This window comes from Sylvia atricapilla, chromosome 2 (genome assembly GCF_009819655.1).
Source record: "Sylvia atricapilla isolate bSylAtr1 chromosome 2, bSylAtr1.pri, whole genome shotgun sequence".
Lineage (NCBI taxonomy): Eukaryota > Metazoa > Chordata > Aves > Passeriformes > Sylviidae > Sylvia > Sylvia atricapilla.
This window is the reverse complement of record NC_089141.1, coordinates 98,642,554-98,714,642: the sequence shown is the minus strand read 5'-3', so window position 1 is coordinate 98,714,642 and position 72,089 is coordinate 98,642,554. Positions and strand designations below refer to the sequence as shown.

At 42.4% G+C, this 72,089-nt stretch overlaps 1 protein-coding gene across 1 annotated transcript; it reads right to left on the bottom strand.

Moving 5' to 3' along the window:
* Positions 1–35,752: 35,752 nt before the first annotated feature.
* GRPR (gastrin releasing peptide receptor) lies at positions 35,753–57,350 on the bottom strand. Its single transcript, XM_066313917.1, has 3 exons — positions 56,475–57,350; positions 38,726–39,077; positions 35,753–36,226 (listed from the first exon to the last, which is right to left on the bottom strand). The coding sequence occupies exons 1-3, from the start codon at positions 56,891–56,893 to the stop codon at positions 35,834–35,836; spliced, it is 1,164 nt and encodes a 387-aa protein (XP_066170014.1). The 5' UTR covers positions 56,894–57,350; the 3' UTR covers positions 35,753–35,833.
* Positions 57,351–72,089: the final 14,739 nt, after the last annotated feature.

The window sequence follows — 72,089 nt, the reverse complement described above, 5'->3', positions numbered from 1 at the left end:
CCTTGAAGTCAATATTCCTCCCAAAAGTAATTTGTTCTACTGCAAATTTACAGTGTGCTCAATAATTATTGAAGTAGCGGCTAAATGGATCTGTTTGGGGGCAAATAATCAGCAAATCTCACAGCCCAGCTCTTCTAATACATTGCAACCTTGGAAATATTATTTAATATTTCAGTCTCTCCTTCTAGGAGCATTTAGCAGTTCTCATGGTCATTTTGTCCATTATATGACTATGAAGCCCATACTTAAGCAGAGGAACCAGTTGTACTCAGGAGGAATTCTCCGAACTGACTTACTGAGGAATCTTTGGCCCTTGTGCAAAATTACTTTGATAGAAAAGTACACATTATCAATTATGACTGTTTTTTTTACCATCTACATAGAATATGTACAGATGCAAAGAGCCCCTCCTGTGTTTGCTAAGTTCATGCCTGACATCAGAACTGATCTCTCAGTTCTGCACTTAGATGATAAAAACATAACTGCAGCAGGGTTCCCTGTTTAAAAAATATTATTATTTTCTGGCACTCCTTCAATCAAAAAATGAGTGTCCTTTTTTACATTCCATCCTGCTGATAAACAGTCCCTCCTTATGTATAAGATGGTGGGATGGATGAGTGCCAGCTGCCATAACTTCCTATCATAACCATGGGCACCTTCTCTCCCACTCAACACCAGCTGAGTGTGTTGATCTACATGCCCTTTGCACTGCAGATGAAACTGCCTGACAGATTTTTATAGGGGAAGGAAAAGAAAATGACAGATGCTCCAAGCCACACCCTTCGATGTCACATAGAGTGAGTTTTCACATGTGTGCACCACTTACAATCTGTCAGGGCTTCCTGAAGTAATTCAGCTGCTATTCAGGCTGTTGTTTAGAAGAGCTCTCAGCTAATCAGGCATCAAGTACTTCAAAAGACAACATTACACGTGTAACAATCCTTCCTTTTTTTGTCTCAATTCACCTATGTATTGTTCCAATTTAATTTAATCTATCTATTGAGGAATTAAAGCAGCATGAGGGCAAAAATTAATAAATACTCTCTCTTTTGGTTGGAGAAACAGGAGTTGGTTTCAAGTGCTGTTCTCCAGAGGTTAATATGGTGCATACTGAATAATAGAGCTGTTTCAATGGACACAGCTTGGTAAAAGTGCTGTGGGCAATGTAATTGCACAAGCTTATTAATGACACACTATAGAGGGGGCTCAGGAAATTATTTCTGTTTATATTCTGTGGGAGGATGCTGTGGCATGCTCAGTCCTGCCAATACTGGCCCACATGGTCGGCAAAGGTGAGAGTATGGACCCAGCTAATATCACTGGATGGGTCCAGGCCCTTCCACCCCTTGCCTTGGAAAAAGGCCAGGGTCCAGAGCACATCTTGTGCATGGTGCAGATAGTAGGCAAGACTGGTGCAGAGAAAGGAGTGGTTTGTCCATGTGTCTGGACTATTCTGTCTATCTGAACAATCTGAGTGAATATTTGGGCTTAGAGTCGTCTTGCTGCTGGAGACAGACAAAACCAGAATGATGTAGGAGTGACTAATCCCAGGGTCCCTTACTGGTTAGTGGGAAGGAACAGGCACTTACAGACTGGATTAATTCTTCTTTGGACAGAGATGAATCATGCTACAGAGACACCTCTTTCTCCTCATTGACCATAGAGGGAGGCCAGGGTGACAATTCAACGTGCATATCTATGATGTAAAAGCCTTCCTCCTGTAAGATGAGACCCTCAATTAGTGTCAGTTCCCAGTACTTTAAAAAGAGAAACTAACTTAAAAGGGAAATGTACCCTGTGATTTCGGAGATGTGCCCTGTGATTTCTCTTTGCATATTCATGCTAATCTTGCTAAGTTACATTTGGTGAGATGAAGAGGCAAATGCGACCAAAGAGATAACCTGGGATCATATTGGATGAGGACAGAGTAGGGAAAGACAAGAAACAGAAATCTACTGACCTTTTCATCATTTAAAACCAAACCACAAACCAAACCAAACCAAGGAGTGGGAAATGAGAAATAAAAGACTTGTGATTAATCATGAATTGGGTAGCTTTGATTTCTGCAGAGACCCATCAGGGTCTGCCATTTGGGGCTGAATCATTCTCTAAAGTCAGGCAATCACTGAGTTGATATTGAGCACAAGTGATTGTCTAAACATGCACAGTAAAAAAAAATCCTTCAGCACTGTTACTGTTCAGTCAGCTGAGAGGTATCTTTTCAAAGATTATTGGGCAGCTGGTGCTTAACTGTGCTTACTCTCCACTTCAGCAAGGATTAGACTGCACCTGGATCACAATTTGTGCTGCTTTAACTACAACAGAAAAGTGTTACCACTCTAAGTCACACTCCTGAAGGAAGCCTTTAGCAGCTCTGCTTTTTTCTTCTTGTTGGAGCTTTGTTTTGTGCAATCTAAGTATATTAATCACCTGATGGAATTTTTAATAAAATATCCCCATATCCTTTGCTGTTCATCAAGCATGCAACACATTGCAAAAAAGCTGTATTGTGCCCCATATAAACCTACTTCAATGGCTGTCTAAAAGGTTTTCACAAGACATTCAGCATTAGGAGAAGATGCAGTGATCTCCTGTTGTCTGGGTTCCAGTGCTATTTCTGTAGTATTACCTGAGTGAGTGAAAAACCTGGGAATAAAGTGGCATGCACCCCTGCACATCATCTGCGATCAGAAGAATCCAAACGACAATTACAGTTTCCTTTTCTGTGGAAAGACTCATGCTGATGGGTCTTAGCTACCCAGGGAAGGCTTTCAGGAGAGAAATGTCACAGCTCTGTGCTCTGGCCAGGCACCTGGGTGAGACACTCCTAAGTGCTTACTCCAGGATACTGGGACGAGCATTGTCAGAGACAAACACAAAGACTATGGTCAAGTGGTGTCATGTAATAAGAGCCTAAAGTTCATTAAGATCATATTTTTGGCCTTCGGTAGTTTTCAGAAGAGGGCATATGGACTTTTTGAAGACAAATCCTCACTGTGCCATGATGTGGCAGACTTGTCTTCTGCTAAGAAAAAGCAGAATTGTCATCACGGCCTTCACAGGCATGACAGAAGATTGGAGAAAGGAGAAATTACTGGAAACAATCAAAGGAAAAATCTCAGTTCATGACAAAATCCAAACCCAGATAGTTTTATCAAACAACCCTAAAAGAAAATGAAGGAAGGATACTGGCCAATATCCTTGGAAATTATTACTCCAATATTTGGCAGAAATGATTCTGAGCTTGTGTAGGTTCTTGGAAAGTTTATACATGTTTCAGTCTGCATCTGCACAATCTCTCCTTTGTGAATATTTCTTTGCCTAGAGATTTTAACATGGCTATTTAGTACAGTGTTTGGCATTTACAAAGTATTATTTGCCTCTGTGGAGAAGTAGTCATTAATACTAATAGACTTTTTCTTGTTACAAGAAGTCCATAGCCTTTAATCAGAGCAGGTGCTGGAAGGCCTTTCCTTAAGAAACAAGCAATGTCTGAAGAAACCAGACAGAAAAAGCAATATATTTAAGGATTTGCCTCCCCTTTCCTAGTGTAATTAACTACTTGTTTGTTCCAGCCCATATGCCTGCTCTTCTTGGTACTGCTTTTCCCTAACAGCCCAATTCTTTCAATCTTGCCTTTTAGTGGGTTTTCTCGTCTCTGTTTCCTCCATTAACCATCTCAGCTTTGGGAATTTCAATTTGTTTACCAAGTCTGAGTGGCTCCTTGGCATCAGTCAAAGAGTCCCACTCCCACCCCCACTTCCCCGGGATCCTATGCCCCATGGTTTTGGGAACTCCTTCTCACTTCCTGGCAACTGCATCTTTGAAATCTGTTATGGCAGCATGTATTATATGATACATCATGTATCATGATGATATACACATATATCATCAATTCCACTTTAGACATTTTATATTTTCGAGGTTGACTCTAATCCATTACCTGGCACAAGTATCTTTTCCTTTGGCTGATTCCACTTAATAAATACCCTTCACCGTCACCTGTTTGTCTTCATGACCCATATTTTCAATTATCTCTTTTCACAGTCTTTGATACATATTTCAGTTGCAATAAACTTTGTATTCTTGAACTGCAGCTTCTTTATTCCAAGCTCTGTGGCTTATTTTTCTGCAGTTTGGAAAACAGCAATGCTTTTATCTGGAGATTTACTACAAGAACACTATAAAAGAAAATACTTCGATGAAAAATATGGAGCATTAGAGACAATTAAACTACTTATTGTAAATTGTTACAACTTATGCCTTGTTTGGAAGGTGGGTCTTCCTTTCAAGTTACGTTAACTTAGCATTCTATCTATCTATCTATCTATCTATCTATCTATCTATCTATCTCTTAATTTATGGATCCAACTGCTCACTGCAGAGAAATCTGATATATCTGCTGTTTCCTCCCCCAAGAAATTATTATATTATATTATTATAATCTTTTCTTTTCCTTATTCGCTCTGCTTAGTATCTGGTTGACCACAAAACACATATGTGAGATCTATTTCTTTGAGGAAATTGTAGTTCCTTGAAGCTCCCTGCTTCCTTCCAGATTTGAACCAGATAAATCTCTGGAAGGCTGACTTTCTGAAGCCAGATGATTTTGTTTTCTATCTTAAGGAACATGTTCACCCTTCGTTCTGATTCCAATTGCTTTCTAATGCTCATGGTTCTTGCAGTGTCTTCTTTTCAGTTGTTTTCTTGGCTCTTTGTACACAAAACCTGTATAAAGCTGTTGCAAACTTTGAGAAATCCGCCTGCTTATATTCCTGTCCTGGATATTGGGTTCATCAAGGCTATCTATTCTGTAGTTATCGTTCCTTCCTGGAAGACAGATCTGAAGATCTCATGTTGTGTTGGCATTGGTGGTGTAGTAAAATGCAGGTTTCGCTCAACCCTGTATTATTGCTTCCTTCTTTATTCCAGCCCCCTGTATATTCAGTCCTCTAGGTACTTCCAGCATGAGTAAGCTCACTAACAGGTTTTAAGGAGCGCATATTTTTCCCAACAATTTATTTAACTTGTTTAACGGGTTAATGTTGCCATTCAGTGGGTATAGCCTTGGTAAAAGAACTGGTTGGCATTTCTGGTAGATCTTAAGTGCAGAAAAGCAGTAGCCATTCTCTGGAAATCTGTAGAGTTTATTCAAAGCATTATTTATATTTATTCAAAACAGCACAAGGCCAACACACATGAGTGAATTCACATAAGGTTCAAGACTTTGGAAGACTTGATACTTTCCAGGTCCAGGTACAGTGCAGCTTAGAGAGTGCATAAGCACTGGGAATAGATGAACACACAGCGTCCTGCAGGTTTTCAGAAGAGAGGTGTAATTTTGACAGTCCTATGGCATGTCAGCCTTGTTTTCCATGCATCTTCTTGGAAAGATTGACATTTAGAAACTCATTTAGCCTGTTAATCCATGCTTTCAAAAGGGAGGACAGAGACATGTACAGAAATTTATTAAATCTTGCCAGTGTATGTTATTTACCAGAGCATTTTGTTAGATCAGGATTTATTGTGGAGAAGAGGAACTCTGTTTCTACAGTTCTTTGATCAGAGCTGTGTTCTTTAAAGACTACAATCTTGGGCTGAAGACTGCAAAATATTTATTGAGCATCTGTGACCCAGGGACACTAATGGCAATATGTTATATACCATAATAGCAGGCAGAAAGATTTGGAGTAACTCAGTGGAGAACAAATACAAAAGTTACTTCCTATTTGATCCATCTAGTTGCCCCTAGAGGAAGTTTGAACTGTTGTAGTGAATTCAGCTGAGCACAAGTTTCTTTAGGACTCTAACCCACTCATCTGCTTTTATTGTCCTTGGAAAGGAAGGGAAAGGTAATAATTTTCAATTAAAAGTCCAACAAGTTGCTGTGAAATTTTATGCTTCATACTCGAGCCACTTCCAAGCTCTTACTAATATTTTCAATCTCCTTTTTCCTCCCAAAGAAGTTAAATGACTGCATGAGGATGACATCGGGGGAAGAAGAATGGATTATGGTTATTATGTTATGAGGGCTCCACTGGGACTTTGAGGGAACCAATTCAAAGAAAAAAAACCCACAGAACAAATCTGCAGGGCCAGTGGAGAGGAATAATATTCTCATACTCTGTCCATCTGTATCATCATTATTCTTAATGGTCTGTTCCTGCATTTTTAGAATACAGTGTACCTAGAGCTGGATGACTAGCTGCTCTTTGGGACTCAGTGCATTTGGATTCAAAGCTGCATTTTTGCTGGATACAGGATGCAAACCTGAGGGAAGCTCATATCATGAATACATTCTCTCTGTCAATCTTTCTGAACCAATCTTGTGTTGTACATATGCTTTTTTGTGCTCTTTTTCTTTCTTTTTCTTTCTTTCTGTTGTGGCTTGACACCAGCCAAACACCAAGCGCCCACGAAAGTCACTTACTTCCTCCTGCCCCAGCTGGGCAGAGGAGAGGGAAGAAAAAAAAATAATGAAGGGTTCATGAATGAGATAAGGACTGGAAGAAAACACTCCAAGAGCAAAACTGGCTCAACTTAGAAGTACAAAGTGAATATATTACTAACAAAGTCAGAGGAGGATAATGAGAAATAAAGTAAGCCCTTAAAAACCTTCTCTCCCCCATTCCCTCCCTCCTTCCAACCGACAGCACATGGAGACAGGGCATGGGGGTTTTGGTCAGTTTGTCACTCAAGGTTTTATTCCCCTGCTCCGGGAGAGGAATCCTTCCCCTGTGAGGCCGGGGGTCCCGCCAGGGGACACAGCTCTCCGTGATGTGCCCTGCCGTGGGGAACAGCAGCCAAACCCCGTCTGCTGCAGGGTGAGTCCTTCCCACGGGCACACAGCCCTCCCAATCTGCTGTGGCCTGGGTCTGTCCTCCCACGGGGTGCAGTGCCCCAAGGACAGGCTGCTCCAGCCTGGCAGCATGGCCCCTCTCTCCTCCGGGCCTCCCACAGGATCACAGCCTCCTCTGGCATCCACCTGCTCTGGCATGGCACCTTCTCATGGGCTGTGGGTGGATCTCTGCATCCCCTGTGCATCCCCATGGGCTGTGGGTGGATCTCTGCATCCCCCGTGGATCCCCATGGGCTATGAGTGGATCTCTGCTTCCCCCGTGGATCCCCAGAGGCTGTGGGTTGATCTCTGCATTCCTTTTGGATCCCCATGGGCTGTGGGTGGATCTCTGCATCCCCTGTGGATCCCCAGGCACTGTGGGTGGATCTCTGCATCCCCTGTGCATCCCCATGGGCTGTGAGTGGATCTCTGATTCCCCCATGGATCCTCATGGGCTGTGGGTGGATCTCTGCATTCCCTGTGGATCCCCACAGGCTGTCAGTGGATCTCTGCATCCCCCGTGGATCCCCACGGGCTGTGGGTGGATCTCTGCATTCCCTGTGGATCCCCATGGACTGTGGGTGGATCTCTGTATTCCCCGTGGATCCCCATGGGCTGCAGGGGCTCAGCTCCTCACCATGGTCTCACCATGGCCTGCAGAGGAATCTCAGCTCTGGCACCTGGAGCAGCTCCTGCCCCTCCTTCTCCACTGACCCTGGTGTCTCCATGTTGTTTCCCTCACATGTTCTCACCTCCTCGTCCTCCTCTTCTCTGACTAGAAGAAAAAAACTGTGTCCCCTTTGTTTTCTAAACTTCTAATCTTCTTAAATATGATCACAGAGCTGTTACCATCATCTCTAATTGGCCCGGCCTTGGCCAGTGGCATGTCCCTCTTCAGAGCCATGAGACTGGATCTGCCGGACATGGTGGAAGCTTCCAGCAGTTTCTCACAGAAGCCACCTCAGTGGCCCCCCTGCTACCAAAAACCAGGCTGTGCAAAACCAACACATTTTCCCAGTTTGTTAAGGACTGCTGGGCTAACACTGAAACACAGTCTGGCTTGTAATGCACCTGGATGAATTGCTTTTCCTGCGCATCATTTATGGCACCTGTCTCCCATTGTCACTGTAACTTTGGAATGGGTTCTGCCATACCCCATAGTTGTTATCACTTCCTTCAAATTAATTTGTGCAGGAAATTCAGACATGCATGTTGTTTACATTGAAATATAGTTATACAGGTAAGACTTCCCTCACAGATCAGATTTGCATGTGTATTCATGTGATTAGAAATTTTTTGCTATCCAAATACCATTAACAATACACTCAATTTTTCAGAAATTACTGTTTTAAAAAGTTCATTTTTTGATGTTCTTTGGAAACTCAATGGACACACTAGAGTCTCAGAATTTTGTCTGTTAGATATGCTAAAGAAGAAGCTTTTTACCATCCACCTCTCCTCCCAAACTTTGTATTTACATGCAAAGAGACTTCCCCTTTCTGAAAATATCTTACAGACAAGACTAAGTAAAGAAATTTTAGAAATGGAAGGTATAATTCCATGGGGAATGCCTAAAGGAGCTTGGGTTTTTTATTCTGGAGGAAAGGAGGCTCAGGGGAGACCTTATCACTTCTTGAAACTTCCTGAATGGAGGCTGTAGCCAAGTGGCAGTCCATCAATTCTCCCAGGTAACAAGTGGCAGGACAAGAGAAAACATCTTCAAGTCACACCAGAAAAGGTTCAGGTTGGATATTAGGAAAAAGCTCTTGACTGGAAGGGTGATCAGACATTGGAACAATTCCTAGACGCCCAGGAAAATGGTGGAATCACCATCTCTGAAAATATTAAAAAACGTATGGATGTGGCTCTTGGGTACATGGCTTAGTGGTAGACTCGGCAGTGCTGGGTTAACAGTTGGAATTGATCTTTCCAGTCTTTTGCAACCTAAAGCATTTTATAATTCTATGAAAAATTACTCAATTTGGACTGAATTAAAGGCAGCATAAATGATGGTATTACTCAAAGTAATATTTAAAAAAAAACATGGATCGTTAAAATGAAGTTCCTAGAAACACTAAGACTGAACACTGATTTTTCAGATCTCCTCCAAAGCAATTTCCTGGTTTTGTAATATCTGAGCTGAAATTCCCATATGCAATAAAACTCCTTTTCTCTGTATTTTACTGCAGGATCATCAGAAGTAAAATCAACAAACAAAAGCATCTCTATTTCCACATTTTTGTCAGGGCTCAAAACTAGTAGAACACAAGATGCCTCTTTCAGGTTCTGTTCAGAACTTTTTGCACAAAGAAAGAAAGCTCTGCCAAACTGAAAGCAATTGCTGATTTCTAATGCAATCAGCAAATAAGAACTGGACATCTGATACCAACCAAAAAGCCAGCCCACATCTTGATTTTTCTGGGCCAGTTAACTCAAATGTATTAACTCATTCAAATCCTTTCTTCCCACTCCAAGGAAATAATGCATGAGATTGCATTGTGGAGTTTAGTACCTGCAACTTTAGAATGTTGCCTGATACAGAATTTAAACAAGAAAGAGGAATTTACACCAAGGCAAGGCATGATAAAAAAAAAAAATCCCAGAATTCAAAAGATGAAGTGAAAAAAAAACTTTGTCTAGGCCATTTGTTACGTACCAAAAAGAGAAGACTGGTGAAATGAAAAGTACCCCTTTAGAACAGAATCAGAAAATCAAATCCATGGTAAGTGTTACTTGTAACATGGAATAGTTGTGATTTGCAGATAAGAGTGTCAGAAGAAAAAGGAATCAAAGCAAACAGCGGATCTTTTAATATGAAACACAACTTCCTATATTCTCCAGTGAATTCTTGCACTCACCTGCTGTCTCCTATCCAACCTGGCTATCACATCCCTATGTGGGCTTCTGCATGTCCCTATAAACAGACATTTTGGACATGCTGACACTTGTCAATGTGGCCATTCTGCGTTTGGCTCTCTTGTGAGAGATGTTGTTCAGAATGAGGTTGTGGGAACAGCCTTGGGGGAAGGTATTCATGCCTGGGAGCTGGAGGATGACAGCTCTGTGGGGGCGCAGCTCAGAGACACATCCCACCCTCATGAGACTTCACAGTTGTATGGGGTGGGGATCAGGACAACAGCAGCCACATCTTCAGAAGATGTCTCTGTAATGGCACATCTGCAGTCAGCATAATTAATTCCATTAACTTAAAAAAACCCAGGCACACTGCTTTACTTGGTAGTCTGGCTGCTTAGATGAAAGGGAGAATGCTGTGTCTGTCTCTTTCTGTACTCCATGTCCACATTTCTCACTAGCACAAAAAATTAAAGCTGTATTTCCAATAAATGTCACCTCATATCAATCACAGCTAACATTACCCTGTATCCCTGTGATTAATTCAGACACACGCACACAATTGTTTGTCTTGGAAGGTTCAGTTCATTGCACAGTAACTTACAACCTGAATTTTGGGAAGCCCAAACCATATGTGGAAGTCAGCAAACACTGCAGTTGCTTCATTACTTGCAGAGTTCAACAGTTAATTCTGCCTGGATTCCAAACACCTTTGTCATTCCCTAAAGCACTTCCTCTGCCATCCACCTTCACAAATTGTTTGTAATGACTGTTAGGAAGATGAGCATATTGAGTTAATTAAGAGTCAGACACATATTTTAGAAGCCCAGTATAACTTTCAATGATAAAATAATAAATTTGTATTACACTTGAACCACAAGCAATTGCAAAAATTGTTATTGCTCCTATTTAGAGCCTTGCATTCCTTCCATACAGGAGGAACCTATTACCTCTGCAGAACCAACAGATAATATAAATTCCCAGTGTAAGAGAAGATCTTAGCCTGAGTACTCTTTGACTGGTTTACAGGCTGTACAGGCAGTTTGGTACTCATATACCTGCACACCTGTTTCTCAGCCTCAGAAATAGCTCAAGTGCACTGTTCTCATGTCAGTGTCACCCTGATGCCAAGACAAGCTCTTCCAGGTACTTCAGCGGTCATTTTCCAATGGTGTCCTTCTTTGATTTCTCAGCTGAAAAGTCTGGGTCCAGCTCTTTTTTCTCCAGCTGTTTGCTCTTGCTGAACTTTGGTCTCTAGAGCTGTGGTACTAAGAAACAACTGAATATTGATCTCTTTCAGTTAATTTTCCAGAATAATCTTTTTGTTTACCCTTTTTGCCAAAGCATTTTCCACAGAGATTGCTTCTCCTCTGAAAGACCAACAAACCTTTCAGACACCCTGGTTTTCTAGGCTGGAATGCTTCTCCTCCCTCGTGCCATGATGTATAGCTGGCATTTAGCTAGACTCATGCACTTCCCTCAAAGTGCTCTCTTGCCCCAATCCCTAGTGTTTGTTGACCTCCCTGCTAACCTCTGTCATGCCTGTGGTTAACCAGAAGTGACTGTGTATCTGCTTGCAGGTACTGATGAGGATGCTGAGTACCTGGGCCTGTCCATGAGAAAGATATATGTCCCCATTCAGTGACCTCCCTGCTGATGGAGACTTGAAGTCTGTCAATGAGCCAGTTATTTTTCTTTCCAGCCTGTGTTTTTTTTTTTTTTTTCTATAATTTTACATTTTTAAGCAGAGTATTGTCATCTCACAGTGTATGATTATTATATCAGAGAAGTTATCTTTAATCATGAAATATGTCATCTTATTGAAGAATGAAATTATTACTTATTTGATGACATGTTTGTTATCTGGGACATTGTGCTAAGCAATATTATCTAAAGTCCTATAACTTAAGGTTTTATAAATCAAACCCTTACATCAGCTTTTCTGGTATTTTAACTACAATTTATGTCACGCTCGACCATAGAAAAGTGCTCCATGGATGGAGAAAACAGGAGGTTGTCCTCTCCCATCTGCTATTAGGAACTTCATTCTGTACGGTGTTGCCCAGGGTGATCCCAATCCATTTATAAAAACTGAGGAACTTTTGAAAATTAACCCATTAATAATACAGAAAATTATTTCCCCCAAAGTGGACAAAGACAGATGAAAGAATAATTTTTTCTCCTTTCTTAAGATGAAATCCAGAGCACTGAACTGATAAAATACATTCTATTTGAAAGTTGCCAAGAAAATCTCCAAATTGAATTATTAATTAATAATATTGATTTCTATTTGTTTATTTATATGTATTAGTGTAGAACAGTAATGCATTGCTGTAGAACAGGAAGGAACCCTGCTTTCACTCAAGTATTTATTTCTTGGAGCTCAAACACTTTCAATAACTCTGCTTATCTGCTTTTTTTCAAAGCAAGAATTCTGCACATTTCTGGATCTCTTGGCTGTTCTCAATTTTAAGTAACGTGTGTCTTTGATAGGCCAAGAATTAAAGCATTCAGTTGAATTTTTTCAAATTCAAATTCAATTGAATTTTTTCGGATGTCCTGTTGGGAAATGTGACTTTCCCCCCCACCAAATTTACCAGGAGGTCCCTGGTCAGTAATGGTGCATGTTGCAGTAGAGCCTCCCCTTTGAGGCTCATTTCCCTGAGGGTCTGGAATGACTGGGTCCCAGACATCTTGCAGACCCCAGCTGACTGACCCACAGGAATATCAGCTACTGTGGTAGAGTTCTGGGGATCAGGGCCTCTGGGCCAGCCTTGGAACGCTGTTTGAGCTCCTGAGGTGGACTGATGTCACCAGCTGGGGGAAGCCCTCAATGCATTCTCCTGTTTGACAGCTGTGACCATGGTTACAAAGCCATGCCTCGGGGGGTGAAGGCTGAAGGACATTTTACCCTTCCACCCCTGGCTGCCAGGGTGCGCGCCTCTTGCAGCTGCTCTGTAAAACCCAGGGTCAGACGGAGAGAGGGAGGGAAGGATCCCACTCTCCCGGCCACCCTGGGGGCAGGTAGGGCATAAGCCGGGCCTCTCTTCAGCCAGCCACGATGTTACCTGCTTGCCAGACAGGAGGGAAAGAGGGCATCTCCAACCCAGCTTCAGCTTTAGCTTTTTATATGAGTATTTACCAAAAGTCGCATCCTGTTCTCTGAGTGGTCAGAACTGCATGTCAATTCAAAACCTGCCCCCAACCCCCATAGGTCCTCGTCCTTTCTATAGAATGTAAGGTCCTAGCAGGGAGATACTGTTTCAACTCATGACATAAGTCCACTTCCCACAACGGATCAGACTTGGTAGGAGTTTGCCTAAAATACAGACTGTAAAAAGATATTGTTACTCTGTGCCTTTTCTGAGGATGTGTTTCAGACTTGTCAGGCCACATTATGGAAGCCACTATGAATGGTGAGCATTCTCATTATTACACTAGACATGATCAGCTGGTCTATGATATGAATTCAATAGCAATCATTTTGCTTCCCTCCTCTTCCGAAGGACCCATATCACATCAATGATAACGGCTATCCCAATAATCATGAAAAAAGAGGATTTGGAGAATTACATGTCAGGGAGTCTGAAAATTATTTTAATCAAATGATGAACTATTTAGAAAATACCTGAAAGATAAAGAAAGTTAAGGAGGCAGTGGGGATTTGTAAGGAGCAAATTGTATTATGAAAATCTAATTTTCCTCTGCAGCAGAAAAGCAGATCTAGAACTAATCCATAAAACTTCACTTTGGGAACTCTTTTGATTTGATCTCACATGACATTCTTATAAGCCACCAAAAGAAATACAGTATGGATTAAATCACTAGATGGCGAATCCAAAACATATTCTCTATCTACACTGAGAATTACTTCAATGGCAAAATGTAAAGTGCCAGCAAGGGCTCTTCCATAGGTGTTTCTGTGTCAGTTCTGCCCAGCGATTGCACTGGTGATCCCCATCACACACTTACAGGTGTCATGAAGTTAGGTTGGAACACAAGTTCGAGGTTCAAAATTATTTTGGTAAAATAGAGAAAGGGCATGGAAACCAAGGACAACTGCAAGGGAATGCGCCAGAGATGAGCATCCAGCTGCTTGGGCACAGTACATTTAACAAGTAGCTAGGTTGCTGTTTTGGAGAAGGATCATGAGCAGAGCACAACAACCCTGTACTGTTATGAAAAAGGCAAACAATATACCATGATCTATAAACACACGTGGAGTTGGCAAAACACCCAATGTATCAGTAAGAACTGAGCAGGAATATCTTGTCCAGTTTTGGGCACTGGGGTTTAATGAAGATACAGGCCAATTGGGGAATGTCAGAAGAGCAATGTGAGCACATTTGTACTGTGGAACTGTTTTACTCTCTAAAATTGGCTGTAGGCAGGCAGTTCCCTGGCCTGTGCTAACTCATCAGGTATGTCCTGCAGATCTCCAGGAGAGTGCAAACTCTCCTAGGTCCAACGGGATCAGTGACAGATTGTTATGGCCTAAAGGGTTATCCAGCCCATGGGCATATAGAGATCATGACGTGGGTTTGCAGGAGGTTTTAATACACAAGGACACAAGAGGCTTTATTTTCTAAATGTCTCTATTTTTATTACAGATCACCACAAATACTATGCAAGGATATATGTTATCAATAAAGCTTACATATCCATCTCTCAAGCCATTACAAATTACTATCAGCAGTCAATACAGCACCAAGCAGTGGTATAGCAACAATCAACTGTATAGCAGCAATCGATATTGTAGCAACCAATAGCCAACCATCACTGACAGGTGCAGGGACTATTGCAGGTACTACAATCCCATCACTACTGAAACAAGTTTATCAACAATTAGCAGCACATATGCTTATGCCAGATTACTTATATAGATGTATAATACCCATGAAAAATAAGGTAGACAGACTGCAGAAGGGGCCAAACCATCCCACAGGTGGGAGAACAAACCAAACTGACTCCAAAAGTGAACCCAAAGGGTGTCTAGTAAGATAACAGAGAGACTTTCACTTCAGAGATTATCTCACATCACAGAGCTTTCAGTCTGTCAGCTGGATCCCCAGTGAGAGTCCAAGATCTTGTAAACAGTTCATGTGGAGAATTTAGCCTTTTTAAGGAAGAAAAAATGCATGCATTGTTCTCAGTTGTTTTACTCATTTTGCATAAAAATTAAGTCGTTTTCATATCACAGAGGCATAAGAGGATGTAGAAATCATCCCTTCAAGCAGCCAATAGATGTTGCAAAACTTATTTTTTCACATATAACAAATGATAGCTGATATTTCCTGACTTTTTATGATAATTTTTTATTTTTCTAGAATATTTTTCACTTTTTCAGATGATAAATGGTCATTACAATTCCTTGTTTTTGCACTTTTTGGTGGCATCTTAGGATGTCTCTAGTTTCTAGGTACCCTGTGTGTATTTCAAGGAGACCAGCTGCTGCATTTTTCAAGTATTTTTTCTGGTTCTCAGGCCTGGTTCCCAGGCTCATAGTTCCCAGGCTGGCAGGAATTTTCTCTGTCAATATATTTCAGCAGACATTTTGTTCTGTTCAGTAATTTTCCCCTTCTAGCCAGGTTGCATTTGAGGCTGCTCACATTGCTTGTGTCCAGAAATAATCTCTGATGTTGTTTGAATTATAGAAAAAATGCATGATTTTATGGCCTTTATCCTGGTCTGAAATGACTGGCACCACCACATGAAATACAATGACTTTCATTTCTTTTAAAGTTTTAAAACATGCTGCCTGAGAATGTAATCAGTTGACCTTTACTTATTTTGTTGTGAAAAATAGTGAATATGAGTTCCTATTCACTGCTACATGCCATTCATGGCTGTATACACATGAGGATACACAGGCTCCTTTCTGAGCCTTTTCTTTCAAAGATGGAAACATTTTGAACTCCTTAACCTTCATACAAAAGCTATTTCAAGGCTTTGACTGCTCTTGCCTTCATATATATATATATATATATATATATATATATATATATATATATATATATTGTACTTCTGTTTTCCTGGAGGAGGAAAGAATCTGAACAGCACATAACATTCACAATATGATCATGAAGTGACAAAGGATTATTATTCTGTTTGTTCTCTGTTCCTTTCTCAAGAATTCTTAATGTTCTATTTACTTTTTTTCATGGCTCCTGAGCATGGCATTGAGATTTTATTGGAATTGTCAATGGCAACTCAAAAATCTTTTTTTCCTGCTTGCTGATAGCTAATTTAGAGCTCATCACTGTTATGCATGGTTAAGAATGTTTATTTCCATGTGCAATACTTCATATTTATCAGCATCTCATCTGCCATTTTTCTCACAATCACCCAGTATTGTGAGCCATCTGCAACTCTTCACAGTTGAATTCCATTTTATTGCCTTAAATAATAGAGTATCATCAGAAAATTTCATTACTTCATTTTTCCAGATGACATATGAACATGTGGGATAACATGAGTTCCAGCACACATCCTTTGAAAGAGCTATGAAGGGAGAAGTCTTTCAGTTAACTTAATGATTTAAAGACATACAATGACCAAAAAAAAAAAAAAAAAAAAAAAAAGAAAGATTTCTTAATAGGTGAGCAGTAGATGTGGCTCTGTCTTTCTCTGTGGTATTTTTTTGCCTTTAGTAGTGCTATGGGGACTCAGATGGAAGAATACCTACAGAGGGCATCACAGAATATTTCTAAAGATTCTGCCTTTTACTCTTCTGAATATTGTATTGGTTCTGCTTTTGCATTATAGTCTGCTGTGCTCTGTGCCCTCTGAGAGGGGAATATCTCAGCACCCAATGGGTGCTGCTGGTCTTTCATGCCATATTGTACTTAGGCTTTCATCATCTGATACAGAGAGATGTTTTTCATTTTCGTCCTATACTCTACATCAGTAACACCACAGCATGAGAAGCCTTTAAGTCATTGTTGTGGAAGCTTCAGAAAAAGGATATTAGAGAAGCCCTGCCACTGAGCTGTGAGGTGCAGAAAGGACCCCCTTTTGTACTCAGCTCTTTCTGAGAGGAGCTTGGGGGCAGATGGATTTGATCTTAGCCACAGACTGTCAATGGCTTAAGTAACTTTGTCCTGCAGGTTTTAATGATGGTAAATCAGATATATTCATATAAAATGAATTATTTATTATGACAAATAATTAGACAAAAGATCTTAATCAGTTACTTATTACACGGTATAAAAAGTTAAACTACTAGCAGTGTGTACTATAGTTAGTGTGCTATATCAATGCAATTATATTAAAGCTAGCAAAAATAAATAATTATTAAGCAGAGGTTGATGTAACTCACCATACCTGTGCTCATGGGCAGATACCTTTCTCTTTAACCTCAAGGAGTATCTGTGAGGGGCCTCTAACCTACCCAAGGGAATAAACTTCACACACTCCAAGCAGGGATATGTTGGAAAAACCTAACCCTATGCAAGTGGACTGGTCTTTTATACTATAAAGTGATTGACTGACCATTATGTGTCTCCACGTGAGTTTAGCAGTTTATCTGCCAAATCTTTGCCTCACTATCAGGATGATAATTTGGGGTTAGTTAGCCAGGCTGCTTTTAGCATCATTCAAAACAGCAAAACGAGCACATGGCAGCCCCTGTCAATCCACTACTGATAGCTTTGCAAACAGGACGTTGTCCAAACTGCTTGATCACATTCCAGGGCAGAGCATCTTGCTACAGTATGGCAAGACTGTATTTTCAAACAAATATTGCAAAATCAATTGTGCTTTCACATCATGCCTTTAGTTTGCTCCACTGCTCCATAGCACAGATGAGAATGTCTCCATTCCCACCACTATCCTTTTTCCCGAAAAAAAGTAAAAGAGTGTATAATAAAGAACTTTCCAGAGGCCACATGTTATTGGCTTCCTAAACAGCTAATTTGTAGTCATCAGTTTTTCCCCTTTCCCAAGCCTTTTGCATTGGATACAATGGGTTGGTATTTAACCCAGGGGCCTGGTGTACTGCTGACCATATCCCAGGTTCAATATCTATTCTAAGATATACACACTTGCAATTCCTTTCTTTCCTTCAGCATCTGAGGCCAGGCGTCAACAATTTCACTTTTTCCCAGGCATGGTGCCACGGCAGGACACAGTCTCAGTTGCAGCATCAAGAAGTGATATGCATCATTAGGCCTCTGAAATCCTCCCTGAGAGAAGAGGTTGCTCTCAGTGGGAGTACCCAGCCACAGGAGCATTAACTTCTCAATTTCCTTGGGGCAACTGAGGGAGGATGATATCCATGGTTTTGTTATTTCTCTCTCTCCTTGGTTTGTGGTATTTACAGATCAGGATGTCGTACATTTATAAAGATACTTGCCTGCATGACTTCCTCCAGTCCATTAGATGGTGCAGGAATAAAGGTCACATTGAAGCCAGGAATCAGGGCACAAGAAGCAGCACAATTCTGCACCTTTTCCCCACCATGGCTTTCCACCTCCTACTGGTGCTGAACATACAGGGGGGCAACCAGGATGCCACAGAGGGCTGCTCCTGCCTCCCTACAAAGGGAATGGAGACCACTGGGGCCAGTGAGGATCACTGCATAGTTTCCAGGGCCCACTTGCAACTGATGAAGCTCTGCCATGAACACTGCAGTATATCAAGCCTATGCTTTGCCTAAATCCCTCTAGGAAACTTTGGGAATTCGCTTTATCTATTTGCCGACCAATATCTTCATATTCTGCACTTGCAACACTCAGGGAAGATGGAGTATGCATCCCTTTCCACAGAGCAGATATACTTGGGCTAACGTCCTGAAGGGACATTAGGTTGAGTGATGGCTTGAGTGGAAAAGACAGAGGAACACAGCTAAGTTAATTGTGGTGTTTGTTTGGGATATCTATTGAAGGCATTTGTAGTGGACTAATTCCTCTTCCCTGACAAACCAGAGTGAGAATGCAGCTCCCACAGGGATTTGGTGTGGGGACTGATGTTACTCACGTCTGGTGTGGTGAGAAAAGTCCTCAGCACAGAGACATTTCCCTCTTCTCCAGAAGATGCCTGAGACGCTATTGCAAAGTGAAGTGTGGGTCAAACAGAAATCTTTCACTGAGTAAAGCTATGCAAGGACTAAATCACAAGGAGAGGCTTATGGCTGGATATAGGAAAGAGCAATTCATAAAGGGGTCTGGTAAAATCTCTGTAATTAGCCACCTGAGACAGCACTTGCTCATGCCTGTGACAGAGAAACTACTCAGACCCCTTCATGCATCTTTCTGAAGTTTGTCCTGTTTCCTAAACTTCTTAGTTGACCAAGTCACCGCAACAGAGAATCAGTGCAGCTAAAAATCCTTGATCATGATAATTAATGTGTCCTGTAACATGATTATTCTTGCCCCATTGCCCCAGCAACACTGTGTTAATTGAAGCTTGTGGGTCCTATCTTGTAGCAGCAAAATGCACAAGCAGCTAAAATAGTATATTTGTTGGTTTTGCCTATTTAGAGAGAATAGAGTAGGTGCTACATAGTCAAAACATAAGTGAGGAAGGTTCAACTACCAGTCTCAAACCCACTAAGCCAAACTATTATTTGCAGCAGCAAACTGCTTTAGAAGGACTTCACCCCTTGACACTTCCAACTCCAGTCTCCTGAGTACTCAGCATTGTTCATCTCAAGCTCTCCATGGTTTACAGCTCTTTACATGTATACTATACTACATGGTCCTGTGTTGTCAGATTTGCTCTCTTACCTTCTTAACCCTGCAGTAAACAATAAACACTGTCTCCATTCTGTAATATATTACCCTTACATCTGCCATAATTTAATTAGCTCAAAGATAATATATAAACAGCTGGAATAATCAGACAAAATGTTACATAGAGGAATTATATATTTTTTAAAAGTACACAAGGGAATAGAGTATAATTTGCATTTCCAGTAAAGTATGCGTGATGGTCATACAACTTGCTTATGGATTATCAAATACTTAATGCATACAGATCACAGTATTTTCTTGTAAGTAAAAATGCAGAGGAGAGAAGGAATGGGTTATCAGGACAGCAAGGAGGAGGAGCAGTGGGTACATACTGAAATGGCAGTGTGACATACTCTGCTCCCACTGACAACCCAACCCATGGGCTCTGGCTGTGTTTCCTGGGTGAGGTGCTGCAGCGAAGAATTCATTCCTCTCCCCGGTAATGGAGACGCCAGAACAATGAGGGTCCCTTCTCAGACAGCTCCTCCTGAGTCAGTGCTGCTGCAGGCAACAAGCCCTTTTCATTTCCTGCTCATTCACTGCTCCCTTGGTCACAGCTCTTTAAGTGTCTTGTTTCCTAAGCCTTTTGACCTGGTGAAACAGAGTAATGAAATTTTTGTGAAAGGCTGACTTAGCTCTCAAATATCAGTCACTGTTCATCACTGTGTGAGGTAGAATAACTTATTACTAGAGCTTTCATGGAATCAGGGCATGAACTACAGGTCTCCAAAAGCCACGGTTGTATTTTTACTAGCTGCAAAAGCCTTCAGATACAACTGTCACAACCAATTCTCTTTGAAGGGGACCATGAAGGCAACGGACCTCAGAGAGAGCAGGAGCAGAGCATGAAGGGGGTGTGCAAACTCCAAAAGTTGGTGTCATACTTTGCAAAGTGGATAGCTTTTAGCTGGGAAACTTTTCCTAGAGAGAGACAGGGGTAAAGTTGGATGCTTAATGGGCTGTCCAAAGTGATTTTGTCCAAAATATGAAAAGCAAAGAATAATTTTTATTCCTTCTTCTAGCCTTTGGAAGAGGGTTATGGGGGAGTCAGGGTGGGAATTACATCCCTGAACTAAAGTGAACACTGGAGGGTCTTTTAAGTCATCTGTTCTACTTCAGCTGGCACAGCCAGAAGAAATGAATCTCTGCTTCATCTCCTTTAATTTCACAAAGAGAAACATCCACTAGGGGGGAAAAAGATGTATATATTTGTGTCTTGACAGCATATCATGAGAGTGGGAAGTTGGGTCTACCCTTCCATCTGTTGCAGGTCACTCTGAATGACAGCAAGATTTATGCCCTGGTTTACCCCCAGCTGGCAGCTCAGCCCCATGCAGCCAATTCCCATGGGCAGGTGTTCTACCATTTCCAAGAAAGAGATTCCTGAAGCCCTCTGACCCATTTCCAGCAAGATCTAGAAAAACAAACTGTGTGATAACTAATTAGCATAGAAAGCAAGAAACTTAGCTCTAGCGTGTTTCTTACACTTACCTATAAATAGGTAACCCTGTTAAGCCAGGGTGCACACATCCCAGGACACTACACGCCCCTTTAGCGGGATCAAAGCTGGAGCTGTGACTGGTGATCCTTCTTTCCTTCCTTCCTGCCTTCCTGCCTGCCTTCCTTCCTTTCTGCTTTCCTTCCCTATGATTCTAAACTTCTGTGCCTTATCACCACTATTTTCAGTGCAAATCCAAAACATAGCCCCATGCCAGCGACTGTGAAGTAAATTAACTCTATCCTAGCCAAACTCAGCATATTCCGGCAGAAAAATAAAAGGCAAACCAGATTTTTTTTCTCACTTCTTTCCAACAGCTCCAGAGATAACAATATGGCAAATAATCAAGATAAGCAATAAATTCCCAAAATATTTATCTTGCTGTTATACACTTATCGAAGGCTTCTCACTCACTGCTGTTTCTCATGTCCTAGTTTTCTGCAAATTGCCTGGATGCTATCCTAATTTCCTGCTGATAATAAGAACTATATTAAAGTACAGATTAAACTTTCTATTTAAAAAGAAATTCTGATATCTATGATACTAAAATAAACTTTCAGGAATGCAGAGAGACTTGCAGAACTACTGAAGAATAGAGAAGATGAACAAGTTCTGAAAGACAATTTAAAAATGGTAATAGAATTTGTGTCTAGCGAGATTCAAGAAAACATTTTGCAAAGAGAGGGAGGACAGATGCAGAGCATCTAATAAACATTTCACTCACGGCACATGAGTGATGAGCTACCCTGAAAGGTTTGGGCATTTTGGAAGGTGGTACCAGAGTGGGTGTCATGATGAAATTTATTTCTCATCCTGGGCTCTCACAAAGTGTCTTAGGAGTGTGCCTTCAAAATGTTAATTAATCTAATGGGAATTTCAGCTTTGTGATCTCCTTCAAGAGCTATAATAAGGCGTCTCTTAAATAGGTTTGAAGAAGATTGGATTATCATGGGAATTGAAATTTCCATGGCATAAGCAGCAAGTCATGATTTTATGCAGGGCGTGATAAATCTCAAATATGAGCATGTCTCCACTGAAAGATGCCCTTGAATCTCTCAGCTCAACTAGTGTTTCCTGTTTGGCTTATGAAAACTGCTCTGCAAGCAAGACACTGGAAGGCAACCTGGAGTGTAAGTTTGCAGTGCTCTGATGCTGCAGAGCCAGGTCACTTGGGCTAAGAGCCTGTACCAGGGCTGGTGTCATGATGTCCATACCTGACTGCTTCTGCATTTGCAGCTTCCCATAGAAAGGCATTCCCCTAGGTACTGACAGAATCAAACCTTGGAGCTTCCTGAGGAAAATTCTGGAATGTGTTGGTACCAGCTAGGCTCTGCACTTACCTCAGGCTGCCTAAAGACAGGTATCCTCCATCAGCTGTACGCAGACTGGATGCACAGTGATACAAAAAAAAAAAAGCTGTAGTTACATGGAAGCGTTCCAGCAATCCCAACTGTGTGCAGATAGGTAGACAGATTGCAGAAGGGGCCAAACCTTCTGGTGCTGAAATTAGACACTGGAAAAGAATAGAGATTCAGAGTTCCAACAAACCTGTGCAGCTGACAGACTCCTGCCCCATCAAGCCTGAATGCTGCTCCCCTGCCGTTCAATGCTATCAGGGACCTGTGTTCACCGAAGCAATGTTGAAAAGAAGTGTGGGCCTGTGATTTCACTCTTCAGCCTTGGTGTCATCTTTTCCAAAAATTAGAAAGGACTTCAGTGGGAATCTGCCATTTCAAATGGGAGTTGCCTCAGGATGACTAAGGATGGTTTGAAACAAATATCTGTGGCTAAGAATATTCCATTTAAGGGGAGAATTTACCATCAACAACACTCATCACAGGAATGACTCATCCCATACATAGCTAAAATGACAATTAAAATTGCATTTTGAGAACTTTTTTTTTTTTAAAAAGCATCTCTAAACCCACAGATCCATGCCAGAAAAACACAAGAACAACCATCAGTAGGCAAGGACCATTCATATACAGCCAGGAGAAGGCACACACTCACATGCCTCTCTAGTGTTCAAGGCAGGCCCACTTTGGAAGGTGCAGAAGGTTATAGTTCACCCTAACCAACACCTCACTCCCTGTATCTTTCTGTAAGAGGAGTCTAACAGATTCTCACAGCCTCTTTGAAGCCAATGGACCATCCAGCCTCAACTCAAGGCAGGAGTGTTCCATGTTCTGTTGTGTGTCCAGCTCATAATCATTGCAGCACACAGGGAGAAGATGAACTTGTCACTGGGATTATAGTTTAAACTAACTGACAACACTGATAAATGTTTAATCAAAAAGACTATAAAGAACCTGTCAAGATTTCCTACAACTCATCATTTAGAAGCATGAAAATTAACATTATCTTTTTGTTTGCCTGATACCTGTGTAGCTGTTATGGCAATGCTGCCTATGAAAGCACAGATCAGTCTTTTTCCTGGTGTCTGCACTTTGTCTATACTGCATTTAGTTCAATTATAAAATTCACTGCAGTGAGAAGCAAAATCTAAAACCAAAGAGTCATTATTTTGTCTGTACCCACGTGGCTTTGCCTTTTTTGGAAATTATGATTACAGCCACTTTGACATCTTCCATATGCTGCCAACACCATTTTCAGATTGAAAAGTGATTCTGTGCTCTTTGAAAAAGTCAGCATATCAATTATACTCTTTAAAATAATGTAATAAAAAGGGTTTAAATGTTTAGCAGAGGTGAAATCAGTGTGATTGCCTCTTTTCAATGAACAGGGTTCAGCCTAATCTAGGTAAGACTAGCTCTCTGCAGTGCCCATGCCAGAGGTAATAGCAGAGTCTGTAATGTTTGGAGAAGTGTCTTGATGTTTTGATCATTAAATAGAGTAGGATAACCCTGTTTTCTTCACTGAAAGTAGTGCTAGCCTGTATGTCTTTTTTTTTTTTTTTTTTTTTTTTCCCAATCTTCAGTCTTTCTCTTAGATAACTCCATCACTTTTCTTTTTTTTTTTTTTTTTTTTTTTTTTTTTTTTTTTTTTTTAGTTGTCTCTCCACTCTTTTCATCAGGCACAGTAACTTGGCTCATTTTATCAAAAAACATCTTGCACTGCTTGAGAAGACTTACCCCAGCCATCTTTGCTGTTTTCTTTGAAGCTTTATTTTCACATGGCATCTAATAAAAGTCTGTGAAGAAGCCAGTGCTGCAGGTAACACTTTCTCTAACATCTCCAACATTGGAAATGATTCAGTTCAAGTTTCTCAACAGACTAAACACCACAAGTCAGCTGTAGTGTGGTTTCATTTGGTCCTCCCTGCACCTCTTGTTCCTGGAAAAGATCTACTGGGCAGACTTTGAAGAGTGTCATTGCAGAAAATTATCCTGGGCTGGTGAGGCAGCAGGGAGAGCACGTTTTTGTCTCAGCAAACATTTATTTGTTTCCCCAATATCATATGCTTTATTTAATTTTTTTAGCACAAGAGAATGTGTTTGTAGATCCTCTGCCTTAATTTGAATTTTAGAGCATGTTCTAAGATCTGTTGTGTTTGTGTGAATATATAGGGATTTACTAGATCTGTTGCCTTCTTACATGGAAACTGGACTCACAAGTTTGCTGCACTGTCTCCTGAAGCTTAACAAACTCAAGTATGGCTACTACAAATAAATTAAAAAATTCTAATAAAGAAAATAATAATCTACCTTAATCAAAGGCAAATAATCTCTATTCCAGGAGAACTAGCAAGAAGTTGAGGTTCTTACACACAAGAAAGCTTAAGAATCAGTTCTTAATCATATTGATTAAACTGAATTAAGTGGCCTGAAGGACCCTAGAGTAACTCCCAGTCAAGATATCCTTATTTACATTTGACCAGCTCTGAATGAGGGTGCAGATAATATTCCTAATAGAAGTATAACATGGAAAAAGAAGCTTCATTAACTTCATTTTCTGCTAGGGGTGTCCTTTAGGCCAGTGGCAGAAAACTTAATAAAACCCAATAAAGTTAATAAACTCAAAATACTTAATAAAACCTACTAGGTAAGAGACTTGACATATTTTCTAAATGAGTATCTTAATAAATCCCTAAGTCTGATGGTATGAAACAGCAAAGAAATGCATTTTTCCAGTAGAGAGTTCTGAAGATCTCCTGTGCAAATGGAAATACAATGAAAAGTGGTAATTGATGTCAACATTAGACAAGATGCAGCAGAAACAAAGAGAAGCACGGTTCTGCTCCAGAACATTTCTACTATCTAAAAGTAATGTCAGGCAGCATAAGGTGATTGTTTCTACTATGCTTTGTATTAGATGACAAAGCTGTTTTAAGAATTGTGGGTGTTGATAGACAAGGAGCTAGAGGCGACCCAGCAATGTGTGCTTGCAGCCTGGAAAGCCAACTGTGTCCTCAGCTGCATCAGAAGTGGTGTTGAGGGAAGGGATTAATTCCCTGTACTCTGCTCTCATGAGACGTCGCCTGGAGTTCCGCATCCAGCTCTGGGGACCCAGCATGAGAAGGACAAAGGGCTGGAACACCTCTCCTATGAGGACAGCCTGAGAGTTGGGGCTGTTTATCCTGGAGAGGAGAAGGCTCTGGAGTGACCTGCTATCAGCCTCCCAGCACCTAAAGCAGCTGAAAAGAGAGCTGGAGCAGGACTTTTTACAATGGCCTGTAGTTCTAGGAGGAGGGGAAATGGCTCCACACTGAAGGAGCACAGGTTTAAATTAGGTGCCAGGAAGAAATTCTTCTTTACTGTGAGACTCTAGAAAGGTTGCCCAGAGAATCTCTTTACTCCTTCATGTGTTCAAGTCATGAGATTGCTGATGTGCCAGCACAACTCGTACTAGCCTTGTCTGCCTGAGCAGAAAGAAACCAGACTGCAGACTTGTAGAATTAGACTTCATTGCGTGCAGTGCTATGAGATGCCTTACAACACTTCTCTCTATAGATTTTCCAGTGAGTATCAGGGACCTTCCAATTTGAGCAAAGTGCTACATTAAAAAAAAATTAAACCAGTGGCATATAACTGTACTCCACACCTTTTCATGCTAAACGCACAGTGAAAGGTTTGCTTTGATACATGTAATCTGTGAAAAATATCTACTTAAATGCAGTATTCAGATTATTTCATAGTGTTTAATATTATAATACACAGATCACTTGCTAGGTAATGCAATATAAGAAGCAGTTTTGTATGACATATAACAGAACACTAGCCAACAGGATAGAAAAAGAAATTGAAGTTTTAAATGAGGGATGGCATAAACATGTAAAGAGAATCTTTCCAATAAACAGACTTTTGTCAGTTGTCTATACTGTTTAAGTTTTAAATAATACTATTTATTAACAGTAAGTGAAACGTGGAACAAAGTGTGAGCTACATTGCGAATCCGAATCAAACAATGCCAAGCAGAAGAAATTGAAGTTAGTGTGACATTCTGCCTCCTGCAGCACTTCTACATTCTTGAGATCTGCATCCAGCTCACAATGTTTGCAATGAGGACAGAAAAGATCCACAGACTTGGTGGATTGAATTGATGACCTCAAGTGCAATAACTCTCCACAAAAGCAACATCTCCTTCAAGCTGTGAGTTGCAATTGATTCTTAGAGGGCCAAAACTGTTGTGTAACAGATGCTCAAAGTAGTATGGATGTTGCAGCAAAGGTTACTCACAGTTTCTTTCCAGTGAGCCAGACACAAAGCCCACTGATGCCAACATATCACAGGAGAGCTTTCACAACATGCCTCTGTATTTTTCCATTAATTAATCAACCTTATGCAGCTGAGTTTCACAGCCAATAACTGTTATATGTATCCAATTATTCTAACACAATTGCTCTGAGCCCTCTGTTTTTACAGGCAATGCTGACTGCAGCTTTTCATTGCTCTGGCTATGGCCTCCTCTGTCCTCTGCTCCCTTCACAGCCTCCTGGTACTGCATCCACATTTATGCTGCTGCTGCAGCAAAAATGGGAGTACTACACATCACAAAAACTTCTGCCAAGCCCTTTGGGTTTGCACACCTGTTGCCACTCCAGTGTTGCCCATGAGAGCAAACTGGGATTCTCAGTGGGATTTTTGGTGGCACAGCCTCTGGTGCTGTCTATTTGGTCACCGGAAGATAACCCTTTCTAATGCTTGAAAACTGACACAAAAGCAAGTGGATAAAGATGCCTATGAAACTTGTGGGGTTTCTTCTAACTAAAAAGCAACAGATGCCATCTATTTTGTCTGTCATGCTTTATTAGCTGTAAGTTTTGTGCAATTCAATATTCACATTTGACAGTCTTCAGCTGAGTCCATATTTATGTAGAGGCCATTAATACACAAATTTAAAAGCATAGTGTATAAAAATAGAAAATACAAAGTCACATAAAAAATCCAAATTACAACACATTTTCACTTTCTGACTTTTTTCCTCTAAATTTCCTTCTAAATATGATTTCAAGAGAGCTGAGACATTGACATTAATGCAAATTTTCTTTTAATAGGGAAATTACTTTTCACTGTTTTTCATAGCAGATTATACTGCCTCTGGAAAAGAAAAGCAAAGCATGTTTCAGATAAAATAAACTGCATTGCCTCTGTGCACAACAATTCAATATATTTACATTCTGTACAGATGGCTGAATGCATACATACATTACTTTACAAAGCAATAAATAATATTCATAGGAGATATCAAATTTACACACATTTTATGAAATACGTGCTATCTTGTAGTTTGTAACTAAGGTTTTGCACACACGCACTTGGAAAGTGGAATGAAGTGGGCTGTGTCTTTAGCTGTCCTCAGAGTGCACTGCTAATAAAGCTGGTCTGTGGCTTCTCATCTTGCTGTTACAATTTTTATAAAAAGCAAATACTATGTGGTCTCTTTAAGATATTTTTAAGTGCATGTCACGGTAATGGATTGCCACCCTTCCTCAATCGATTCTTGGCTTATTCTAGATTGCCAGCAACTGGTCCTGAATGCATATTCAGAACGATTAGAAGTGCTCAACGATTTTTCCTCCATGAACAAACAACGGAACTTGAAATGCCTTCCTGAGTTCAGCTCTCACCACTCCCTCAAAGGGCTCCACTTCTTGGAAAGAGGTGAGTGCTGCCTGGAGACTGCTACCTGCTGAGTGAGGACATAAAATTTGAGTGTTTTTCAACCTAGACTCTGTCCCTCAGATGGTACTACGCAGCTTGCCTCCTTCCTGAAATGTAACACTACATTTACAGGGAGGAACACACCCGATTTTCCCAAGTTTCCTTTTGGTCATCAATAAATTATGTTGTTCCTACAGATTGTCCCTTTCATGGCACATATGAGTGTGTATCAGACCAAGGACATTGCTCTTGCTCTTAACCTTCATTGCTCTTTACCTACCTCTGATAGCAACAGTGTAAGTATTGTAGGCATGAGATTGGCTTGAGAACTTTCTGGATTTGCTATTACCTTCTTCTGAATGAATCTGTGGCAATAAGATGTTTTTATTCTGACTTTTCCTCCCTATTCAGTCTGCTGACTGTTTACATGAGTAAACACATGGCACAGGGGAGACAGGCCATAACTTAGACTTCTGGTCTAACAGAGCTTGAGCAGGTTGTCCCACAGTGTCCCTGTGGCCATTGGGAGTGTTTTCACAGTCAGTTCCCCTTATCATGCCAGTGGGGAATTTGACAACCCCAGAGGGACAAATTAGCAAAGACCTGAACCACCATCATAAGAGGTCTCCTATGTGCCTCATTAAGGTGAATTATGGGGAGTAAAAAACCCCTTCTCCTTCTTAAACCCTCTGAAGAGCCTGCCTAAGGTGACATGAGATGGTGGTGACAGGTGGTGAGAACAGAATAATGGGGCATCAGGTGCAACCTTCTGCTGGCCAGCAGGGAGACAAGGCTGGACAGAGAGGGGGCCTGGGCAGAGACACTCGTATAAGTGTGGTGGGACTTAGCTGCACAGACACCAGCCATTTAAAAGTTGGGCCTTCAGCCCATGTGGTCAGCTAGAGCTGGTCTGAGAGATCAAAAATGGGGCACTGCCTCTCATGCAAAGTGAGGTGTCCAAAACAGGGGTATGATGTGCACTGGATGTGCCTGTCTGTGTCTGTGGGTTGGTGAGGACAAGGTGGGTGTTCAGCAAGGCTGGGTGCCTGCTTTTATCAGTGCTACAGGTAGGAGAGTGGCACCTCACACCTTTGGAGCTATGCTCAACTTTGTTGCTGACCTCCAGGACCAGTGGGCCACCCATTTCTACCTGCTTAGACTTGGGTTTACACCAATCATAAAACACAGATAGAAACATCACTTTATTATTATTATAATTATCATTATTATTATTATTATCATCATCATCATCATCATTATTATATTATTTTCATTCCTTTAAGCCTTGGAAATGCTTTGGACAAGAAGACTTGCTCAATGGACAGCTGTTATAGTCTTCCTTCTCTGTCTCAGTGTGGAGCCTGGTCTTGAATCCACCTCCACTAAAACCCAGCTGCAGAGGGATGTTGGTGTGGGTAATACACTGTCTGACTCTGCAGCTGGAAGTGCTGACACAAAGCCCAGATCCATTCACTTCAAAGCAACATACTGGGTGGACCTGACTTGCCTTGAAAACACAGAGCAGCACTTACAAAGAGATGTTCAGCATAAGGCAGGCATTTTGCCATTATGTGTAATTAATTTACATTAAGATAGATTCAATCTTCTATTTCAAAAGAATTCTAGGGCTGATTCTCTTTAATTCATATCCACTTACAGTAAAACAGTCAAGCTAATCACAGAAATCATTTGAAGTAGCTATTTCCATAAACAAGCAATTAGGCACTTATAAAATGAGTTTTAGATGTGATTTTAATATAAAATGAGACATAGTCTTCATGGATAATCTCAGCATTAAGCAGCATGTTATGAAGTCTCTGTTCTTTCAAGGTTTTACAATTGCTGTGCTCAATTATTATGAAGTGCATGGTAGACACATGATACTAATCCAGCTGGCCAGCAGTGAGGGACTTTCCAAGGGAGGACTCTTTCCAAAGGGAACACTTTCATCCCTTTTGTGGCATGCCCTGCACAGCTGCCCCATTTGTGTGAGGACTCATGGCTTAAGGGTGAATCCTCATGAACGTCTAAGAAATTTCAAGGTGCTGAGCCTTTCAAGGTGGCCTGTACAATTAAACTTCAGGCTTCCTAGGGATAGTTACAGGAGATCTGTAGCCTGGGCTCAAGCAAAAAGCACCTGAGGTGACTGAAGCACAACTTGGAGATGTGTACAGCCTCTTCTTCAAGGGTGCAGCAGGAGGCTGTCTAGCTGCTTACAGCCCAGTTGCAGGCAGGATGGCAGGGGCAGAACCCTGCCAGCCCTTCTGAGAGGAGAGAGGGCTCAGGGGCAAGGTGGTCTGACCAGGAGTGTGTGAGCACCAGGCTGGCCCAGGGCTGCTGGCTCTGGGGAGGGTCTGGCTGCAGAGCACATGTGAGATGATCTTGCTCCTGCAAGAAACACCCTGTGCCAGGGAGGGCTGCAGGAACAGCTGCTTGTCCAGCTCATCTGCTGAGCCCCCCTCAGGCAGGCTGAACTCACCTGGGAGGGGTGTCTGTAGCTAAAATACATGTTACAGCCTAACAACAATTTTTCTATTCCTAAATATCAATTTACAGAAGACCCAAATCAGCTAGAATCAGCTATCTTCCATCCATGGGTTTCAGGGTTAAAATACAGTATCACATATAAAGGTTGTGTCATATGTATGAAAAAAACCACAAAAAAACAACCCTAAAAAGAAGTGAGGCTAGCACAAATATTTCAGTAAGGTGCAGAAAGCTCTTAGGTTTGAAAAATGCCATCAAAATATTTCCTTGCATCCCTGAACTGCCATTTTCTTCTTGGAGGGGGAAATATTGGTAATTTCTTATGATTTAAGGTGAATGATAGAGGCCCTGCTGTGGTTTCCTAGGATGGAGAGGATAAGCTACCCTGTTATCATGGCCCAGCACTAACAATGAGCAGTTAACATTCAGAGGATTGCTCACTGCTCAGATAAGCAGCACTGAGCTTCTTGCCTTTATAGAAGGTTGAAAGAGTTTTTTTTCCCTACTGAATACACACAGATGGTTTTCTGCTGTAAAAAATTGTATTTTGTCAGAAAAATGGAGAAGAAGGTATATTATTTCTGCCAAACCATGCATAAAAGTATAATCTTCCTGGGTTTTAACTATAGCATTCATTCCACATAAATCAAGGTAACTGGGAGAATCAGGATTACACATATCAGTAACAGGTTTCCTGTTTTCTTGTTAGGTGGATAGATATGCTTTAAAATTTTGTTTGTTATTTAAACCAAAGCAAAACTCATTACCTTATATAATATTTGGTGGATTTTAAAAAATAACTATTTGAGTTCAACAAGTGTTTTCATAAATAAATATTTGTTTTTAAAAGTAAAACTCTTCCTTTCCTCCATCTGGTATTTTTTCTTGCTTGCACCTATTGTTGCCATGCAGCAGAATCAACACCTTTGATTTGACATATTTAAACATTTTCTCAAAGGCAATATTTAGAAGTACTGCAAGGAAAATGCCTCTTGTAGACAGACATGAGGAATCTGAATTGTTTACCTGGTGTCAGTATTAGCAAGTTTCTGTACTTTTTGATCCTTTGTGATGATTTTTCAAACCTAGAATAAATAGTTTTAGAGCCAAATTGCAAGGATTAATCCTAAACTAAAGCAAGAACAGCTGAAAGCTGTGATTTACTTGGCATCTTCATCTCCCACCAGATTCAGGAAGGGAATTTGGGAATCTCAGAGAAATTTAAATTCCTAATGAAGAACAATGTTTCATTCTATTTAATTTCTCCTGAGAAAGCCTGGACATAACTCAATATAACAATGAACATAACTCAATATAGAATCAAAAAATGGTTTGGTTTGGCAGGAACCATAAAAACCATCTAGTTCCAACCCTCCTCTCATGGGCCTGGACACCTTCCACTAGACAAGGCTGCTCAGAGCCCCATCCAGCCTGGCCTTGAACACTTCCAGGAATGGTGTATTCACAACTTCTCTGGACATCCTCTTCCAGTGCCCCACCACTTTCACAGTAAGTAATTTCTTCTGTATGTCTAAATGTAAGCTTCCTCTCTTTCAGTTTGAATCCACCTATGCTATCACTACAGTTCCTGATGAAGAGTGCCTCTCCAACTTCCATGTAGTCCCCTTTCAGATATGGGATCTACTCCTGTTTAACATCAGTTTTGCATTTAACACTGATGGAGCAAATGGCATCCACGTACTTTCAGTGACTCTGCTGGTAGCGCTTGTGACCCAGGAGGAGAGCACAGCCCCGTGGGGAACAGCAATACTGCCCAGCTATGGAACACACACATTCTGACCCAGAGACCATTTTCCCACACCCCCACCCTGCAGATAGTTGAAATGCCATGTGTCACACAGGACAGGGCAGACTGAACCCAAAGGGCTGCCTGGTTCAAAGGGAATTTCACCTTTCCACTTTTAGACGTGGACCCAGTGTGGAAAATTCCTCAGTCTCCCAGGAGCCAGGCATTTCAGGGACACTGAAACACAGCATTCCTTAAACAACACGGTCTGAGTCACTACGGCAATGCTTCCAGTGCTGATGGAGAGAGCAGAGCTGAAAGGAGGGTGGAGAGCCATCCCAGGGTCACAGCCAGGGACTGCAAAGCCTCCCAGGACCGGGCAGTACCTGAGCGCACAATGCTGGAGCTGCCTGCCAGGATTTTATCTTGGGCACAGCTTTTCTTGGGGTATGCTTGGGCACAGGTTTTATCTTCGGCACTTTGAAAATTTACCAAACAAACAAACTGCTGCAGACAACGCTCCCGGTTCAAAGAATCAGCACTGCAGCTGTGCCAGCAAACACTGCGAGAGCCCTAGATAAGGGATCAGGCTGCTGCAGCAGTGTAAAGTACATCGTGTTTTTGCAGCCAAGGTAATGAAACAAGGAGTGGGAAACACACATAAAAAATTGCAGCTACAAATATTTCAGTTACATGCTGCAATATGTCAGAAAACTTTCTTGAATTTTCCTTCCTTCCCTGACTTCAACTGCTGCATTGATGTTTTTCATTATTTTAATATGAGGATGAGAGAGAATCAATTCCAACCTCAGGTTTGCTCTTTTAATGATATTAAAAAATGAGTGCAAGTTTGTGAAATACTTTTTGCAAGGAACTATTTTCAATGTATTTTTTTTTCACAGACCCACCCAATTGTCTTAAAGATATTGAGCAGGGAGCCAGGGATCTGAATAAAATGAAGAATGTTAATGAAAATTGGAACCTTATTTGAAAAGACTTGATCTAATTTTTTTAGATATTAAAATAACTTGTATGTATCTTAGATTCTGATAAAAAGATTGCATTTTGCCTGGAGCTCCCCCTAAATTCATGCCTATCAGATGCCAAAACAAAGTTAAAAGGAATTATAGAATCACAGAATCATCAAGGTTGGAAAGACCTCTAAGGTCATCAAGTTCAACCAGCAGTGCTAGGTAGGAGTGAGGCTGTGACATATGTGGGCAACCTGCAGCTGCATTTCTGGAAAGCACTTTTCAGACCAGAGCCATAACCATCTCTCCTCTTCTTGGAGGAGTCACTACCCCTATTTCAAAGGAAAGTATATAATCAATAGCACTTATTTAAATCTACAGTGCTCAATCTTCATGGCTCTCCTGTGTTCAAAACTACACCTTTCTCAGGGAGGCAGGGTATTGAGTAGGTACTTGATTCAGCATAGCCCTAAGGGAGTTATAACAGTGCTCTTTTCCCCATATTTACGATTTTCTCATTTTTACAATTCATGATTTATGATTTTAGCCCCTTCCCTCAGAAACAAAAATTCAGAAACTCTTGAAGTCTCTTGTAGAACAGTAATCTCTTGTTTGTTACCAAACAGGAGGACACATTGTGTAGCACACCTGGTGTGTTTGCTGTTGAAGTATGTAATTCTTGCTTGCCTTTGATTAAATTCTTACAAGGCTAAAGAAAATATTTAATAAAAATACCTTAGGCCAGATAAATTTTTCTCATTTTGAAATGTCATAAACAGCTCAGAACTCAACCAAACTCTCTGAAAGTGCTGCAGACTGAGCTTCTGGTACTGTATGTGACTTCATAATAAAGATTAGGGGAAACACTGAAAATTTTAATAAATGAGGACTTCAGATAGCTCAGTAAATTGCAATTAACATCATAGTGACACAGTCAGCCAAGCAAGAGAATTGACTCATCTGTAAAATAACCCTATCCCATTAGTTTTCAGCCTGATTGGGATGTGGGGGCACTGATAACTGCAGGAGGGGGTGACACACAGCTGGCAGTGCCAAGGCTGGTGGGGGAACAGGGCAGTGTTACCCTTAGCAGCACACCAGCACAGCGGTGTGGCCCCATCCTGAGCTCACCTACCTGCCTGCCCAATCTCACCAAGAGGACAAAAGGGGAAATCAGGTGAAATTTTCAGAGCTCTGCCTTTGGCATCAGAGCTTGTTTGAGTCCTTGGAGACAGCAGCTCCCACCAGCATCCCAAATCAGCTGCAGACACAGGGCTCAGTGCTTTTACACTGCACGCACGACTTTCCTCTACCAACACAGAGCAAACCCAGGACTAAGTTTTACCAGCTTTCATTTGTCTTTTGGTGTGGTAATGAAAAGGATCATCATCAAAGAGGACAAGGGCCATTAAAAACCCAATATTCTGCTACAGTGACTGGTTTATGGCCTCATTTGGCAGCAGTTTTATTTATCAGGTGTGCAGCTTCATTGCTGTCTTATAGCTCAGGTACTTTAGAAGTTTGTTATCTGCAGGACACTGTGTTCCTATTCCAGAATAGATGGTACCTGCTACAGGAATTGTTCTGGGTCAAACATTACAGTAGACCTGTTTCTCCAATCTGTTAGCCAGGTTTTGGCACTCTTTCTTCACAGATTTCTGTGAAGACAGTAGAAAAAAATGTAGGTTGGAGATCACACCTTGAATTGCTGATAGCTTTTGCTGAAAAACGAGTGTTTTACAATGCACTATTACATGAAAAATAGCTGTTCATCAGTTTCTGCTATTGCCTGCCTGCCCTTCGTTAAACCTGACTAAAATTTTGTGGTACCACTTAGGTAATGAAACATTCACTATCTCACACCTTTGAAGACAGGAAGAAGAAAACAGTAATGCTTAGACATTGCCCTCCTGTCTCTTCCACAACATGGCAAAAGCTCACACAGTTGAAAGCTGTAAACATATTCCAATTCACATTTATTCACGTTACTGCTTTCACACTGACATGGTGCAAGATACTGCTCATTTCAGATGGGTCCACAGACATGCCCCAGTAAACTCTTGATATCTTTTAGACCATGAATTAATACTGTACTCAGAACATTAATAAATACTTGGAAAGTCTGTAAATGACCTACGTTGAACTCCTTTGTAAAAGTATTTACCTTAGTCAAATGGATTTATTTCTATGTCAAAATAGATTACACCATGAAGTGATGGATGCAACTGTTCTGACAAATTGTGTGCACCTGATATGGTCTTTATCACTGCTGTAAGTCTGCATAAGTTTGGGATTGACAGGAAGTGATGAAGATTCTGCAGAGCCAAAAAAGATTTGATCTTGTGGTACTCATCTTGCTCTCATTGAAAGCACAGCAGCACTTCCCAGGGAGGTCCTGTGTGCTGGTGCTCAATGATTTGATGCTCTGGCAATGCCTCAGTCCAGGGTGAAATGCTGGATGCTTCAACCTCAGCCCAAGATTAAATGTTGGATGCTTCAAGCTCCTCTGAGCACACCACACCTCCTTGCATGCGTATGTGCATGCGTACGTGCATGCGTACATGCATGCGTATGTGCACTGCTCACCGTCCCCACGGAGCAAAGTCCAGCAGCCATGCTCAGCAACTGATGTCCCCGACTGTGCCCTTTAGACACAGCCTTCGTGGCAGATGTGGTTGCCATTGATCAGGCTGAAGGTGGCCAGGGAGTGGTTGGTGCTCTTGAGGGAGGTCATTCGTGTGGTGCTCCTGGCCATGCTGTGGGAGCGGATGAGGAGGCGAGCCCTGCAGCACAGCAGCTGGTTGTTGAACTGCTTCCGAAAGCTCTTGCTGAGCAAGTAGAGAGCAAAGGGGTTGACACAAGAGTTAGTGAACGCCAGGATCCTGGCACAGATGCTGGCAATGAAATGCAGCACTGAGGTGTCCACCTCGGAGTAGTGGTAGGAGCGGTATAAGTAGATGATGTGAGTGGGCAGCCAGCAGAAGGCGAAGAGGCACACAAAGACCAGCACGGTCCTGGCCAGGCGCTTACGGGACTCAATCTATGGGATGAAGAAAGAGGAACACAGATTAGCTGCTATTCCTAGCTCAGACCAGGGGCTGACTATTTTTGCCAGAGCTGCAGATTTCCAGCTAAAATATGGTGGCTCATCCAGAGCAGGGAAATCTGGACTACACGTGAACACAATCAAGAACTATACTTGTCTGTCCTCAACCCCTTTCCCTTATAAATAAATAATTCTGGAAATTTATTACATAAGAAGTAGCCTTTCCTTTCCTGTTTAGAGATAAAATTCCAATGGCTTGTCCCTTTGCAAAATCCCAGCTCTGGCAACAAAAGTGTGGACAATCTGCATTAGTTATCCACACATAATATATACAATCATATGTAATTTTAATAAATTACCTTAGTATTATTACTATTATTATAATTAATTATCGTGTAGGAGTCTGGGATATTTCACAGAGCTCACAGGCAGCACATTCTGCCATGGGGCCATGTGGTGTATGTACACAAAAGTGCTGTCAACAGCTCACAGCCCTTTGAGACCAAGGCAGAGCCTGAAGGAAAGAGAGAAATAGAGAGAGAATATTCTGTACTTGGGGGAACACCAAGGCAACAGTGAGGTAGACCCTTCAGCTGAAAGCACTGGAGCCACCAGGAGAGAGTTACAGGTGGTGAACAGATGGATGACCACATCTTGGCATCATCTCAGCTTTGTCAGGGAAAGGTGCTTTCCCAAAGCCAGCTAGCACACAGTATAACCTTCATGCAGACCAGCCACTTTTGTTTTACTTACTTCTGCAGGCTTGGAGTCAACCCAAAGGTATTGCTCAACCGAGGGGAGCTGAGGTAAACCATACCTTGTCTTTTGCCCACAAGTGCTGCACATTAAGATAACAAAGCCACTGGAAAACACATCTCTCTTCCTAATGAGCGAAAAAGCCACGAAGGAGGTTGCCCAAAATGAGAGAGGACAGAGAGAGTTGCCCAGAAAAACCTGCTAAAATGCACTGCTCCCTGGGAGAGGTTGTGCAGCTAGAGTTTGCAGGATTGGAAAATGTAACACTGTTGACCTTTTAGGGTTCCCTAATGTTCTCCTCTGTGGTAATCCCAGAGTAATACTTCTCAGACACTCCTAGGGAATTAGCTGCATCCCACTTCTTGTACTTAAGTAGGATGTGAATGGCCTGCAATTGCTCCTAGCCTCAGCCCTGCTATCCTTGCTCCTGCCCCAGTGTGGCCACAGTGCCTGGCCAGGCACCCAGGACACTGCCCCATCCTCACTCTGCTTCCAAGCTCCACAGGTAGATCAGAAACTGAGCATCTTACATAGGCTGATCTATTTTCAGGACAGCTGCAAGCAGGCAGGAGAGACATGGCAAGCCCATTTTGACTTTATTTTGTGCCCCTTTAATGGCACTGACTAAGAATCAGCCATGGAGCTCAGGAAGGACTGACATGTACCAGGTGATAACGTCTCCAGCAAGCAGGCTGAAAATTAAATCCTTTGAGAAAGGGCTCTCCTTGGCTAAACCATATATTCTTTCAAAATGTATTCTTAATTTGATATAGGGCTATTGAGGCCACATCTTCACTATAAAGAAAGGAAGCAATGCAATAAAGAAATCGATACCAGTTATCTCAGATGGAGACATACAGCACTTGAATGCACTGCGGGACAGGAATGATGGACAGAGGGTGCTAGACCAGCCTGGCCTTTTGCTTTCTTTAGAGCTCTCTCCCCAAAACCAAAGGGGAAAGGGCTGCTTGTACTGCTCACTTTATTGCCACTAATCAAAACAGCCATCAAATCAGCAAAGAAATGGCCTGCAGGGGACAAGATTTACGCACATTCAGAAGGGAAAAAGGATAGAGATTTCAGGGACTGCACTTAATTTGATGGGCAAACCCCAAGTTTTTCCAGCCTTACTGCTTCAGCATAGCGCCTGAAGGCTATGTAAGATGATTGTGCTGGGTCAGCCTAAGGTGGAGGTGTCATCTGGGTGCAATTGAATGGACAATTGATCAGCTACAGTGGCTTGTGTCAGTTTAGCTGAGGTTGAAGCACACCCCAGTTAAAAAGAAGAGGTAAGGCAAATAAGATAAATACAGCAAGGTAAATAGGCTGTTTAGAAACAGGCAAGGCTTTATCCAAGGTCTTCTCTCTGACAAAGCAACTTTTTGAAATTTTGATTTTATCCCATGTCACCCCTTCAGTCTGCAAATGCTGTATCTGCTCTGCCCTTTTCCCTGCATCCCAGTCAATATCTTCCCAGGCTTTGGCAAGGGTCTCCTGCTATGCTTGCCATGGCAACCACTCTGCCGAGGTCTCTGAACTTACAAACAGGAGGAGATGCTTTAACTGTTTAGCCCTGTGTCATGGCTTCTTTCATACATTTAAATTCTTTTACCCCACCTAATCTATTTAAAATCAGTATGACAGACATGGTCTTTCAAAGTATAAATTTCCCTGCATTCCCTTTCTCCTCCCAGATTGCTAGAGAATGTGGATTTTTGAAAAAAGTCAAATGGCTACCTGTTTTCTCACATGCACATTTCCTTCCACGGGGATATTGTAAGCACTCCGGATCAAATTCTTAGCAATAAAATAATAATACACTGAAATGACAGATAGGGGGATAATATAAAAGATGAGAAATGACGCCATTGAGTGAATTTTGGGATGCAGCCCATCTGAATGAGGGTAAGGAGCACAGCTGATAAAAGTTTTATTAGTCCCTTTGTCATGGAAAGGGTGCAGATCTGAAAATACTGCTTCAGGGATGGCAAGCAACATGGATACAATCCAGATTATAGCAGCTCTCACACAAATCTTCATCAGTGCATGGGATGCTTGAATCTCCATTGGCCTTACTATAGCTTTGTACCTAAAAAAAAAAAAAAGGAAATAGTTTATTGACTTTAACATTCAAGCATAGTATTTCTGCTTTTCCCTTCCATTCAGAAATAAAACCACAAACAAAATCATTCTTTACTCAAGACTATATTTTCTGGTGTTTTTAATTTCAATATTTTCAATAGATTTCTCAATTTAAACCAGAGCCACCTGTCATCTGTTCATTCAGTTTTGTGTGTATTGATTCTGAGTTCATTTAATTTGTAATTGACCCAGCACAGTAGAAGGCTCCCTGACATTAACATGTTAATTAATATTAATGACATTAATATGTGTTCAAATAGCATTAAGACAGGAAGTGCAATCATAGACTTCTCTTCAAAAGTGTGCAGCAGATTACACCCCTTTGCAGAATAGTGTGGAAGGAAACTGGGTGAAGATTTTGCCACTTTTCAAGCTGGGAGTATAGTGGTCTCCTGAAAATCTTATTTCTTCTCAAGCTACAAAAGAGCATGTTGCCTGCTTAATTGCTGTTTGGTGGTGTAGTTGGCAAGAGTTTTCCCTAACTCAATGCACTCAGGTTAAGTAGCCAGAACAGCTAACTGAGAGTCTCTTGCAGAAAAAAAACATCCTTATTGCTTGCTATTCTAGATATGTAGAGACATTTTCTGATTTGAAATATTGTCTTTCAGCCTTTCAGAAAATTGTACTTTAGAATCCAAGAATATCAAAGAATTAAACTTATTTGAAATTGGTGTGTGTAATGAGTGGGATGGAAAGCATCAGAACTTCATATATGCTGGAGCCCTGCTCTGGCAAGATTGGACACTCCAAGCAAGCCACAACTCCCATATGCATTTAAGGAACATAGTAAAAGAAAAGGTAATTAAGAAGGAATATCTAGGAAAAGTAATTAAGAAGGAGGTTTCACAAATGAACATGGAGGGTCATTATTACAACAGCTACAAACTGTTGGATATTTCTTCCAGGATCTGCCTCACTCTGCCCATAGTGCACTTGGCTCCCCCTTGGTCACGTTTCCTGGGGACTGGTGTGTGCCTGGGTCCTGGGCTGTCCCAGCCCTCTTGTATGGCAGAGTACATCCCATCAGCTGTTCCAGAGGCCATTTCTAAGCTCCTTCCAGCATCCTGGCTCCTTCAGGCAGCTGAACTGGGCACTGGGGTGGGAGCAGAGGCAGTGAGCACAGCACCCTGCCCCAGCCCAGGCAGCACACCAGGGCCCCTCCACGCAGCAGCACAAACTCAGGCTCTACAGACACTGCATGATTCCCCACCTCTTATAGCCTGCATTACCTCAAAACCCAACATCTGAAAGAGGAGTCCCTCAGTCCGGCACTGTTTTACCTGGGTAGTTCCTTCATTTGCAGGGTAAGCATGCATTCAACTTCTGATTATATGCAATATCCTGCTCAGCATACCTATCTTTCCCTCCATCTAGGCATATATGTGCCTACGTATCTCTGTATGTATTTTAAATACATACACATATTTATATGCAAGTATATGCACATATACATAACTACTTATATAGTAGTATTTAATTACATACTTATTTTTATGAAGACTGTATCTAGACATTTTGTCATTTGCAGGTATTTCTTCATACAGATGTCATGTGTAGACTTTTCCTTTCATGTACTACAAATACCATGGTCAGTAGTTTGCTGTTTAACCACTTATTCTCCAAGCTCTGCAGCTCCCATTTTTTCCAGCTGCAGTGGCCAGACACAGTATTTTTAAGGCCTGCTTAGCACCTCTCTAACTTGCACTCTGAAGACTGGGGATTAAGTGGTGTCATACCACAAAGCACAATCTTCCAGCACCAGATCATAAACTCAGGTGAAGAACGTCACGGCTCTTAAACAAATATGATGCTCTGAATATTGCAGTCATAAAGCAGAAGTGCTAGGCAGATTACTAAAGGAGTGGTGTTGTAATAGCTCAATTTATAGTCTCATTGACCAGATACAGATTATTGACAGAAACACCAGCTCACTGAAAGTCTTCAGAAACTTCAGAACCTTAAAGAAGAGAAATGCAAAAGGAAATTATTAAGATATCAAGGTATTAGCAAAATTAGTTGATTCAAAGGTCTTTCTGCAGGTGTTTACTGTATGCTTATTAACATGACATGTTAGTATGATTATTTCAGGGTTCGTCTTACAAAATGTAGACAGTTGAGAGAATATTTTCCGGTATTATGTTCCAGAAACATGGATAAGTTAAAGAATATAGAGAAAATCTTTAATTTTTATTAACATTAACAGAGTTGAGGCAGCCAGAAAATTACTCTATTTCAAGTTATTGGAACATTTTAATCAGAGATGGCATTTACAAACAATTTAATTTGGACTGAACATAGTTAGAAATGCCTAGGAATGCTGGTACTGACTACTAGGCATTTAGTGTCTTTTAAAGCCTCCTACAGCAGATGTAAGAGGTTTTGCTTGCAAGGGGTTCAGTGTAGACCCAAATGATGGGAGTGAAAGAACAGAAAGATAAAACAGAAGTAACAAATCTAGAAAATGGATTTTGAAAATATAAGTTCTCAGGTCCAAAAACACAGGTAAATATTTTCTTAATAGCCTGACAATCAAATAAAATTATTTTGCTGACTATATGCATGACTTCCTTGATGGTGGGTTAATTTAAGCAGAAATCTGTAGTAATCTCTGTTAGTCTCTGAGTACTGATGTGTGAATGATCAGTTTTGATCTGGCAGGAGTCCCCATTTCCAGTTGCCTTGCTGATGTGTCACTGGGTCTCTCCAGTTTGTGTTTCATCAGCTCTACTCTGCCAGCTCAGGCTCTGGACAGCAGCTCAGGAGCTGCTCCAGGTGAGGGCACAGGGGTGCTACACATCAGGAATTGGACCCCCAGGTTGGTGCTTGGGCTGACATCGCTAGATTTTCCTGTTGCTGGTGTTCAGGGTGTGTGCATCTCCTGGTTGGCTTCTGAGTGGGGCTCAGAAATGCCTTCACTCCTTTATTTTCCATACCACTTTCTTGGCAGGGTCAAGACTGGGTTTTATAATTTTTTTGACATTTCTTCAGAACTTCATGAAGGTAGTCTGATTTGAGTAGCAGCTTGTTCTGCTTTTCAGCAAGTGTATTTCTAGTTTGTATGTCAAATAATATTTCAAGCTTGCCGCAGCTTGAATGGGACATTGATGAATATACCTATACACTTTAGAGGAGCCATGGACCTCATGGAACTGAGCTTTCATGCAAAGGTCTTACTATTTTTAGCCCAGGTCATAACATGAGCTGTGAGATTGTGTGTTGCATTGCATCCTCAACTGTCTGCAGCAGATCTGGACATGGCCCTGGACTGATCACCTCTGCTCCTTGCACATTCATTCTCTAATTATTGAATTATTGTTTGAAATATATATATTCTTTTCAGCTAAACTTCTTTCCCTATCAGCTTTTAAAGAAATCTTTGAAAAGGTTTTAAAAACCAGAGGTACAATTCGTGCACTGCAACAAAGCCCGAAACTTCAAAATATGCCTTCTGAAGATTTAGTAGAATAAAAAAAGACACAGTCAAGAACTCATGCCAAACAGCCCAGATGAAAAAGACTGGGTTGTTGATCTGACTGAAAATATGAAAGAGATGCTGACCTTTACTACTGCTCAGTCTTTGAATTTCTCTGTTCCCACTTGTGAAGCAGCAACCTGCCATGTACAGAAAGCTCCCAGCCAGGATGGATGCCAGTCAGCTCCTTGCCTTGCAGGCTCACTCAAAGAAGCCCTCAAAACAAATTATTCATGGGGCTATCCTAAATGTGTTTAATATAACTGCAGCTCATGAGGCACTGTGAGGATTCACCTGCTAAGGAAATCCGCCCCACACCAGCCACAATGACTCTGGTGCTGTCCATGTTCTTCAGGTCAGTATCCAAGCCTCCATCAGAGAAAGTTAATGATTGTGTTGCTTCAACCCAGAATTAGCCTGATTAGTTCTTAATCTAGTCTCAAAAATTCATCATGAATTGGTAGGAGCCCACAGAGCATGTGCATCCCCACTGAATCCTTGAAAACGTGTTTTACACATCCCTTAGAATCTCTGTTGTGCTCATTGAGTAATTGTTTCTCACAACTGAAACTACTGAAATGACCATAAACCAATAAAAAGTGGCACACCCAAGGTCTTTCTGTGGTAAATACTTTCCCCACTGAGGTTACTATGCCAGGGAAACAGGAAAACTGTGTCACTGTCCCTCTGTTAATAATAATGTAACTAATGATAGCATCACCTAGTGTACTCTAAAGCTTGGAATATGCAAATATTGGTTAATACCATGCACTTAGCCCCAAAGCTGCAGCTTCAAATACAAACACAAAAGTAGCTGTAGCATGAAAAAGACAGATACACTGTCCAAAGACACCAACCAAAGATACCAAAGACACAGCCCCCAATGGATGTCAGTGCTTCCTAGGTGTAGTTTCTCTGTTGGTACAAAAATATTTCATCCATATTTGTGCTCCTCAGCTGAGCCAAGAAAATCCACACGACCTGAAGCATAAACAGGCTTTGCCTTCAAAGCCATACTGCCTATACATTTCTAAGCATAGAAGGGCTGCAATTTTGCTCTCTGGGGAAGAAAGGACTTTATCCACAAAGACTGCAGCCTCAGTGCTTCCTTCAAGGCTTTTTCCTGTCACCTTCATCCACTTATGCTACAACAGCCACAAAAATTAAATTAAAACAAATAAAGCATGGTGAGCATGGGGAGGAAAATCAGATGTTTCCCTGGGATTTTAAATTAATTTAGCTCCATATGTCTAACTCTCTGGTTTTGTTGAGGTTTGTTTTTTTTGTTTGTTTGGGTTTTTTTTGGAAGTAACTTTACGCTGTGTGGAGAAGCTGGTGCTACAGGCAGCCTGGGCTTGCCCTCCTCTTCTGTGACTGCATGGTATTAATGCCTTTCTCCCTTCCCTTATGTCAGCAAGGAAAGCTAATGTAGAGGACCCAGGAGTGTAGGAAGAAAAAAAATGGCTGAAAAAAATTGGCACTGCCACAGAGTACTGCCCTTTTCTATCTCAGGCCTTCAAAGCCCATCCATCTTTCTACAGCCTAACCTCATTCTTGCAAGAAATATAAGAGGAAAAAAAGACCTGCCCATCCTCCTTCCTCCAGAGAAAATGGATAGTACTCCTCCAAAATGAAATTGCAAGAGTACTTAAGTGTCAAGGAAAGTTTCCTCCTAGTAGTATCATCTGTTACTACGCCCTACACCATTTACATAAAAAGATCCTGTGCCTCACTCCTGAACTTGTATAATGGTTTAAAACCCAAGTGAGTTAAAACCTTTCAAACAAGATTTCAGAATCCTTGCCCATCCTTGCTTCATACTGGTCCCACTCTTTAGACTGCATCAGGCTGGTGGAGAGATGTACATACTGCTACTTTATTTCTCTCTGAAGTGAGAAATCCACATACAAAGTTTTGAATCTGTTTAAACTGTGCTCTACGCTGAGAAGTTGAGCTAATTTGAAACTCAAATATAAATTAAAAAGCAGGGACTGGCTGGAATGGGCTGATGTCTTACAGAAACAGTCACATAAATTGCTGAGAAGTGAAAAAAAATGAGTTCCTCCCAGTTCTAGAAAATGAGCTTCTGAAATTGTCATGACTTCCCGTGGTAATGATGGAAGAACTGCCCCTCAGTCAGCATGTCCCCCATACTTCTTCTGTTCCCACTTGTAACTGATATAATGAGAAAAGAGCAATTTTCAGTCCCTCTGATCCCCAGTCATCTGTTCTCATTTGTAAGGTTAATGGCACATTGGTCTGGCCCTGGCCCGAGAACAGACCAAACAAAAATCCTTTCATTAAGATTTTGCAATTATGTTCTACAAGCATCACATTATTGTTTTGCCCACATAATATGAAGGACTGGCTCAATTACCATGCAAAAAAGCCTCAGGCAACAGAGAAAAATTGATGCTATGGAAAAACTACATAAATGAAGAAGATGGAGCCCTGTTGAGTGTGAAGCTCCACCTGGAAAGCAAGAAAAGAGTCTTACTAAATATACCAAGGAATTTATGACAAATGCAATGCCACAAACTTTCTTTATTGTTTCCACCATGGATGTTATGAATATTTATAGCTCTGAAGACAATTCAGTAAATCCACAAAATTGCTAGACTGTCTAACCCATCAACACACTCCGACAACCTATTTTGGGTCTATCTGCTTTCTGCATACTTAGTTAAGATTATCATTATTATGCATGATTCTTGAGTGAACATCTGTTATTAAAATCTTTAGTAAATTGCATATGGGCACAAAGACATCTCTAATGGGCAAATCTTAAATGCATTGGCAGGTACTGCCTACTTTCTCTTTTTATTAATTTAACACTTAAATGAAGAGAAAAAGGAAGCATTGATGGAAATGGCATAGTTCTTACTTTTAAAGCATATGTTCAAAATTCAATCTGTATACTGCATACTGCTACGTTATCCTGGAATTTGGACAAATAAGAATCTCAGTCTAGGAATGCCTAAATTCAGAATTGAGACAGAGTGTTTTAGAGACCACTGAACTGCACACATACTGGGGAAGGAGTGTATTAAACACTAATAGTGAATGTGTTATTTCTAATCGTAACTATCCACAGCCTAAAATATTTCAGAATTTAACTATACATATGAAAAAAATGGCCCATGGACATCACAAAAACCCCCTTTTCACCCAGGATGGTTATTCCCAGAAGGTGATCTTCAGCCTCATGCCAAGTTAAAGATTTCAGTGCAGCCAGCTTCATGGTTCCTTGTGAACAGATGTGAGACCAGCTGTCTGAAGCAGGGCTGGGACCTATTCATTTAAAGAACCACAGAAGATGCTGAGTGGGAAAGGATTCATAAGGATCATTGAGTCCAACTCCTAGCCCTGCACAGAACACCCTAAGAATCAAACCTTGTACCTGAGGTCATGGTCCAGATGCTTCTTGAGTTCTGTTAGGCTCAGTGCTATGACCACTTCCCTGGGGAGCCTTTTCCAGCGCCCAGTCACCCTCTGGGTGAGGAACCTTTTCCTCACACCCAACCTAAACCTTCCCTGACACACCTTCAGGCCATTCCCTTCAGTTCTGTCACTGATCACAAAAGGCAAGACATCAGCACCCGCCCCTCCTCTTCCCCTCATGAGGGAGTTGTAACTGCAGCGAGGTCTCCCCTCAGTCTCCTCCAGGCTGAACAGACCAAGTGACCTCAACCACTCCTCATACAGATTCCCCTTGAGACCCTTCACCATCTTTGTTGCCTTCCTTTGGATGCTCTGTAATAGTTTAATATCTTTCTTGTATTGTGGTGCCCAAATCTGCCCCCAGCCCTCGAGGTGAGGCTGTCCCAGAGCAGAGCAGAGCAGGACAATTCCCTCCCTTGCCCAGCTGGCCATGCTGAGCCTGATGCCCCCTGGACATGGTTTGAAAACATCTTTTAATTTCAAAACCAGAGAGCTCCCACACAGCTCTCCAGCACCAGCTAAGCACTGCACACATTTCTGTGTGCTCAGTGCCTGGGTACAGCCAGAGGGACGTGACTGCTCATGCCATGTGGCACCAGAACACGGACTGGTGGTTGGGGTTGCAGTGTGGTGAGCATCTGGCGAGCAGCTGGGACAACTGGTGCTGGCACCGGGCCCACCAGGCATGAGAAGGAATAAGCCCCAGGGATGCTTTCCATCCAAGGCTTTACTGTCTCAGCCTGAGTCTCCAGTCTGAACTGTGACCAGGGCAACTAAAGCTGTGGCCTCAATCATAGAGCCCTCATTTCACGTGAGAATCTGCCTTATTTCTGCTGAAAGCATCATCTTTGGTGCATAAAGACAGAATCACTGAGTAATCTAAGCAGGTGGCATAACTGCTGAATATCCCACAGAGCCAGTTATAGAAATTCATTAGAATTTCTCAACAGAAAAAGGTCTGCCTGTGATGTACAATAATTCAATATTGTACCTTGTTTTGACAGAGAAAGAAGAGCTCATCATTGACCTGAAAATTAGCACTTCCATAAGCTATGGCTGTGGCGTGCTTATATTAATTTTGTGGAAATAGAATAAAAAGCTATTTATATTTAGAACTAAGGCCAGATTGGATAAGGCTTTGGGCAAACTGGTCTACTGGAAGGTATTCTTGTCAACTTCTGGGGAGTTGGAAGTAGATGACCATTAAGATCTCTTCCAATCCAAACTATTCTATGATTCTATGATTCTGTTAACTTAAGAGAAGCAGATTTCCTAAAGTTAAAAGCATCTTTCAAATCAACTGACTGAGAACACAAATCTAAAGGGGCATCAGTAACTATACAATAGTTGCTGACTTCCAGCCTGCTCCCTGGTATCTCTCTCCTTGCTGTGAAAAAAGCATGGCAGAAAGCTGCCCTGGAAAACAGAAAAGGAAGAGTCATGCTAAAACCTCAAAGAAGTAATTACAAAAATCAATATGGAACAGATGGGGAAAAAAGCAAAAGTAAATGACAGCAAGTATCGAAGTTCTAAAATGTTGGTGAGTGATAAGGGAAGCTGAAGGACCTAAAAAATTATCAAAGGTCACTCTGTAACAGACAAATATGCATTTTTAAATACATCAGGAATAAAAAATCAGTAAGTCAGGCATACACATAAATAGTGAAGATATGAACAATGATGAGACAAAGTGAAAAGCAATAACCCAACAGTCATCTCCAGGACCAAATGAGCATGAGATATATGTGGTTCTATACTATGTGTGCCATACTACAGTCGTAGCAGAAAACTTGTGAGCTGTATTAAAGAAGATGTGAGCCAACGTCTGTTAACATAAACCAGCAGGCCTGAATAATTTACACCTAGGAGTACTAAAGGAACCAGCTGAGGAACAACTGGTGCTCATTTTTTACAGATCTTGAAAAAATGGTAAATTCCATCAGAAGTGGAGAACTGGCTTCAGAGATGTGACGTTCAGAAAAGCTGGATGGTGTGACCAAGAAAATTGCCCGATGTCGGGGGGGTTTCCTCACCCGAGCTTTAGGTGGTTTAAAGTCCTTGGCCCTCTAAAGAGCCCTGAGTCGCGTCCGTGTAAAAAAGCAGAGTCCTCAAGGTTTGTTTTCAGGTTTCTCATGTTGTTTATTATTTGGTATCTCAAAATTTTCTCTGCTCCCAGCAGAGGTCCGGACAGCAGCCGGGACACGAGGTGACTGCCCCACAGATGGGATGTCCCCTAACATTTATACAGATTATTACGTACTAGTTATTTACTGTTTTGTGCCAATGCCCAGTGCCCACACCAGAAGTGACATTCTACTTTGGTCCAATCTACTCTAACTACTTTGTGCCATCACCGCCCCAGAAAATGGAGGACGAGGAAGAAGGGGAAGTACATAAGGTACCACCCAAATTCCCATCTTGTCCCCATTTACTTCTATTCTAAAAATTCTAAGACTATTAAATTCTACATCATCTACTGTGCTAGACTACAATTTTCACATCCTGGAAGTTTGTAATTACTTCTGCAATGTTGAAAGCTTTTCCCATGGATCAAAATCAAACCCGGTGTCTCCCTGGGCTCTGTGCCAAGGTCTCTGAGCCCCCTGGACCGTCTCCACACCCCCCTGTCCAGGGCTCAAACTCCTTTCCTCAGGTCCCAGGCCATCCAAGGGGATGTCCTGGACTCCAACACCCAAGGCCAGTTTTAGAGGGAATAAGAGATAGGTTAATCCCGCTAATGGGATTAATTAACATGTCTGTCTTGTTTAACACACAGCATATGTGAGGGGTTTTTTATCTGGTCACAACATGATGGGGGATGTAAATAGGACGTGGGCCATGCTGGTGTACAGGAGAGCTGCGGCTTTCATGGGCATGCTGGCATGGGTGACCATGCATGTAGACATGCACATATGTGAACCCGGGTACCTGTGGTCCTCCCTCTCCTATCCATGCAATCCCTGTCCCACTCCCTCAGGATAGGGTTAAAATGAGGACTCCTGGTCTGGGAAAGGGGGTTTCAGGTGGGAACACTGAGCCTCATGCTTCCTTAGCAGGGCAACAAGCATGGTGGTAAAAAGCAGTGTGTGGAACCATTTGTAGCCTGGGTCCTGGGAACTTTCTTAGCTGCAGTGTTATTTATTGTGCATATCACCTGCCTTCAGCAGGCTATAAAACCTTTGCTGGAAAAGTTTGCAGATGACACAGTGGCTAACCAGACTGAGAATGCTGTAGGGCCATTGGGGTAAATGGCCAGAGTCTAAAATAAACCATTTTAATTCAGTTATGTGTAAAATAGTAAATACAGGAGCCAAGTGAGCAGGAGATGGTAAAAATTACTGCTCTGTTAATCTCTGAGACAAAAGAAGACATTAGAGTGACTCTTCTGCATGTGACAAAATGAGATTCTCATTTCACAAAACTCTCATTGTGTCATGGCTTTAGTGTAATTCAATCTAAAGCTAAGCCTGTTATATGATTCTTAAGACCTGTCCATGGTTTTAGTAAACATAGGTGTCATAAGAGATCATCACCACTGTATGAACCTGTAGCAGCATGTAGGGGCTGTACAATCTATTGCTATCCTTGACTGCTCTAATCACAAAGCCATAGATTAGCATGGTTAGGAGGGGACCTTTAAAGTATCAACAGCCCAACCCCCCTGCAATACATAAGGACATCTTCAATTAAGTCAGGCTGCTCAAAGATCCATCCAAGTTGGCCTTGAACACTGAGAAGTGGGGTGTCAACCACTTCTCTGGGCAAGCTCCCTCCAGTGCCTCACAACTCTCATCATAAAAAAAATCTTCCTTATGTCTTACTTAAACCCACTGTCTTTCAGTTTGAAACAATTGCTCCTTGTCCATTTTGGGCCTTGGTAAAAAGGTCTTCTCTGTCTTTCTTATAAACTCCTTTAAGTACAGAAAGGCTGCAATAAGGTGTCCCCAGAACTTTTTCTTCTCCAGACTGAACAACTCCAGCTCTCAGCCTTTCAGGTTTGCTATGAGTTTAGGTTATTATGCAGTGGTTAGAGGTCAGACAAATTTCAATTTGAAACATGATATGAGTTCTAAGCAGAGAGGGGAACAGAGTGCCAGACACACAAGAGGCAGCAGAGTGATATATGCACCTTTAGTCTGAATACTCAAAAAGCAGCCTTATGTCACTGGAAAGATTTGTCTTAATCCAAATCCTATGAGATATTTAGTAGCCTCTGTGCACAGGTGTGGGCAAGACATACTGCTGAGTTGATGGCTAGTGTGGTATCTCCTAGTCCTGTATCCACATCTCTGGTTCCCCCAGGTCATTTGAACACTCATCAATCTCATGCTTTGGGGTTGCCTAAAGGTGTGAAAAAACAATTTTTCTCTCAGGGTGTTATGGTACTGTTTTCTGTTCTGCCTTCCCAGAGAGCTTCAGAGACTGACTGTGGACAGACAGCAAGAGAGGACAGGATGGGCAGAGCTCTGACAATGCTTCGATGCTCCACAGTTTTCTGCAGTCCAATTAAACTGCTCACTAGCCTGGCATCAGGAGGGGAGTTTCTGCAAGGCATCTCCAGCTTTCTGCTTTTCTCTACAGCAGAGCACTTGGCTTGCTGCTGGGATGCCTTCAAGTGCCTCAGCACTGTGAGAGGCCCAAGGACTGTCCCTGTTTTCTGCCCCATGGTACGGGGATTTTGAAAGCCCTTGCTCTGCCTGAGATCCTATGCAGCAGACACTGTGTGGGGGGGTTGCAGAGTCTGCTATGGGCAGGAGATCTTGCCCCATGGTGTCCTTGACTGTGGGGAGTGAGGTAGGGACCTGTGTGTTAAACTGCTGAAAAACAAGATGAGGGGACTCCATAGGGACAGCAGCGAAGTCTCTTTCCAAAGGAAAGGAAAACAGGCTATTGCATGGGCTGTCTCTGAGCAAAGCAGTTACTGGATGCTTCACAGTGTGGTTGTGCCTGCTTCTACTTTTTTAGCTCAGCTACCTCCTACTCTTCTCAGCCAGGCTGTTGTCCATATCTGAACATCAAATAGTAAGACATGAACTGATGGGTCCACCGTAAGCTCATCTCCCTGCAGTGATGGTGAAATCCCAGCCCACTGCTGGGACACAGTCAGCTAATCCTCCGCAGCCAGTTGCTCTCCTTAATAACAGTGTGTACAGCACCTCGTACTATGAGACCATGACAACTGATTGGGGTTTTTAGGTTTTACTGAAATGTAAACAATAAGTAATCTGACTTTTCTGCCTTTTGATTGCTTAAATATTGACAGTCTCCAGAACATTAGCACTGACTCTAAACTCAGAGTTCCGCATCAGTCCCACTGCTATAAATGGGAGCTCTAATCATCCTGGTTATAGAAGTGCATCTATTGTGTTTTGGCCATCTGCTCTGGTTAATCAAGAATTCAGAAAGTTTGTGCTGTTTGATCAGTTGCTCATGGTGCAGATGGATTCAGGCGCTGAGGAAATGAGAGCTAAAACTAAGGGTGTAAAGAGTGTTTATATTATATTGACACAGTGGCCAGCAACCAGGAACTAAGACTCTTGTCCATCAGCAGAAGGAGATCTGTGTATCACCCTGCATCCATCAGCACGCGAAGGGCAGCAGCACAGACACTGTGCCAGTGGCAACAGTGACAGACACCAGCCAGATGGGGCTGCCTGGTGCTTCAGTGTGAGGGAAGGCTTTGGGCTGGGGCCCAAAGTCCCTCCAGTTTTCTACCCCAGCTTGGAAGGACCGATGTTCTGGCTGAAATCATGAGGTCACACCAGTGGATCCAAACTCTCCATGTGGGGTATCATTCTGCTGACTTGCACTGACTGGGTTAGAGGCTGTCTTGGTAGTTTAAAGTGGTTTTCTCTGCCACTTCCTCAAACCTTCCTGGGGCTGCAGAGTAAATTATAGCACAAGTAACATGCTCCAAAATAGTACTTTAAAGACCTGAAGTTACTTCATGAATACTGTGACTAGAATGCCCAGAATTATTCTTAACTACTATGGACTTGGCACTTTACAACTGATGGTATTTTTTTTTTAAATGTCATTATGTAAATCAATTCAGTGGAAATGTGGAGTGACTTTTCAGAGCTTTTTATTAGGGTGGCATATTTTCCTTAGTCCTCTAGTGGACATATAAACCAATGATTAAGTCAAATAATAGCACATAGATATTCCACCTCCTGTAGTATTGTGGACAATATTAATAGTGAGGGCTGGGGGCATCTAAATTACAGAAGAGATGAGTCCACTAAACAAAGACTTTTGCATGTTTAAAAGCGTGTTTGTAGAAATTCTGGATTTGTTTCTTTTCTTGCACTGCTGCTTTTTTCTAGGAGTGTTGTTTGAGAGTTTTATTTCTTAGATAAACAAACTGTCACGTGAGTTCAGAGGAATATCAAAAGTTGTGTTCATGGTGCATTCCTCAGGACTCAGCAGAGCTGGGAGCCCTGCAGCATTCCTGCATCCATAGCACTGAGGTGAACATTTCCAAAGCTAACCTCCTCATTTCAGGTGTCCCACATGACTGCAACCCTGCTGTCTGCAGCTGGTTTTACCACCGTAAGCCACCTAATCTGCCGTGTAATGTCACTCCACATATCTCATTACGCTGTCACTCCCACCACAGAGCTGCAGGCAGCTCCGGCTGGCAGGCATGCTGCAGTGTTCCAGTACTAGAATCCACGTAATCCAAGGTGCTTAAAGTAGAGATGCTGCTTGTAAACTCCAATTACATTTTACACTTACTCTGCTGTGTGCTTGTAAAAACAGCATTGCTTCAGGAAGGCTTCGCTGCATGAGCACCAGGGCATTTCGATCTTTTACGATGTCAGCCTAACAGTGGGGAACTATGATCAATCCTTGACAGCCTGGTTAATTCAAATGCAAATGTACATACCCTGTCAGTCACGGGAGAAAGTCAATTAAATAAAGACGTCCCTCATGACATGGACAATTAAATAGTTTCTTTTCCTCTTGCTGTGCAAAGATTTTCCTTAATTTCCTGTCCCTTGCTGAGACAGCCTTGGCTTTTCTGCCTGGGCTAGAAGCCCAGGTGTCACTGCTCTCACGGGTGCCTCTGCACCGACTATCCTTGCACTGAGCAGGAGGTGAAGGAGGAGGAGGGCAGAACCCACCCTCCCATTTTTTCCTGGAATAAACTGAGCAGCAGCTGAAGAAACCACTGGCTCGACAGTGCAGAGCAGCAGGGCAGACAGATGTCCTTCCCCTACCAACCTAATTTACAGTGTTTCTAAAACATACAAACATCATGCACACAACACATGGGCTGCTTGTTTCCTTGCTCTTGTATACTCAGCACTGGCGCCTTATCACTCATGGAAGGTGGCTGGAAGCACAGCACATGCCTTAACCCTCTCCAGGCTGCTCTGAAAATTTGACCCACTTGCAGGAAAACAGGTGTCACCCCACAGCTCCCACTGCTCCTGCAAATGCAGCCAGACAGATGCAAGCACAGTGCAGCCAGTGAAGTGGTCGCAGAGGAAATACATTTGTAGTACTGTTACTCTTTCTTGTCCTTTCTTACATATTTTCTGAAATAATAATGAAATCTGAAGGAAATCTCATGATTGTACACAGACCCATCCTAAGCATGCAGGGACCCTCTGGGTGTCTCTTCCTGCTCAAACCTGTGCAGGCATGCTCAGCTGTGTCCATATGTAGACAGAGCATTTGCAGGCTGGGAGGCTCCCACTGCAGGGAAAGCTGAGGTCAGCAGTCTGTCCCTCTGTTTCTCCTTGAGAAGTCTGCAAGTGAACAGTCAATCCTCTGGACAACACCTCGTTCTGGCAGGTCAAACCACTGAGCTGTTTTAGGTGCTCTGTGCTGGAGGCTGGCACTCAGCCAAGTGTTTGTAGTCATTGGCAGATGAGAGATTCCTAACACAGGCCAAAGTGGAAATGGAAATGATAAAAGTATACCTCTGTAAGGCAAATGGAAATGATAGAAGCATACCTCAGGAAGGCATATACTCTTGCACTGATGATGTGAGTGCAAAAACCTGCTAACACTGGGCCTCTCGTTTTCAGAAGGTGCTTTTCTTTACACATCAGACTTCTGTTCCTGGTGATGTCTCTCTAGGTGTCACCATGATATGTTCAGTAACGCCAGCAGTCGCTTCCATTTGCTTTTGTCAATGGAAGGATGCGGAAACCAGGAGAGTTTTATGATATTTTTTTGCAGATGATGAATTATAGACAAAAGGCCTGTAGTACACTGACAAGTCTTTCTTTCCTTTGAGACGGTGCCATGTAATGCTGTTCAGAACGGGAGGTTTAGGAGGCTTTTCTCTCACATGGTGCATGGCTTTGATTAATGAGAAGAGAGACATTCACATGCCTCATGTGAGCATTTCAGGTAGGATTCACATCACTGAGCATTAATCATCTCACCACCACACCCCTTTCTTTGGTTTCCCTACATGCAGTGCCACATCTATCATCAGAAATTGCTGTCTATGAAACCACCCCCTATGTCAGGCTCAGCATCTCACCTGCAGTAGGGTATTGGGCTTCCAGACCCTCAACAGCCCCCAACCAGAATCACCATGCTGGTTCATATTCAACTCACATTTTACAAGTTTTCCCTTAACACTTTAAGGTTATTTCCCTAATGGTTCTGACATGATTAACACTGGGGTTTGGAGTTCATGGTGACAACTTTAAGAAAATAAGAGCTGACAGAATATAGACTGTATGATTTTGTAACAAAATTACCCAGCACTATCAAAATAGAAACTTCAGCAAACTTAACAGATAAGGGACACTGGTGTTTCAATGCACAGCATATTAGATTCATAGACCCAACAGAGTTACAAGTTTCATTATTATCTCCCTCTGCAGTGGACCACAGATGCATTAGAAGAGGGTAAAATGATCCCTTGGAAATGGAAACATTTGATCATCAGTGCAGCATGATGGTTAACAGGTTCCCGATAAAGCTAAAGTTCAGAACTTGAAGTCATCAAACTCCAAGCTTGGCACAGCTGCTGTTTTCTGTTCTGTTCTATCACTTCAGGCAAAAAGTGCTATTGATGTGCTGCTCAGTAAAAGCATTTGCAGTGTTTACTTTATGTAGTGTGTGATCAGATAGCAATAAATATCTCTAATATAATCTTCTTTACAATGCATTTTTCTTTTCCTTACATCCCTTAAAACAACTTACATTACAGCTTTAGAAAGACGTATTTTCCTGGAGAGCTACTTATTGTTTTTCCAACATTTTCTTCAAAGCGGTCAGAGGGGATCCAGACACCAGGTCAAACTCAGGAGCAAAAGTGCATGTGGTCTTTTACTAGTGCAGTTTTCCTATCTTCACAGCACTTTAAAGCATATTGCTTTAAGACTTTTGCTTTAAGACTTTTATCTACACATAGGTCTGCTTGTCATCTGCTACTGGGAAAGACAGTGCTATTTTTATGTATCCCAACATGAAGAAGAGGATAAACATATTGATCATTCTGTCTCTGAAACACTCAGGAGTTGTCTGCTTTCGTTGAGACTGCAAAAAGTATAATGAAATATGTGTGTGAACTACATTGAAATCTGAACAAAAGAAGTGTTATGTTTTAAAGCAGCTTAGCAAGAGACAGTGGCATGCAAGAGACTGACTACCCAAAGCAAACCTAGTTTCACTTACTTGTGTGCAAGGAGACAATCCCCATGTCTTTTTTTGATCACAACAAAACTGAAATAATTTTTCACTCAGTACTTCTGTGTCCCTTCAGCATGGTGAAAATGTATTCCTTAATCTCTTTTGGAAGCATCCAGAAAATAAACCAGCATATTTACTACACGTTATTTTTTACTAACCATTATTCGAAAATGAAGTTTCTGAACCAACAGCACAGATCAGTTTTGAATGAATAAGGGGCAAACTGTTTCACCTAGGGAAATACAATGGCTATGGCAACTGTGATTCCTGGCTCCAGGTAAGCTCATCTGAATATTTGAAAAATGTTTTATGAAATATTGCCTCACATATTATTAACTTTAAAGAAGCAAGCCACTAGAAAGAATTAATTCTCACTGCACTTTAAATTGCTGCTACAGTGCCTTCGCACTTCATGAAGTATGGATCAATTATCTTTTTGGCAAATATGAACATGCTATCTTTTAGCAGAGTTTCATTAATGACATTTTCTCTCTCTGGTCTTTAGCTTGATCTGCTCTTGTCTCTCTGTGAATTAATGTTGACTATTAGCTAAATTGGACATTTAGTTTAGAAAAAGTATCCTATGTTCAATCTGCATCCTCCTCAAGTTGTATACTAATATCCACCAGAAATCACCTGAGGTGGTTCTTCCTCCCTCATTACATTAAAAAAGAAACATTTTACCTAAAAGTACAAATTTGTAATTGTGCATTTTATGGAGTCATAACTATGCAGGCTTCTTTTCAGGGCAACAGCAGCCAAGCTTACCTGTCAGCTGAGAGAGCAGTGAGAGTAAAGACTGACACCCCTACAGAGGTGAGCTGTATGAAGGGGATAAGTTTGCATCCAGTTCTGCCAAACAGCCACTCGTCAGCAAGGTACCTGCTGGCATCCACAGGCACACAAGTCACTAAAAGCAGCAGGTCTCCCAGAGCCAAACTGGAAATGAACAAATTAGGGACATTTCGCATGGATTTCACAGTACAGAAGATCTTAATCAAAGTGATATTGCCAATAAGGCCTATGAGAATGATGATCCCATAGATCGTGGGGATGGCATAGAGGAATGCTGGGTAAAACCAGTCTTCCCCAAGGAGGGAGACGTTTGCACTCTGGTTGACAGAGATGTTATAGAAAATGAAGTTGTCTGTTTCTAGGTCTAGCAAAAGGCACTCTCCAGATGCCATCGTCCTACTTTGCTCTCCTTGGAAAACAGCTTTCTTCTTTGAAAGTCCTCAAATTCTCAAATTAATTTCTTGCTTTAACTTTGCTGCTCCTTGCTGGCTTTAAACAGTCAGAAGAGTTTAAAAGTCATATTACTTTGTGATATATCTTGTCAATAACAAAACCAAAAAGCACCTGCAGCTGTCTCCATAGTCCCGTTTCCATGACGTGAAAGGAGAAGTTTTAGCATTGTTTGAATTGTGAAACTTGCCTCTTCCTCCTTGATTTCTCTTGCTGTTAAGTATTCCTCAGCTCTGGAAGGCCAATTATCAAATTCAAAGACCAGCAAGCGGCAGTCATTTTCGCAAGCGGGGCTTGTTAAACTCGTAGCTTCAGGTCTGCCCGGCAGCTCAGAGTCTGAAAGCAGAGAGTTACACAAAGCAAGAACTTTGGGGAGTAGCTGCCACGCTGCATCGCCAATCTCTCCCCGCTTTCGGTGCCTGCCCTCGCCAGCCGGATTTAAAGCGAGGGGGGAAAGCGGGGCTCGCCTGGCGGCTCGGATCCTATAGGCAGGTTGTTCTGGACGTCAGTCCTTGCGCTGCTTCCCACGGAGTGCGCGGGCTGCCGGCAGCGCGGCGGGAGCGCCGGGGAGCGCCGGGGAGCGCCGGCCGCCTGCTGGATGCTCCGGGCAGCGCCGCGCGGGGCCGGCGGCCAGCGCCGCCCTTAACTCTTCAGGCGGAAAAAATACACATCTGCTCGCTTAGGGCTCCTGAAGTGCGTCACCGGCTCGCCACCCACCTCCTCCCCCCCCCCCCCCCCCCCCCCCCCCCGCTAAGGAAAACCCAAACCAAATCTCCCCCGCCAAAAAAACCCAGCCCCAAATCTCCGCCCCCCAAACCTCCCCCCCCCCCCCCCCCCCGCAAGCTGCCCCCAAACAAACCACAAAAAAACCCAAACCCACCCAAACCAAACAGCCCTGCCCCAAACAAATCAAGCAAATAAAATCCAACCCAGTTAATTCATACTGCAAACAATGTGTTCAGAAAAGCCATCCCACCTTCTTAACTAAAAGCACACCTATTTTCCTTGCCCTCTGGTATTCGATTGTTCCAATGAAAGAGAATGATGATACAAAGCCAAATTCATCTTCCCCTCTCTTCTCTTGACAAGTGAATTAATAAAGCCAATTAAGATAAAACCCAACATTGTCGTTAAGGTAGGCAAATGAATATTAGCACCGTGAATCTGAAGTTATCTGGGGAAGCCTGAGCTCTGCACACTTTTTGTTAATTTTTTAATTTGGATGTAACAATACCGAGGGACAAAGTTCACCATTCTATGCAATAATTACTATTTATGAGGTACCTGTCATAGTGGCATCCATAGATAATGCATGTTGAGATGCAGCAGAAAGAAATTTACTTGTCTTATAACAGTCTGAAAAAGCACCTTCATAGAACTGAATTAGGAAATTAAGATATAACTATTACTGACACCTTACTGCTTTATATCAGGCTATTTATGAATATATATGAGGACTTTTTGGACTGCGGCAATACGTAGTTAATTTGGAAACCAGCCTGCAAAATTAAATGAAGCTGTACTTTACATTTTCTCTTGGAACTGCTCATTTTTGCAAGGAAAAGAATGTTTCGCCAACTGCTAGAGTTACTTAGAAGTGAGAGGGAAGGCGATTCAAAGCAGGCATTAAAGTGTGATCACTGGTTTCTGCATAAAAGAAGCATTTCAGGACACAATCTGGAAAATCTCCAGGGGTTTGAAAGTGGTGTCCCAGGGTGGGATTTGAAGCAGGAGGCTTCAATAGCTGTTTTTCTTGCCTCATTCTTGTGACCCGGGTCAGTGTTTTCAGCTGTTTTTCTGCTGTCCACTCTAAATCAACAAAGGACTTATGTGTACTCTTAACTTCAAGTAGGGCTACTTACATATGTTTTTCAAGCCAAACACCCATGAAAGTGCTGTGCTGAGAGCTTGAGCGTGCAGAGGAGAATCCAAATTTTCTGGTGTTCCTTTCAGACAGAAGCCTGCTTTTAAGAATAGGCTGGAGGTTACCACCGCTAAAAGCAGAGGACGCAGAGCAACTGTGCACATTCTGATCGGGGCACACGGGCACTCTTGTGGGTCAGCACCAGCTCTGGGCAAGGCTGCCAGGTTGGGTGGATGCCATGTGAAGGCAATGCCATATTTGGCACAGCAGAACCAAAGGCACAGGAGTGGAACTGTGGAGGTAATGAAGCAGTCCTGCCACACACCATGGTGGGACTCCTCTGCCAGAATATCCCCCAGCATAGCTGGGAGCCTGGTGATAGGAGCTGCATGACAAAGGGATGCCCACCTCCCCCCTTCCTCCCTCCACACTTTGCCTTCTGAGCATTGGGATAAAGGGGAGAGGACACTTCTGGAAGTGGGAGCAGCCACTTGGTGAAATCTTGATGAAATCAAGTTCCCAGCAGTCTGGTCAGTAGCTAGCAGTGACCTACCCTAAGCAGGATGTGGGGACTTCTTGTCTCCCTTCCCATTCAAATGACTCGTTGTCACTGGGACTTATAAACCCACCACTCAGAGATACAACATCTCTAGCTCTCATCACAAGCCCTTATTTTTCCAGATGGAAAACAAGGTGGTTAGTTTGACAAAAATCCTCTAACAGAAACAACTAAGTTATCCCTCTTCACCACTTGAACTCTTCTACACTGAAACCTCTCTTCCCTTTACATGGCAAACTGTGTGGGATGAGCAAAAGAAGAAATGAGAAGCAATGCTGGAAATCCTGCTGATCTGGCAGCAGACAGTGATGTTGATCACTCTTTTGAGATGAGGTGTATCACCATATCCCAGATGTCTCCATCAGTGAGGGAAAGGGGTCTCAAGACCTCTGCGAAGATGCATTTCACCTTTATCTTTGCAAGGCTGATAGTTTTTCCAGGAAGCACTTCAAGTCTAAACTTACAGCTTTCTCATTTTTGCTTTTGACAAATCTATGCTTCAGGTTTAGGGAAAAGTCTTCTGACCACAGAGAATGAGAAACTGAAAAGACAAAAAAAAAAAAAAAGAAACAAACTCCAAACTCTAAATCAAACAAAACCAGATCCCATAATGCTTGAAACAGTTTAGATTATAAAAAATATTCATTATTTATGTCAAATGTAAACAGACTGTTTCAGAGAAGATGAAGGACACAAGTTTTATTCACCATTGCCTGGCCTGCAGATGTTCCCCAGAAGTAACTTAAAAATGCTGAGGCTATTTCCCAGACATGTTTTTGTCTTGTCATAAATTGCATTTGAGAAGTTTTGTTTATAACAAATGGTGTGCCTTTTTAATAATTTCACTTCAGCATTTATCTGCCCTGAGCAGGCAAAATGTCTGGGCATTTGTATGAGCATACCACCTCTGTGTTCATTTCAAGATCCCAAGCCTCTGTCTAAAGGAAGGTAAGCATCAATACCCCTGTTTCACCACTGGAGCAACCTGCATGCATAAAAAAAAAAAAAAAAAAAAAAAATTGGCACGAAGTTACTTAACAAGATGTTGGCAGAGCTGTGAATAGAATAATGCAGGGCTTATGAGCCTGGTCCTGCATTATAATGGTTTTTGGTTGGACAATGAGAGATTCCACACATACTTTCAGTAGGTGCCTTTTTTTTTTTTTTTCGTCTCTCAACCTTTGTTCAGTCTCCAAATGACAGCTGCAAAGAGACAACTTTCTTTTACTCCTTAACTGTGCACAACTGCAGAGATTTATAAAGTTTCGATGGGCAAAATTTTCAAAAGCACTTAAACCTGCACAAAAGGTAATGAAATTTAGGCTCCTACATTGCTAATGAACTCACCACCCAGAAGTGGAGACAGAGTTTCAAACACATGCAGTCTGCATTGAGAAAAGTACATGAGGACCTACTTTTCAAAGGTGCTTGGAGAGCTGCAGAGATTGATTCCACAATCACAACTTCAGGCAGATTTTCACAGCCTTAACAGCCAGTGCACCAAGGTCTTTAGAAAGACACTGACCATGTGTTCCACAAATCTAAATGGACCACTTTGGAAAATCTAATGCAACAGGGGATTCTGAGGCCCTGTGAGTTTCAATGGGAGATGATCTGGTGATAGGAGCCAGAGGATGCTGATAGAGCCACCAGCAGACCCTGAGGCTGGCCCAGCCATCATCTTGGAGAGCAGGAGCAACCTGCTGCACCAGGGTGGGCAGCCTGTGCAGCATCCTCCACACCAGGCACCTGGAGCAGGCAGGGAATGTGGGGCGATGGAGAATCATCTCCTTGGAGCATGGCTCTTTGCCAGGGGTGTCATAGTCGCTTGTGTGATTTTCCTTCATATCAGCCTCTTCCCAACTCAGAGGAAATGGATAAACTTGCATCCACAGTCAAGAGTCAGGAGAGGAGTCCCTGTGCTAGGGTTCTGCTGTTTCCTGATAACTGGATTACTGGGGCTAGGAACTAGTGAACCAGGGATTACTCACTGCTGAGCTTGTGGAACACAACATCCGCTGATTTACCAAGTATTCTCCTTCTGCGAACTCTTCATCTCCCAGAGGGAACAAAGCAGTGTAAGGCATCCTGCCTACAATCTCTTCAAGCAAATGCTTCATTTTTACTGCTGTCACCCCTACGTGCCCAAATTGTGCTCTGTGTTCATCACTCCATTTCAGTCACCAAAGTTAACAGAAACTGTTCACAAAAGGGTGATTTTTCTAATCCATGTCACTCCAGGGATCAGATTTATATCAGGGCTTTACAGAGAGTAACTTGCATAAACTTTTTATTTTCTTGAGCAAAGATCTGTACTCATACTGCATGACTAGAGGTCAGAGGGGCTAGGGAAGGAACTGAATATAATTCACAGCATAAAAGTCCCCTGAGTAGATATGATGTGCTGGTTTCTTGCATATGTAAAAATGGAAATGAAGCATTGTCAAGCTTGCTCCATCCTGCAGCCTTGCTGACGCACAGCCTACAGTGCAAATGAAGATGCAGGCCATACAATGTGAAGTGCTCCTACTGTGCCTTTGAAAATAGCTTGTTCATTCTAAATTAGGCAACTCCTTCAGTGTGTTTTTAGCTTCACAAATCCCTTACTTATTCCCAGAATTTCATCAGGACATACATCAAAAACTGACACAGCTGGAAGGGATGTCTGAACTGCCTAATACACTGGATGTGTGCTCATGGAGAGGGAAGTGTTTGAAGGAGACACATGCAGATATATATTTACAGGAATCTTCTGCCAGGCTTGAAGAATAACACAGCTGAAACAGCCTCTGAAAATGCAGTAAGTGAGAAATTAAAGGTTGCATGGTGAGCCAGCAGGAGCAAGGAACCAGACTGTACCTGCTAAATGAGGGATGAGAAGGGACTTGAGAACGTAAAGAGCTGCCTGTGTGAGCCACTTTCAAAGAGGGCAGATTTGGAAAAGATGCGCAGAGTGTTGATGTGAGCCCAATGCAAGGAAAATTATCTTGGCAACCCTCCAAGAAGCAACCATGCATTTTTTTGAGAGCAAAGAATGCTGTAACAGGCAAGATACAGGCAAGAAAATTTAGCTAAAAAGTTTTATTTCACATAATTTATACAGTTACACACCTCCCCACACCCACACCCTGCAAGACAGAAAGACCGGGGCTTGCAGGGAGAGCAACAAGTAGGAAGCAGGACTGAGTGAAAAGCAGTCAAGAAAAGTGCTGCCACCTTGGTGCAGAGAAAACATTAGCATCTCTTTTAACCATGCTGAGCTCATGTTGGCAACAAATAATTCTCAAGGAAATATTGCAGGATGAGATTCCCATCCTGATAGATGGAGGCAAAGTCAGTCATTCAGATCTGAAAGTCACCTGCATGAAAAGAAGACATGAGTTTGTGGATAAGGACAGCTCAGAGGGGCAAGGAAGGGTACAAAGGAAAGATCATCCCACAAACAGCTGAGGGGAGACATAAAGAAACCATGAAAGATCCTGCAGAATGGAAAAAGTACACAGAAAAAGAAAAAGCAGATGAAAAAAGCAGTGGAGGCCAGGATTTTTGGTTAAATGCATAATCAAATACACCATCCTAAGTAACTACATGTCGAAGTTAGGTGAAGCTAGTAGCAAAGTTTGGGCTAGAGGAATCTTAAATAATTACAGACTTTTGTGCACAAAACGTCAGTGCTGTGGAAGGGATGAAGCCAGATTAAAAGTTTGGGTTGGAGCTGTAAAAGAAGATTGCTCTTTTCCCAAGCATCTGTTTTCCAAGATAAAAGGGGAATAAAGGGGTCTGGGTGCAAGAAGGTTGGGGACAGCAGCATTAGAAGGGCAAGAAAAGTGCACATAACTCATGATTGTCCTGAGTTTGCTAATTCTTCCTGAAGGGCACCTCAAACTGCTCACTTTATAGCATGGCACTTTGTCAAACACTCCTGGAAAGCTCTCCTGCTCTTGGCCATCAGCAGAGCCAGCACTTCCCTGCAGTTGCTGGCCCTTAGCAGGGATGTGGAAGCATTTCCTGGCAAGACAGCTGAAAGCAGAGCATGGAGTGGCATACACACTGCAAAACAGGTAATGTAACACCACCCTCAATGTTACCCTTCCTTCTAACACCTTTCTTTTCAGGACCTACTGCCAGACAGCACTGAACTCCACTGGGACCATTAGGAGGTACCTCAGACTTTACTTGATTGGTGAAACCTGGGCAGAGTCAGCCTGAGAGTTTAGTCAAACACTTACTCTGGCAAGGCCAGGCAAGAATACTAAAAAGACCTAGAGTTGAGACCTAGAATTGTGAACATCAGCCCTGTGTCTATCAGCATCTCAGCCGTGTCACTTCACAGGAAATATAACGCCAATATAATGCAAACTTAACAAGAGCAAATCTTCATTCCTGACCCCTGACTTGCCAGAAGTATCATTTAGGACATGCCAGCCCTTCCTTGGGCTGAGTGCTGATGGATTCACACCCAGTTTCAATCCCTTCCTTCCCTGCATCATCCCAGAATCCTCCTTGGGGTCCTGGGGTAGGAACATTTTTTCTTTCAATGTTGTCACTGACAAGCAGCTGGTGGAATAAATTATTGCTGAATGCATGCTGTTCTTTTCCTTTTATAAGGTAGGATGCCCCTTTTTTCCATCTTGATTGTCATGGGAAAGTACAATTCTCCATCTAAGATAAAAACACAAAAATGGAAATATTGTTATTATTAATAATAAGAATTGTACTCTGGGAGATCGGAACAAATGAAACAACTCAGTGTCAAATATGTATTTTAGAGAAGAAAAATATGTTGAAACACATCATCAGCATGACTATTAAAGCTATTTTCTAAACAAATGGTTCCAAAGCATCCTGACATAACTCACCAAGAAATGTGCTGGAGAAACACAGCAAGGTAATATTACCATTTACCATCTTCATATTGTACTTCAGGGATGCTTCAAGAAGAAAATCATGCAATATAAAGTCACACAGTAATGATAATTCAAACCAAATAGTTTTTGTCTACATCTGGTATCTGATTTGTTTTCTATTATCTTCTCTCACAAGAGAAAGAGAGCAAATCTCAAATATTTAATCAGATTTGCTGTTTAATTTCCAAGGGGGTGCGGCCGTAGTTGTGACGGGCGAGAGGCCCCAGGCCCCCGGCGATGCTCTGGGTTACTCCGTGCGCCAATCCCTCCATCAGCCTCCCGCGGCGCATCCCGCACTGTGCTCCAGAGGCTGCTGGCGGGGCAGGGGGACTCCCTGGACCCTGACAGAAGCTCTGAGGGCAGTTTTGCTTGAGCAAGTCTTGTACGCTTTCTCGGGCCCGCTGGTTCGCGCCCCCGCCGCCGCTTCCCGGGGCTCAGCCTCCCGAGGCCCCCCTCCCGGGCGCTGCGGGGCGCGGCCGCCAGAGGGCGGCGCTGAGCCGGCGGCGCGGCCGGGCGGGGCGGGGGCCGTGAGGGGCCGTGAGGGGCCGTGAGGGGCTGTCAGGGCCGTGAGGGGCCGTGAGGGGCCGTGAGGGGCCATGAGGGGCTGTCAGGGGCCATGAGGGGCTGTGAGGGGCCATGAGAGGCTGTCAGGGGCCATGAGGGGCTGTGAGGGGCCATGAGAGGCTGTCAGGAGCCATGAGGGGCTGTCAGGGCTGTGCTGAGGCCTTGAGGGGCCATGAGGGCCGTGAGGGGCTGTCAGGGCCGTGAGGGGCTGTCAGGGCTGTGAGGGGCTGTCAGGGCTGTGAGGGGCTGTGAGGGCCGTGAGGGGCCATGAGGGGCTGTCAGGGGCCGTGAGGAGTGTCAGGGCCATGAGGGGCTGTGAGGGGCTGTCGGGGCCGTGAGGGGCTGTGAGGGGCTGTCAGGGGCCATGAGGGGCTGTCAGGGCTGTGCTGAGGCCTTGAGGGGCCATGAGAGCCGTGCGGGGTCCTGAGGGGCCGTGAGGGGTCCTGAGGGGCCGTGAGGGGCTGTGAGGGGCTGTCAGGAGCCATGAGGGGCTGTGAGGGGTCCTGAGGGGCCGTGAGGGGCTGTCAGGGCCGTGAGGGGCTGTGAGGGGTCCTGAGGGGTCCTGAGGGGTCCTGAGGGCCGCGCAGGGGCTGTGGAGAGGCCGTGAGGGGCCGTTCAGGGGCCGTGAGGTGTGAGTGGCCCTGAGGGCCGTGGAGGGGCCGCTGCTGCCCCACCGGACACCGACACCGCGGATCGCAGGCACCGACAGCACCGACCGCAGGCCGAGAAATCCCCTCTGGCTGCACTCAGGCCTCAGCAGGCGCGGGGAGCCAGCAAGTGACAGATAGTGACAGATTGGGAGGGTGTTCCTGCAACAGGGAGAGGAAGAGGCTGAAGTTGGGCAGAGCTTCTGCTCTTGACTCAGTTTAATTTAGGTCTGAATTTAGTTTCGTGCGCTGTCCCCAACACTCGGGGCGCAAGGCTGATGGAGGGATTCCCTCACGGAATAATCCAGAGCATCACCGGGAGCCTGGGGCCTCTTGCCTGTCACAACTATGGCCCCTTCCCCTTTAAACTTAAAAGGCAAATCACTGCCCTTAAGTATTTGAGATTTGCTCTCTTTCTCGGGATTTGCTCTTATTCACGGGATTTGTTTTAGTGGCTTTGTATATCAACAGAGCATTTGACTTGATCCTTATTGCTTAACTCCAGCTGATGTCTGAGAAGCAAGGGGAGAATTGGGCTTTCTGGAAAGCAAAGCCATCTACTAGTTTAGTTCTGTTTCTAAAATACCTCCTATGAATTTGGCAGTGCTGGGTCTTGTAACCAAGTAATGACTTTGCCCTGAAAAATAATAGAAGGAAAGGTGGTACTAGTGTTATGCTGATGTCCAGAAACTGAAGAGAGCTAGGGTGCTGCAGGGCAGACACCTTGCTTCTGGTGTCTGAAGAAGACAGCATATTAGAAATAAAATTCGTAGGAATGTGAAGAAATACAGAGAGTAGGGGGGAAAAATCAATGCAACCTTCATAGAAGGAAGCCATTGCCCTCAAACCTCATGTTATTTAAGTTAGGAGTCAGTGAGGTTGTAAATAAGGATAGTTAGATGATACGTATTTGCTTGGGGTCCATGAAAGCTTTCATAAACTTAGGGTTTAATAAAGGTTACAAAACAGGAGAGTGCTTTGTATAAACAACTTCTGAAAATATACAAGTAGATGAGGTTCAGAATGGTGTTGTATTCTCTGAGCATCTAACCAGTGATAAACTAATGAAGGAAAAAGGGGAAAATCAGTCATTTGCAACAAGCAATTATATTAGCTACAATGAAGACAGAGGGATAAAAGGCTTTGCAATGCTGAAATACCTGGCCTTTTATCCTCAGAAAAATAGTGCATCAGAAGGAAACCTGAAAGTGTGAAATAGGTAAAGCTTAGTCTGATTTGGAGCATAGCTTTGCTTGCAATGAGACAGACAGCCAATTCTGATACCACATTGCTTTTTTAATGGTATAACTTCCCTGAACTCAGTGATGTGTTGTCTTGATTTACCAGAAAAAAGAAACACATAACAGCATTCAGCAAATTCAATTCTGCATTTATAGCAACTGCAGAGAGAGACAAAACTGAGATGCAGAACTATGAGCACTGGAAAAGTCAGCCCTGAACCAGGAGAACAAAGCTCTCCATCCTCTGTAAAGAAGAAAGGCACAGTGTGCAATCCCACTTCATCTAGCAGAGGACATTTGTAAACACGTTCCTAAACTTCACTCAGAAATCAGACTGCCGAAGGTTTGTAGAGAATGTGCCAATGGATATGATTTAATAGGACCTCAATTCAGTTATGTCATTCCAATAAAATGCAGCTCTTCTTCCCATGATGGATGTTATCCATATGAAATGAGAGAGCTGGACGGTCCCTGGAGTTTACAGCCCTGACGGTTCTCACCATGAATACCATAGGGAAAAAAATCTCTCAGAAAGATGCATGAGGCCTCAGCTGAAATTAAATCAAAGTCAATGTAAAATACTATCTGTATTCATGAATGTATTGACGGCTCTCAGCACTCGTTTCTGTGTCTTGGCAAGTCAGCGTCCTATCTTATTTAACTGAATAAACAAATTATTGGTTTTCTGGGCAGATGGACAAGTGTGTGAAAAATAAATGACTTTTTGAATAATTTTCTCAGCATATCACTGTGCTTCAGCAAACATCCTATTCATAAAAATCCCAAATAAGGAGTTTCTAAAACAATAAAACAAGTTTAACTATAGTATTTTCTTCATTTCATGGAACTAATCCTATTATCTGTCAGACGGCACTATTAGAAGATAATTCAAGTACAAAGTGAATGAACCATCCTGGAAGTTCAGTGAAGATGTGAATATGGAAAAGACAAGGCATCTGACAAATGCTTTGAGGATCCTCTACCAAGGAATGACTCTGCAGTCATTCAAGTGCAGCTGTCGTGACACTTTGCTTTGATCCTTTTACTTGGGACACATGTACATTGGAGATGTACCTCTTTTTTAATCTTTGGGGCGCTTTTCATCTACCCTCCAATCCATCTATTAACATTCTTCTAGTGTGCTTGTATTGTTAATTTGGATGTGATATGCAGCACTAGAAAAGGCAAAAGGACTGTTCAGCTGTCAGTAACTTTGCAGCTGAAACTAAATTATTCTATTCAGCAAAGATGCTTAAACCTTGGGCAATATGAACACATTGTACACTGCATGAAGAACATTGGAGTCCTCAGCTTCCCCCTTACAAATCTGACTGGGAAGAAAAGATTTTCAGCAGGCGCTTATTTTGCAAAGATGCTGTCAGTAAAATGAAGGAGTTTAGCTAACCTCAGAAAAACAGCTATGCTGGTGGGGTATTGGATGCAGATGAAAGTCATCAGAGGACTCTGAATTACCAACAATTATCTGTAACAGACCAATTATTCTGTCATACTGAAAATCCTTTCCAGGAACTTGAGCAGTGACTGAAAAAAGACTATCCTTCACCCACCTTCTGTGAAGTTAAACTTTTGTGCCTAATCCTGTCTGCTCTTTCAGGTGTGCCAAAACACAGATAATCATATTAATATTTAAAGCACTGGGGAAGAAAGCGTAGAAATAATTAAATGCTTTGCCATCCAGGTTTGAAACCCATTGTATTCCTTAGATGAAAAAACCCAGCAGTACTGATAAGACATTTAACAGCAGTAACAGTTCAGGCTGCTCTCTGTAATGTACAGTGCAAATGGACCATTTCAAGTGTGTTAAATATGATGAAGGTAAAATGAAACCATGTCCTCGACAGTATCTAAACCAATTTTGAGGCAGACTCAACCCAACACAGCTGTATAACTTTCAGCCACATCTGAAAACTCAGTATAGATTTTGTAGTTCTTTTCCAAACCTTGCCAGTCAAACAGAAAGTTTTTCATTAATGCCAATAGTCTGCACTGGGAACACTCTTGGCCCATGTCTAATGACAGCCATTTTCCTGACATAGAAGCTTTAACTAAACTGAAGACTAAAAAGAATCGAGATATTTGTACACAGGATGGCACCCTACATTTCCCAGCTGAATAGCTCTAATTTGAGACCAAAGAACCAGAAAAGCTAGAAAATGTTATTATGAAAACTCTGTGAGGGAGCTGATAAATGAAAATACCTTTTTTGACAGTAATCTCTGTTTGTGTAAAGGCAATTCCAAGTGCACTTTTTGTCTGGGCCAACACAGGAGGTGGAAGGACTTCACCTCACCACCCAAGCCATTCTTTCACTCAGAATGGTTATTAAGGGTGCTCATTCAATGTTTCATGAGGATAAACTTAAGACACAACAAAAAGCTATGAGCAAAAGTTTTCCACCTGTCAACTTGTTAGTGGAGTTCAAAGACTCTTATTTTTTATTGTTGTCTTGTCCTATTGCTCAGCACCACTGAGAAGAGCCTGGCTCCGTCCTGTAGCGCCTTCCCACCAGCTGCTGATAAACATTGAGGAGGTCCCCTTTTAGTCTTCTCTTCTTGAGGTGGAGCAGGCACAGTTTCCCTAGCCTTTTTCATCATAACAGAGATGCTTAGATCCCTTGTTAATCTTTTTTGTCCTCCACTGAACCTGCTGCAGTTCTCCAAGTCTCTCTTGTACTTAGGAGCCCAGAACTGGACACAGCAGTCCAGATGTGGTGGCCTCACCAGGGCTGCGTAGTGGGGCAGGATCACCTCCCTGGACCTGCTGGCAATGCTCTTCCTTATGCACACCAGGATTCCATTTGCCTTCTTGGCCATCAGGGCACACTGCCAGCTCAGATGCTTCTGTATTTTGTGCTGTTCATCCACTGCACACTGAAGGAAAGAACAAGTGGGAAGATGGGGAAGGTAAGCATATTCTAGTGGGGCAGGACTCTCACTTCACTCCTAGAATGAGGGCACAAAGCACACACAGAGCCCCTGCCACGGCTGGCCCTCCTGGCTTTTCTCACCCTGGATTCTCTTCTTCCCACTTCACTTTTGAGCCTTGCACTTCTTGTAATGCTTTTGGCTCTTCACCTTCCCCAAATGCAGTGGTCATTATTCCAAGCAACCCATTCATCTTTTCCTTGCTGTACTTGGTTCAGTAGAATAATATTTTTGTTGGAGCTGACCCAAATGGCCCTAATCAAGAGGAATTGACAACCTGGCTAACTCCCTGCAGATGTCTGTCAGGGATGAAGTAAGACCATCTTTTCTGTAATAGATACCAGGATTCAAAAAACTACTCCTCATTTTCTCCAAGTTTATAATGTATTAGAAATAGCAGATAGGATTTCAGACTTCTGGATTAATGCTAGGGCCCCACATGTGCAGCATGGGGATAGATGCAGGATATATTATAGATTCCTTTTCATTGGTTTTGGTTTTGTTTTTTGTCTTCCTCTTAAGTTTAGGCATCACAGCCTAAGGCAAATGTAAAGATGTAAACATCTGTTTTCTAATGGTTTATATCCTGAAAAGTAAGTACTTTCTCTTAAAAAAATGCAATTATTATCAGACAAAGGAAGAGAAATGCTTAATCATAGGATTGCTGTTATTTACTAACAATTTATTGGAACACCTGCTTCAGACAGATAAGCATTTCCTTATCAGTGTAATCATCCAGGAAATTCATGGCTGTTGGAGCAAAGCCCTATGGAGTATGTGGCAACTCACTTTTCTTTCATTGGAGAGAGAAGCAGACAGTGAGAATGAACTGAGACATAGCTGAAATCTAATCCATTTCCTACAAGACTATTGCCAAGCTTTGGTGTGTTCCCTTCGGCAGAAATGCTCTCTCAGAGCACCAAAATGTATTGTCTGAGGAACTGACTTATCACTCTCTACAACTAGCTGAAAGGTTGTGGGGAGATAAGGATCAGCCTCTTTTCCCAGGCAATCCACGACAGGACAAGAGGACATCATAGTCTGAAACTCTTCCAGGGGAGGTTTAGGTTGGACGTTAGGAAGAGGTTTTTTTAATGGAAAGGGTTATTAGATATTGGAATGGGCTGCCCAGGGAATTGGTGGAGCCATTGTCGTGGTGGTATTTAAGTAAAGACTGGATGTAACATTCAGTGCCCTGGTCTTGTTGGCAGGTGTTGGTTCGTGGGTCGGACTCAGTGATTGCAGAGGTCTCTTCCAACATGATTGATCCTGTGATTCTGTGATTCAAAGAAAGAAATAGTAGTGACTTGTTGTTACACAGTGGAAAAAATGAAGTAATAAGTAAGACTCTTAACCCCTCTGTAAGCAAAGACTGTTCTTCTTAAAAAAACCATAAATGAACAACCATGAACATGATCTGCATTCAGTCAAGGCTTTCATGTTGTCCTGCTCCATCATGAGTGTCTGCCAAGCTTTTTGTCCAGTGACATCCCCTCTGTTTCAGCGACTCCTTTTCAGCTTGTTGAGTACTTCTGCTCCTATTTACAAGTGAGCCATAAGTGCAGCTCTCGAGGCAGGCTTTGAAGTGTGTGGATCTGACTGATGTAAGACAGTATTTGAATAGACATGTGAAATGAGAAGTATGCTTCTTATTGACTATTTCTCCTTGGAAATGCTGAATTCACTTGAGCCCATGCTGACAACGATCTGTGTTTATGAAGATTCATAACTGAGGCATAAATACTCTAAAATAGCCTGAAAATCCCACAGCAAGTGTGTAGCAGGAACATGTTCAGGAATAAAGAGAATTCGACTGGGAACAATAAGACCTTTCATGCTGACATAATAATACCATGACATTTTCCTGTTCTTTCTGCTATGGCTACTGCACACTCGGGACCCTGCTGTACAATCTGTACTGATTTTGGCCAATGTCTTATTCCATAGGTGACTGGTGAGACTGCTCTTTATGTAAGATGTTGCTCCCTGTAAATGGTGGTATTGTGGTCCCTAATGAGTTTAAATTGTGTAAATAATGCTGAAAAGACAAATATCTTGGCTGCAGTACCGGACAGGGATAATGAGTTAGACTGTGTTTGAGAGGGTAAACATTTTTCTACCTTTATAAAGCTGATACCTTTATGAATGGAGCTCAAATTATGAATTACCCAACTGCCTTCTGTATTAGATTTGTATCAGATTCCTGTTTCCTCACTTTTACAGAACAGTGTTTTTTAAAGGACAATCTATAAAATGAACAGCCTGGGTAATCTTGAAAAGAATCTTTCCTTTTTCATTAATGAAACAGGATAAAAATCCCAGCAGACTCTGTAGGACACTTATCCTTAGGAATGTGTGAATTGAGATTAGTTTACAGTTCAATTATCTGGTATTGATTTTGCTTGCACTAT

Coding starts and splice junctions, on each gene's coding strand:
- GRPR (XM_066313917.1), bottom strand. CDS start 56,893: ATGGCATCTGGAGAGTGCCTTTTGCTAGACCTAGAAACAGACAACTTC. Junction 39,078..56,474: donor ACTGCTCTCTCAGCTGACAG/GTAAGCTTGGCT, acceptor TTTTTTTTTTAG/GTACAAAGCTATAGTAAGGC. Junction 36,227..38,725: donor ATGTGCATGTGAGAAAACAG/GTAGCCATTTGA, acceptor TTCATCCCATAG/ATTGAGTCCCGTAAGCGCCT.